Raw genomic sequence first — 72,089 nt, 5'->3', positions numbered from 1 at the left:
GGACCCTTGAGAACTTTCATGCCATTGGGATTTAATCAAAGGAAGCTGTATCACCTACTTCCTGACAGCCATTCCTGATGTGCCCTCATTTAAACAGCCACGGTGTCACTTCTCTACTCTTCATAGGACATTCTTTCATAGACCTAACAGCCTCACTTTTATTCAAGTACATGTATTATCTAGCCAGTGAATTACAAGCTCCTTGAAGTTAGAGAAATTTTATTCATCTTCTATTCTACACAGCATTTTTTATCATATTATATTGAAAGTGATCAATAAAGGTGATATATTATTTTAAAATCACACTGGTATCATTCCTTCTTATAAGCAAAAGTGCCTAATGCCTTCTGGTAATCAAAAACTCTAATGAAAGAACCAAGAAATTCATCACAATCTGGGACTTAGTGTGAATGCAATTAATAATCCTGTACGTTTTGAAGGGGAACTTTAAAAAATCATTTTCAGCGATAGTTCAAACTTTCACTAGAAACCAACAATGCAGGACAAAATATTTCAAAACTTCAAGTTTCTTCAGTTATCCATAAATAAATAAGAACACCTATGCTATTTTGGCACAGTACACTTTTAAGACTGGCCACAAAACCATTATTTATCTTCACACAAATAGTTTAAATGTGTTTCCCTCTAAACACTCTGGTACAATTTAGTTTCAGCTCTTCCAGGAAAAACATAATAAGAGTGTACTCATTGTATGCAGTGCAAATTAAACCCAGATAAAAGTTATTACAAAGAACATTTCCACACATGCCCTCCATCCCAGGTTCCCAGATTCATTAGGGCATTCAGCACCAAAAAGAGAGGACCACATTAACAATTTAACTTAAAATCCTTTGGTAATTTGCAATGGAAACTTACATGAGCTGGATTTAATCTAAACTGTGTTTCAGCTCCATAATGTAAAAATACAGATTTCATCTTATATTTCAGGCAAGAATATTGAATACTGAATACCAATGAGTTTGGGAATTGGGATTGAACAGTGGTAGGAAATACCTTTTGTGTAACCATTTCTGAAATTCCTCAGTATATTACTAAGTTCCCCCTTAGCTTTCCTATGATTCCTTAAAACACGTGCCTCAAATTCCAAAAGGTACTTTGTTTCCTCTATATTTATGGATTTGCCAATCCGATAAAAGTTTCAGAGGGCTGCACATTTAAGATTAATGGAAGCACATTGATGGAGCTAGGACTCCAAGCCTTCAAGAGCACAGCTGTCCTCGGTAATTCTGAGCCAAAGATGAACCTACCCTTACTCAACTGTCTTGGCGAATTCTTTTTCATTCTTGAAAGGCTTCAAGGATTTGTACTTTCAAGCTTTTACCTTGAATTATCCTTGTGTTTCACCCTAGACCAGGTCTTATTATTTTGCCCAGGCTTGATTAGCACCAGAACCCTAAACTATTCTTGGTGACAGCATACAATAAGTGAGCCCTTGTATGAAATCAATATGAGTCTTTGAAGCAAAAGGTTACTTACCTGTGCTTTGTTCTACTTTGGTAACTTTACATTTTAGGAAAAACAGAAATCAACCATCATAAATATTCAAGCCAGATTTCACTTGTGGAGTCACACTCAAAGAGATTCTGATTCAATAGTTGTAGGAGGGGCTTGTGAGATCATCATTATAAGGAGCCCCCTAGATGATTCTGAGGCATGTACAATATGGACAGGTCAACCCTTTGAACCACACGTGGGAAGCACAGTGTATGTTTAGAACATGAAAGCTCGTGTCTTTACCATTTCACCACTTAAAGAAACACTGGTATTAATGTTTCTAGTAGGGTGTTTCTATCTTAGTTCATCAACCTCTATAATAATGTACTATATTGGCTTAAAAACTTCTGATGAAATTCAAGAATATTTGAAAAGAAAGGGTCATTTTTTTCAAATGTTTCTTTAGCAAATATTTTTAATTTAAGACATAATGGTGTCTCTAACACTTAACAAGCTGGACATAATTATTTCAATTATTATAACTATTATAATGATATGTGAATTTTAAGATGACTTTAATTTCTTAGAGAGAACAATTACTTTTTTATAAACTGTAGGGTTCCTGTAGCTGTAGTGATACCAAAACTGGTGTCACAGTTGGTTTTTTTGTGTGGCTTGGCCACAACCACTTCTCTTAAAATCATACTTAGTTTTTTGTCTTAGCAGTTCTTTAATGAATTCTGTTTAACATTATGTTGTTATCTTTAGTATGCTTCTCACAAAAACTTTACAGCATGCATCTTTAGTCCCTTGAAATGAGTACAGCTATAAAAATAATTGCAGGCAATATAGTGAACACTGGTAGAGAAACAGAAAGACAAAGGCTTTCGGTAAGATTAAGTGAGCCATTAGCAGTTCTGAGACTACTTATGCACCTGTAAATGGGGAGAGTATGGAATTACAGCAAATGAGCTGTATAAGAGTGAAATGAGGCTTTGGACATAGAGATGCTTTTAAAAGAAGGAATTATACAACAGTGAAGTATCATTATCACCAAGTATGTAACTGCAGAGCACTTTGGATAACAGGACATAGTAACTGCTCAACAGTTAGACAAGTTGCTCTAAAACATTTTGGTTTTAGGATTCCACTGTACTCTTAAAGTTGACTGAAGATGCTAGAGTTGTTTAAATGTGTAAATATGTCATATTAAAAATTAAAACTGATAGATTTTTAAAATATCTATGTATTTATTCATTCATTCATTTAAAATGCTCCTCCCCAGGAGGTATAGCTTAATCCCTATCCCTGGCCCCCAAGTATGGGCTGATGAGAACTCTTAGTGACTCACTGCCAAAGAACAGAATATAGAGAAATGGAAAAACAGTAACTTTAGAATTAACGGTGACACGCACTACCTTAAACAAGTGATCAAGGTTAACATAACAATTAGTTATGCTGATTTTCTAATATGATGTAGTGAGAAGGGTACATTATCTCAGTGCTATCCCTCCACAAGACCCATAACCCCAGTATAACCATGAGGAAACTCAAATTAAAGACGATTCTATAAGAAACCTGAGCAGTCTCTTCAAAGCCGTCATGGCCACACGTAAAATAAAGCCTGGGAAATTGTCTTTAGAAATACAATTAAATGCAATGTTGAATCCTGGAGTGGCTCCTGGAACATAAAAGGACATGAGAGAAAACTGGTAAAATATGAATAAAGTCTGAACTACAGTTAGCAGTAATGCATCAAAATTAATCTCTTGGCTTAATAAATGTACCACAGTATTAAGATGTTAATAGTACAGGAAAGAATAGAAATTCTCTGTACTCACTTTACAGCCCTTCTGTAAATTTAAAAATTTTCCAAAATGAAAAGATTTTTTAATGACTCAATGAACTAAAAAAGGAAAACACATGATCATAACAATAGATACAGAAAATCATTTGACAAACTACAATAACTACTCAAGATTAAAAACTCTCAGTAAACTAAGAATAGAAAGGAAATTTCTCAATTCAATAAAGACTATCTACAAGAAACCTACAGCTGACATCATACTTAATGGTCAAAACTTAGTGAAGTTTTCCCAGTAAGATTAGGTACAAGGCAAGGATGTCCCTTCTCATTACTGTTTTTCAACACTGTACTGGAAGTCCTAACTAATGGGAAAATGCAAAAAAGGCAAATACAGTGTATACATATGGGGAAGGAAGACATGAAACAGTCCTTGTTCATAGATGACATTATCATCTACATAGAAAATCCAAAAGAATAAAAAACAATAACAAAAAAAATACTCTGGAACTAATAAGCAATTACAGTAAGGCTGCAGGATATAAAATTAATATAAAAAATTCAATTGCTTTCCAATATACCACCAAGGAACAAGTGGAAGTTAAAGTTAGAAACATAATACCATTTACATTAGCAACCATAAAGTATTAAATACTTAGGTATAAATCTAACAAAATATATACAAGATCTATGTAAGGGAAACTATAAAACTCTAATTAACAAAATCAAAGGAAAACTAAATAAATGAAGAGATATTCCAGTTCATGGATAAGATTCAATATTGTCAACATGTCACTTCCAAAATTAATCTATAAATTCAATGTAATCCCAATAAAAATTCAAGCAAGTTATTTCATGGATATCAACATAATTATTTTTAAGTTTACATGTAGAGGCAAAAAACCCAGGATAGCCAAAACATTGAGGAAGAAAAACAAAATTGGAGGACTGACATTAACCAATTTTAAGACTTACTATAGAACTACAATAATCAGCAAGTGTGGTACTGGTGAAAAAAACAAATAGATAAATGGAACAAAACAGAGAGCCTAGATAGAGACCCACATAAATATAGCCAACTGATCTTTGACACAATGCAAAGCTAATACAATTGACCAAAGACAGTCTCTTCACTAACGGTGCTGGAACAATTAGACATGCACATGCAAAAAAAAATTAATCTAGACACAGACCTTACACTTGTCACAAAAATGAACTCAAGATGAATCACGTAAAATGCAAAATTATAAACTTTAAGAGAATAATAGAAGAAAAACTACATGATCTTTGCTATGTGATGCACACCATAGACATAATCCATAAAAGAAATAACTGATAACTTGGTCTTCAGTAAAATGAAAAACTTCTATCTGTGAAAGACAATGTCAAGAGAATTACAAGACAAGCCAGGACTGTGAGAAAATCTTTGCCAATCATATCTCATGAGGTGTTAGTGTCCAGAATGTATAAAGAACTACTACAACTCAACACCACCAAAAAAACTCACACAATTGAAAAATGACCAAGGACTTCACTAGACATTTCTCTAAGATGAAATTACCAGCAAGCATATAAAAAGATGCTCAACATCACAATCATCAGAGAAATGCAAATCAAAACCACTATGAGATATAATCTCATACCCATTAGGATGTTTACTACCAAAAACAAACATACACACACATAAATACACACACAAAAGAGAACAGAACAAGTATTGGTGCTTATATTAAGACATTGGAATCACTAAATCACTGTGTACTTTTGATGGGAATGTCAAATAGTGCAACCCAGTAAAAACTGTATTAAATTTCCTCAAAAAGTGAAGAAGAGAACTACCATACAATCCTATCACCCCACTTGTTAGCATATACAGAAGAACTGAAAGCAATTCAAAAAACTTCTGCAACCCAAAGGAATTAAAAGCAGCGTCTGGAAGAGGTATTTGCACACTTGTGTTCACAGAAGCACTATTCACAAGAGCCATGGGATGGAACAAACCCAAATGTCATTGATGGTTCAGTGGATAAATTAAATACGGTACTGTATATTCATAAAAGTGAATATTATTCAGCCTAAAACAGGAAGGAAATCTTGTCACATGCTACAACATGATTAAATCTTGAGGGAATTATGCTAAGTGAAATAAGTCAGTAACAAAAAGAAATATACTGTCTGATTCCACTTTTATCAAGTATCTAAAACAACTAAATTAGAAAGAACAGAAAGTAGAATGATGGTTACCAGGCACTGCAAGAAGGGAGAAAAGGAGAATTGTTGTCCAATGCGTATAGGGTTTCAGTTTTGAAAAACAAAAAAGTTTCAGAGATCTGTTTTACACAACATAAATATACTTAACACTGCTGAACTTTACAATTTAAAATGGTTAAGATGGTAAATTTTATGTTATATACTTTTTCACTACATAAAAAAATAGCTGCTTAAAATAACTGGACTTTACCAAACCTGTCCACACCTTGATTTTCAACTTCTAGCCTCCAGAATTGTTAGAAAATAAGTTTGTTGTTTAAGTCAAAAACAAAAACAAAAACAAAAACAAAATTTGACTCTAAGACAAGATCGATGAACTTTTTCACACTCTGAAAATCCACTAGTCTATCATGCAAGTTTTTTAAATCATTTTTTAAATTGAAACATAAGTGACATACAATGTTATGTTTGTTTCAGGTGTGCTACATAGTGATTAGATATTTGCATATATTATGAAATGATTACTAGGATAAGTTTAGTAACCACCTGTCCCTATATAAAGTTATTACAATATTATTGGCCATGATCTGTATGTGTATAACATATCCCAATGGCTTATTTATTTTATTACTGGGGGTTTGTACCTCTTAAACCCCTTCATTTATTTCATCTCCGATCCCCTCCCCCCTGGCAACCACCCATTTATTCTCTGTATCCATGAGCCTGTTTTCATTTTGTTTTGTTTCTTTCTTTCTTTTCTTTTTCAAATTCCACATGTAAATGGTATCATATGGTATTTGTTTTTCCCTTTATGACGTATCCCACTTAGCATAATTCCCTTTAGATCTATCCATGTTGTTACAAATGGCAAGATTCCATTATTTATTTTTTATGGCTAAATAATATCCCATTTCATATATGTATACACACACATATATATTCTTTATCTATTCATCTATCAGTGGAGAACTAAGTTGTTTCCGCATCTTGGATACTGTAAATAATGCTTCAGTGAACACTGCTGTACATACTCCTTTTTAAATAGTGTCTTTGTTTTTGTTGGGTAAATACACAGAAGTGAAATTGCTAGAACATACCAAAGTTCTATTTTTAATTTTTTTAAGAAGTCATACTGTTTTCCACAGTGACTGTAACAACGTACAATCCCACCAACAGTACACAAGCGTTCCCTTTTCTCCTCATCCTTCCTGACACTTGCTGCATCTTGTCTTTTTGATGACAGCCATTCTGACAAGTGTGAGGTAGTATTTCATTGTGGTTTTGATTTGCATTTCCCTGTTGATTAGTGATGTTAAGTATCTTTTCCTGTGACAGGTATGTGTTCTTCAGAAAAATGTCTATTCAGCTCCTCTGAACAAGTCAATTGGCTTGTTTGTGATTTTGATGTTGACTTGAATGATTCTTTGTATATTTTAGAGATTAATGCCTTGCTGGATATGCTGTTTACAAAATCTTCCTGTATCCAATACAATGCCTTTTCATTATGTTGATAGTTTCCTTTAATGTGCAAGAGCTTTTTAATTTGATGTAGTCCCATTCGTTTGTTTTTGTTTCCCTTACCTGAGATAGGCTGAAAAAAAAAATACCTAAGACTAGTGTAATGAGTTTACTATTTATGGTTTATTCTAGTTTTATTATTTCAGGTGTTACATTTAAGTCTTTAATCCATTTTGAAATTATTTTAGATACGGTGTGAGAAAGTATGCCAGTATGATTCTCTTGCATGTGTCTGTCCAATTTTGCCAACAACCATTTATTGAAGAGGCTTTTTTCCCCTCCATTATATATTCTTGTTTCCTTTATTGTAGATTAATCAGCCACATAAGGATGGGTTTATTTCTGGGCTCTCTTGATTCAGTGATCTATGTATCTGTTTTTGTGCCAGAACCATACTCTTTTGATCACTGCAGCTTTGTACAATAGTCTGAAGTCAGGGAGAGTACTACCTCCAGCTTTGCTATTTCTCAAGACTGCTTTGGCTATTGGGGATCTTTTGTGTTTCTATACAAATTTTAGAATTTTTGTTCCAGTTCTGTAAAAGATGTCTTTGGTATTTTGATAGTGATTGCACTGAATCCATAGATTGCCTTGGGTAGTATGATCATTTAAAAAATGTTAATTCTTCTAATTCATGAGCATAGTATATCTTTTTATTTGTTTGTGTCATCTTCAATTTCTCTCATCAGTCTTACAATTGTCAGAATGCAAGTCTTCCATCCCCTCAGTTAGATTTTATTACTAGGTATTTTATTCTTTTAATGTTATTTAAATGGGACTATTTTCTTAATTTCTCTTTATTAGTTTATTGTTAGTGTATAGAAAATAACAGATTTCTATACATTAACTTTGTATCCTGCAACTTTTACTGAATTCATTTACTAGTTCTAATAGTTTTTGGGTGGCATCTTTAGGATTTTCTACATATAGTATCATGCCATCTGCAAAAAATGACAGTTCTACTGCTTCCTTTCCAATTTGGATTTTTTAAAATTTCTTTTTCTTGTTTGATTGCTGTGGATAGGACTTCCAATACTGCACTGATACAACTGGTGAGACTGGACATCCTTGTCTTGTTCCTGATCTTAAAGGAAACACTTTCAGCTTTTCATTGTTGAGTTGTGATGTTGGCTGTGAGTATGTCATATATGACTTTTACTACATTGAGCTATGTTCCCTCAATATCCACTTGGTTGAGAATTTTCATCATAAATGGATATTGAATTCTGTAAAAAGCTTTTATGCATCTACTGTGATGACCATATGATTTTTATTCTTCAATTTGTTAATGTGGTATATCATGTTGATTGATTTGTGAATACTGAACCATCCATGTATACCTAGGATTAATCCCACTTATTGTGTATGGTCATTTTACTGTATTTTTGAATTAGGTATGCTAATATGTTATTGAGGATTTTTGCATCTATGTTCGTCAGTGATAGAAACCTGTGATTTTTCTTTTTTGTGATGTCTTTGGTTTTGGTATCAGGGTAATGTTAGCCTCCTAGAATAAGTTTGGAAGTGTCCCACCCTCCTCAATTTTTTCAAATAGTTTGAGAAGGACAGATGTGAACTCTTCTGTAAATGTCTCATAGAACTTACTTGTGAAGCTGTCTGGTCCTGGATTTTCACTTTTTTTATTAATTCAATTTTGTTACTAGTAATGGGTATGCTCATACTTTCTTTATCTTCCTTATTCAGTCTTGGGAGACTATATGTTTCTAAGAATTTATCCATTTCTTCTAGGTTGTGTAGTCTCATAATATTGTGGTTGAAAAACATGCTTGATATTATTTCAATCTTAAATTTATTGAGACTTACTTTGTATTTGATCTGTCCTGGAAAATGTTCCATGTTCACTTTACAAGAATGTGCACATTGCTGCTTTTGGATGAAATATATATATATATAACATGAATATGAATATATATTCATATTCATGTTATATATATATATATTCATATTCCAATGGTTTAATATATTAACCATTATATATATATTCATGTTATATATATATATATTCATATTCCAATGGTTTAATATATTAACCATTATATATATATTCATGTTATATATATATATATTCATATTCCAATGGTTTAATATGTTGTAGAAGGCAAGTTGTCTTAATTTATTTCCTGTCTGGATGACCTCTCCATTGAAGTACGTGGTTAATGTCCCTGATAATTTTGTTACTTCCAATTTCTCCCTTTATGTTCATTAATATTTTCTTAATGTGTTTGGATGCACTTATGTTGGGTGCATATATATTTACAATTATTCCATCTTCTGGTTGGACTGGTCCCTTTAACATTCTGAACTATTGTTCTTTGTCTCTTGTTCTAGTCTTTGTTTTAAAGTCTATTTTTTCATGATATTTAGTATTGCTACCACTAGCCCACTAGCTTTCTTTTTGTTTCCATTTGCATGAAATATCTTTTTTTATCCCCCCTACTTTCAGTCTGCTTGTGTCTTTAGATCTTATGTGTGTGTCTAGTCTGAGGCAGCATATATATATGGGTATTGTTTTTTAACCCTTTAACCCACTCTATGTCATTTGATTGTTATATTTAGTTCACTTACGTATAAAGTAATTATTAATAGGTATGTACTTTTTCCCATTTTGTTCATTGTTTTCTGGTTGTTTTTGTAGTTATTTTTTGTTTATTTCTTCTTCGTTCTCTCCTTGTGATTTGATGAATTTCTTTTGTGTTATGTTTGCATTTCTTTCTTTTTTCAAAATCTATTATAGGTTTTTGGTCTGAAGTTATCAGAGGGTTGCGTGTGTGTCTGTGTGTGTGTAAATATATATATGAAATGTCTTAATTTTGAATGCATTTTAACAACCTTGCATATTTACTTCCCACCCGATATTGAATGTTTTGACATCATATTTTACCTTCTGTATATCTTAACTACTTATTGTAGATATAGATCTTTTACTACTTTTGTCTTTTAACCTTCCTACTAGCTTTATAAGTGGCTGATCTACCACCTTTACCATTTGTTTGCCTGTACCACTGAGATTTTTCCTTTCATAATTTTCATATTTCTACTGTGATCTTTACTTTTCCACTTAGTGAATCCCTTTGAAATTTCTGGTAAACCCAGTTTCTGGTGCCGAACTCTTTTAGCTTTTGTCTGTACAACTCTCTATCTGTCCTTGAAATCTGAACAATACTCTTTCTGGGCAGAGTATTCTTAGTTGTAAGTTTTTTCCTTTCATCATCTTGAATTTATCATGCCACTCCCTACCAGCCTGCAAAGTTACTGCTGAAACATGAGCTGTTAGTCTAATGGGAGTTCTATGTATGTAAGTAGTTACTTTTCTCTTGCTTCTTTTAAAATTCTATATTCAAATGCTGCTATTTTAATTACAATATTTCTTGACATAGATCTCTTTGGGTTCATCTTGTTTGGGATTCTCTGTTCTTTCTGGACCTAGATGCTGTTTCCTTTCCCAGGCTAGGGGAGTTTTCAGCCATTATGTCTTCAAATAAATTCTCTACCCACTTCTCTCTCTCTTCTCCTTCTGAGACCCCTATAATGCAAATGTTAATGTGCTTTACCAGTGTTATCACAGTAGAATAAGCTCCCAAAATGGCTGTCATCAGCATCTCCATCCCAGTCACCCCCAGCCTCTCCAGGAGGCTCTATAAGATCAGCACTTGGACCCTAACTAAACACTGAAATTGCTAGTGCTTTAATCTTAGACTTCCTAGCTATAGAACTGTGAGAATGTCTGTTGTTTAAGCCTCCCAGTGTGTAGTGTTTGTGTTAGAGCAGCCCATGTGAACTATGACACACGTCAGAAATGACCTGAGAAGATCCTAAGCTCTCAGCTCTGACTGATTTTTAGACTCAGTTGAAGTAGGAAGTGAAGGCTATGCATGAGCATTAAACAAACAAACAAACAAACAAACTGGTAATTCATTGAAGGAATGTCCTGCACAAAGAAAATCTGCAAAGACTTGGACAAATTCATCTGTTATTTCTCTTTCTCTTTTCTTTTCTCTCTGTTTCACTCTCTCTCTGTCTCTGTCTACTCACTCTTTCTTTCTCTCTCTCTCCCTCTTGCTTTCTTGCTCTCTTTCTCAAAGACCACACAGAACAAAGAATAAAAGACTTTACAAAAATAGTCTAGAAAAGTCAAAACACACTCTGAAGAAAGGGAAGTATTTGATTTCCAGAGTTACCACATTGCAATTTTTTAAATGTCCAGTTTTCAACAAAGAATTATGAAGTGTACAACTTAGTGTGGCTCATTCACAGATCAAATATAAAATTATCCTTGAGGAAGCCCAGATATTAGACTTACTAAATAAAAACTTTAAATAAACTGTTCTATGTATGTTCAAGGAGCTAAAGAAAACCATACACAAAGAGATAAAGGCATGCATAAGAGTAATGTATGTCCATATAAAGAATATCAACAGCGAGGCAGAAATTGCAGAAAGGAACCAAGCAAATTCTGGAGCTGACATTGGTAGAGGAATGGTGATAGAACTGAGTCTACACTAGTATTTTCTAGGGAAATACCTGGCCTCAAATACTTGGGAGTTTCTTGAGAATAAGGGACATTTAGAATCTTTTATCCTCAGCCAGAGTTGCAATTTATATACACAAAAGAGTATCTCCTGACATGATATCACAATTGTTTCATAGGTTCATGGGAAAAATAATAGTAACCTTAACAATCCTGCCAATATGAATTTCAAGGAATGTCTCTGATACTCTTTAGTCAGGAGTGGAGATTTCAGATTATAAACATATTCTTCTGCAAAACTAAGTATGTGGAATCTAACCAACATTTACCATTCTGAGTAAACTGTGTGTAACTTTTTATCTTTTAATTAATATCCTACATTATTTAAAAATCTAAAGTATGACAAAAGTTTTGACATAAAGCTCTTTGGCTTTCTTCCAAAATAAAATTCACTTAAAAAACTTAATAGTTTCTCCACAATGATTTTAACTTACTGTAGTTACTAAAATCTGTATAATCTTTGAACATATCTAGTTTTTAATGAAGGATAAAGGTAGACCATGATTTATTTTGCATGCCCATGATTTTTAGCCATGATTTTTAAAAAATAAGTGAATCCCTAACATTTTCAATTCATGTTTATTCTTTACAATATTATGACATGCAATTACTGGATAATGCCCTAAATACAGGAAATACATTTTAATTACTAAACCAAGCTAGAAATAAGAGATATTTTCTTTATATTCCATTGTCAAATGGAGAGAGAGGGAAATTAGTAATAGATCAGTATGCTATTATTTTTTGCACAGTGACACTTGATATCAGTGTCCACTTGCCCAGGTCCAAGAGATGTCAAGTTGTATTCTATGTAAAGGGAATTATGCTATAGAGGCTGCCATTCTAGTAGGTTCTATGACATAGAGTGTATGCCACATTAATTGTGTCCCCTGTTGTTGTCCAACTTGGCAGCAGTGATCAGAATTTTTTTAAATTAATTTTATTAAAGCTAACAAAGATACACAAAGAGGCATGAAACTGAATTTGAAGGAATAAATGTGAGGCCAGTAATAAAATTACTGGTCAATTATAAAGTTAAAGGGAAGTGACTTATTCATTCATCTCTGTATTATCATATCATTAAGCAAATGGCCGACTTACACCACTCTTTCTTCCCTTAATAGCAAACTGATAGGATAAATTTTAGAACACACTCAAAATAAACAATATTCATTTTCAGTGGCAGCCAACAATTTGGAGAGGAGGGAGCATAACACTGTCCTATACATGAAAACTGAGATGAGGAGCTAAATGTATTTACTAACTCCCAAGTGGAATCAATTTTCTTTTCTTGGCTATATTCTAACAGCTGATGCTTGACTCAGCATCACCAAGCAGCACCATAGACCTTGCCTATGTTAAACACTAAGAATATTTCTTTTCTACGAGTTGTTTTTATTAAAAGTAATAATTCTGGTCTTACTTAAGAGAGTAAGATGGTTACCTTTGCTTTTATAAAAATGTTAAAGAGGAAAAGCCAACCAGACTTGAATACAGAAACGGGAAGACATAAAACTGTAAGGTTTAGAATCTATGCTATTATCCGCATAGAAAGAGTTAAGAGAAAAGTTATGTGGATTTGGATAATCATATAAATGAATTGATATTAAGGAAAGACTAGGAATTCACCAAAAAGAACTGGATAAAATTTCATTACAAATAGAGGAAGCAATATATACAGGTACCAAGGTAGGGGACAAACATGGCTTGTTCAGCAAACCTGTGTATTTTGTTGTGACTAAAGATGAGAGACTGTGTGGTAGAAATGTAGAAGATTACAAGAGAAGTATAAGAACATATTAGAAAGTATTCCTTTCAAAAAAGTCTGTGCTTTATTTTCTAGCAGTGCAATTCCCAAACTATTCTATAGATAGCCCTTTTAATCTACAAATGTCCAATATGAATTTTCAAGAAATAATTATATAATGCAGAATTTCCTAAACTTACAATGTGTAACCCATCTACAATTGGGCAGTATCTTCAAATTGATAGGTCCATTCTCTGTGGCAGTGTTGCTTTTTAATGCCTCCCCCAGAAAAAAAAGTTTTTGTTGCTTTAATAGATCATGTGTTATAAAATCTAAGGAGTTGTGTAAAATAGAAAGAATACAACGTTTGGCTATGCAATTTTCCTCTGTTTAACATCTATTAATAACTTACTGAACTAGTGTTACTTTATATAATTTAGAACAAAGTACTGCAGGAATTAGTTTCAAGCTTTGTTTAGTGGGTACTATAACTTCTACCTCACAAGGCTAACTTAACCACTGCTATATATATATTTTTAAATGGGTAAGTTTGGGCAGTAAAGACCATAATAATTTCTCCAGAGTCTAATACCCTCTTTGGGAGACTCAGTTAAACACCACCAGCTGATAAAATATTATCTCACAAGTGCTATCATATTATAGAAATAGTCCTAGTAGAAAACCAAATTCCTGATTTTCATGTTCTACATCTTATTTAGGGGGAATTAATTAATTTCTCCCGGGTCCAGCTTTTCTACTTTATAGGGATTTTGAAAGTAATGTATGCATGTATGTTGGTTGGTGGGGGAGGAAATTAAGGAAGAGAGTAAGAAATCAGTTGATATTTGAATTATATTACTTTAAAACTGAAATTAATTATATTCAATACAAAACTTATTGTATGATTTCATAAATGGATTACATACATTGTATCCTTGGATCAGAAGAAAGGGAATAACCCTGAAGCTAGGAAGAGCCTACACGTTTTCACATCATGAAATCTAAATGAATCTATAGCCCTTCCTGCACTGACACTAGCAATATGAAACCCAAGCAATGTGGAGAGGAAGGCACTGTGATAAGATGGCATCCTTAGGGAATTTACTGTTTTATGAAAAAGACTGACCTGGGACTGGTTTTGAATAGGTATAGTCATTATTTATCATGGGAAATGAGAGATACTGAATATAAAAAAAGGGTTGTAGACCCAGGTATATAAGTTTAATTCATTATAGTATTTGTCATTAAGATAACAAAGTGTGTTATATTTTTTTCTTATTATGAAGATCCTTTCAGCTTGAAACTACTCTTTTTGTCTCTGTTGATCTATATTTTACTGCAACAGAAAGTCACACTCTTTTACACAATTTGAATGCTTTTAATTGAGTACACAGAGGAGTCATAAGGATAAATAATCACAAAGCCAGCAGAATGACATATTTTGCTATGATTTTAAAGTCATGTCTGGGAAATGCAGCTTGGTGCAGCCACTGTGGAAAACAGTATGAAGATTCCTCAAAAGACTAGGAATAGATTTACCATATGACCCAGAAATCCCACTCCTGAGCATATAACCAGAAGGAACCCTACTTCAAAAAGACACCTGCACCCCAATGTTCATAGCAGCACTATTTACAATAGCCAAAACATGGAAACAGCCTAAATGTCCATCAACAAATGACTGGATAAAGAAGATGTGGTATATTTATACAGTGGAATACTATTCAGCCATAAAAATGACAACATAACGCCATTTGCAGCAACATGGATGTCCCTGGAGAATGTCATTCTAAGGGAAGTAAGCCAGAAAGAGAAAGAAAAATACCATGAGATCACTCATATGTGGAATCAAAAAAAAAGAACATAAATACAAAACAGAAACAGACTCACAGACACAGAATACAAACTTGTGGTTGCCAGGTCAGAGGAGGGTGGAATGGGACAGACTGGGAGTTCTAAATTCGTAGATACTGACAGGCATATGTAGAATAGATAAACAAGATTACACTGTATAGCACAGGGAAATATATACAAGATCTGGTGGTAGCTCACCACAAAAAAGAGTGCAACAATGAATATATGTCTGTTCATGTATAACTGAAAAATAGTGCTCTACACTGGAAATTGACACAACATTATAAACTGACCATAACTCAATAAAAAATAAATAAAAAAAATAAAGTCATGTCTGACTTCATGTCTAAAATCCATTTCCAGCAATCTTTGAGGATACACTCAACAAGTTCCCTGTGTATTTCACAAAGGAATACTGACATGTACAGTCATAAGATTCTGGAAGATTTTGGAGTGAGTTTAGGACTGAATCATCCTAGCATCTTTCCTTCTGCTTCCAGCCTACAAAGCATAGATGTGAGTGAACACAGCAGATTGCTGGAAAGGTCAGCAGAGTTAAAACCAGGTCTCTCAAGGTGAGGTTGCATCTAAGATATTTGTCATATTATTCACTGACATGGCTAGTAAAACATTATTCAGGCTAACATGTGTCCTATTGTGATTGCCTTTCTTAACATATAAATAAATATCATAGTCCCTAAGAATTGTTTTATACATAGAGTCATATTCATTTTCATGGTACCACCGTTGGGTACTTTATTAATCACAGGCAAAAGTTACTAAGAGTAGTTGAGATCCAGTTTCTGACCACAACCAACATAAAATCTAGCTAAACATGTACCTGCTAAGGAAATGAATTATCAAAGTAAGGTAGCATGAGTTTATGTAAATGAGAGTAAGTATAGAGCAAGTAATGGAACAGTCATTTGGGTTTGCTGAATATGAAGCAGGAAGAATTTGATACTGTGAAAAGCAAAGAGAAAATAAAAGGATTGCCATTTGCAATTGCAAAGAAGAAAAATGCAAGATTGAGAAGTAGAAAATATCACTGAAAATAAGGACAATATGATAGTTTGAAACTGACAATCAACAGAAGCAGAACTAATTACCCTCTGAATATGACAAATTTAAAGTAAAGCTAGTTGTTCTATTCTAAAAATGCAGTATCATCTTCTTTTTTAAGAACCTCTATTGTGGTATGGTTCCTATACAGTAAACTACATATATTTCAGATGTACAATTTGATGAATTTTGATAGATGTATACACCAATGAAACCACCACCACAATCAAGACAGCTAACATTTCCATCAGTCTCTATGAGGTACAAATTTTAAATTCCCAATTTATCCCTTCCCACTCCCTTCAGCCCCTGGTAATCATAAGTTTGTTCTTTATGTCTGTGAGTATTACCTTCTACACACACACAAAAAGTCACAGAATTAAAAACAAATCTGGAAACATTCTTCACATTCAAGTGCTATAAATTCTCTAAAAGAGTGCTTAGGTACAGAAAGAGAAGACAGGAAAGGCCATGAGGTTATGGGATGGTTAGTGGGTTATCTTTCAATAGATTTGAAATATATTACAAAGGTCTTTAAATCAGTGTTTGTAAGTAAAATATAAAATAGAAGGAAGTATATGTAAAGGTAAGTATCTAAGCTTTTTTCTGGCATTATCTTAGAGTCAATTTTTATCAGCAACAAACACACACAAATCAGTTTCATCATTTCTGTGTGACATTCTGGGACAAAAATGTATATTATCCAGCTCATATATGTTTCCCGTTGATGAAACATGTATCCAAAGGACTTCAAGCCATTTCAAAAATATATAAAATCCACAAAAGACTAATAATTACTGTCACTGGAATTATCCTGAAAAAATGCAGCAGAATCTAAAAAGCAATGTAAAGAAGCAAAGACAGTGTAATTAACTAAGCTTATAATACCCTAAAGCACCTACTTTGAAGGTAAAAAATATATTTGAATAAATAAATTTCATCATGATAGCTTTAAAAAATTACTCATTTCACTTAGTGTTTCTACCTTTTATTTTTAAGGCAGAAAAAAGCAGACAAGTTTTCACTCTCTGACAATTTCTTTTGAAAAGAGTTAGGATATTACCTAAGTTTAATTTTAAAACTGTATCCTTTATTTTTCACAAATCTGTGAGTTAATTCCTAAGATAAATAGTGTGCCTTTCACTCTTTTACTTTATATTCCTTTTTCTTCTAACTTTCCTTAGCTTTACATGGTCAAGATCTGGTTTTCCTTTCAAGTAGCCTGAGGAATTAAGTTTCGTCATGGTTCATGAAACCAGAAAGCTAACTTCAAAATCTTCTTACCCTAAACAGATTGCATACAGGTTAGGAACTTCAAACAAAATAATCAGCAATATGTTTTCAATTCTGGAGGGGCTGCAATGAGGTCTGCAGTCAATGACACAGTCTTGTCTAGTCTGTCGCTGTGGGTAATGGTGCAGAAAAAAACAATATATGATGCATGACAGATGAAGAGTGAAGGCTGAGAATCAAAACAGACGGAGTACTTTATTCACAGAGCAACTGAGCTACAGTAATCAATTTACCTATGACCAAGTGGGTTTTAGAAGGAGAAAATTCTAGGGACTGACTGCCTTCTCATCTTGGGAATCATAGGATCCTGCTGACAAAGATGGCAAAAAAAAAAAAAAAAAAAAAGCAAAAAAAAAAAACCAGGAGAATTCTGATCACTCCCTGACAGGAGGACCTAGACTTCTTCATCAGCAGGCACCTGGTCCCCTTAAATAAAAGAAGGTTTCTTTAGGCATTAGAGAAAACATTTACTTCACCCAGTGTCAGACTGCAATGATGCTCAACATTTCCAGACATTACGGGGATGGAGTTTAAATACACTCTCTCCAAGCGGAACCTTAGCTAAGACATAGGGCCTGTTTGGCACAGACTTCTCCCTGACAGAGTTCAGTGTGCTGTCCTCCACCCTCACACTCCTATGCTGGGGGATAATGGGAAAAAAAAAAAAAAAAAAAAGACTGTCAATTTTCTCATTACTATCAAGTTTCCAAACCATTTTTAGAAACCTCCTAGGCTGAAGGGTGTAAAAAAGGTATGCAAATATTGCTCCAGTTTAACTCTAAAACTACGGCAAAGTTATCAGAGTCCTTAATAGTATATAAACACTTGAAGTGAAGGGCTGTCTTCCACAGTCCAAGAATTCTAAGGAACGGACACTGATTTTTTTTAAGGGGGATGGGGAGGAACTATGAGATTGTAGAAAAATCTATACACATTTAGTAGAGCCTCTCATTTGTTAAAAGTTTGACAACATTAGAAAAGATCTGTAAATTATGAGAGTAATTTTTAAATTCAATGGTCTTCACACTGGTTTATAAATGACATGTGAAGATTACCACCATAATCTCACCAACAAAACTAGAAGAAATTTAACAGATAGAAGAGGAAAGTAGGATTACTTCTACATTAGATAAAATACTAGTTATCATAATACAGACTATTAAAACCCAGGGCTTAAAGTGGAGTAAGAGTCGTTGATGATCATGAAATACCTCCAGCCTGACTTGTTTACCTTTAGAAACCTCTCTCTTAGGTCCTAGAGAAAACAAGACGATTAAGATACTAATTACCTGGTCCCTGCTTCTATTTCACTCCCTCACCCTGTAGCCACTCTAGAATTTATAATCTTGCAGGGGAGAGACTTTGATATGTAAGCAGGTACATTCAGTAAAATACGGCAATTTTTATAATAAAAACATGAGTGGGGTATTTACACTTTAGGAATTAGGAGTCTTCCAGGAGGTATCGCTTGACCTAAACCATAAAGCCTAGAAGAGAACCAAGGGATGTAAGGTCAGCGAAGCTCATTGGGCTACTTGGATGAGGGAAAATTTAATTTACAGAATTAATATCCATGAGGATCAGTCAGACTGCGTGGCACATAATCACTTAAAATTTGACATGATGTTAAGCCTGTGTCCTGAATGCTTATAGCACAAGAGACTTTGAAGCAATATTCAATTTTCAATGGTTAGCAGTGAGTACTGGGGAGACAGAAAGAGGTGTATGACTTCTCTTTTTCTAAACTGATGTTCATTTCATTTAAAATACACTTTATACACAAAATTAAATATCATTCATTGAATGTTACTCATCAAAATGGTAAGCTATGACTTTTATGTACTCCCTTGTTATCCTTCCAATCTCAAATCACAGAAAGTTCAACTTTCAAACTCTAATAGCATATAAACTTTTCATTCACACTGGTTTGATTGGTTAATAGTTATTGGTAGATTCACAGCACAAAACTGCTGCTTTGTTGGTTTTTAATATCACATCTACAAACATACCTAAAATGAACAATCAATTCTTCCATTTATTAACATGATTTTTAGAGATAGGCCTGATAGAAAAATATAGCAACAAATTCAAATGGGTACGATTAAAGTAAAATCATCTTAAATTGGAATCACATGAGCAGCTGGACAAAGCTAGCTTACAGAAAAGTCTCCCTCTCAATTCTGAAAACATATACATACAAAATAGCGCAATTCCCCACTCAATGTCCCTCTCAATGTATCATCCTATCCCTTTAAGCATCTCTTTTATTATTCCTTTCTCCTCATACCTTAGCAATTTATCCTACATATGTGTCTATTTATTCTAAAGGGTATTACAAAATACATCCCTCAGGGTTCTTCTGTAACTTAACAGCTAAATGAATTTCAGGGTAAATACAGCTTCATACACTAGGAGGTGTGAAGCTGTGTGAGAAATTTCAGAGAAAATGTTTTTCACACTAAAACATTTTAGAGAATCTCTCACATGCAAATAGACTAAGGAAAAAAAAAACAGAAGAGTATTCATACCTATTTAAAAAAATGTACTAAACTAGAGGACCTTAATCTTGAGGGATTTGTACTTTTGGTAAAGAAAACATGACATATTTTGCAGTTTTAAAGAGTAAATTTTACATTATAAATGTCATACGACTTACTCATTCTGGTGAAGTCATTCTTTGAAGATTCATTAATCTTGCCAGTCATATGAGTCCTCAGTCCATTTTACAAGGCTTTTCTAAATTCAAGGACCATTTCTCAGTTACTAAATAGAACTTTACTGAAAAATATTCAAGCCCTTCTAAAGGGTACAAAATGTATCCCTATATAAAACAAGGGGAACATTCACAAATAATATATAAATATATGAATCATAACCGTGTCACACCACGAATGTATTAACTTAAAAAAATCTTAAGATCACTTGAAGAACATAATAAGATATAAGAAGTTGGATTTAATAGTAATATTTCATATATATACATCCTCTCTATTATTTTCATCTTGTTTCTCAAACTAAGCTTTAAATGCCTCACAGGTTATAAGTACTGCCCTCAGGGACCGCTGTGATCTCCATCGTACACGGCACTAGAGAAATATCAGGAACATAGGAGGTTCTCCGTAAGTGTTATTTATTTGGAATGTAGCTTATACGTTAGTTGCCATAGTGTGATACTGTATAAAACATTTAAAATAAATTTACCTTCATTTAAAACTTATTTTACATGTATTTTCATATATTATGAATCATATCATTCAGAAATAGCTTAAGTAAATAGATTGCATTTGAGTTATTTAGTTGTTTGAGGGGCCATAACATCTATTTTTAGTTTGATTTAATCTTTAGTTATGCAGACTGTTGCTTTGGCTTTGAGTACAGCCAAGAAGGTTCATTCTGAATAAAAACTACTCCTGGAAACTAGTATCTTCACTTCAAAACCAGCAGGGCTATTGTCTTATGCCCTATATTTCAGAGAAGTTATACAGCTATATTTTAACCTGAATTGCAAATCAGCTTAAACAAAGTTGTAAAAACTGTTTGGAGATATGCTTGTAAACAGTTATTTTACAATACTAAAGTTATTTTACAATATAATTAGTTTAGAGTGGCTGAAATGATATTTGCAGTTAATGGTACAGATTCAGTATTCTTAGGTGAAAAGAAACAATGAAGAGGGAGCAGACCCTCCCTTCTTAAGCAATTCACCTGACAAAGAGAATAAAGTTAAACTTCACGTTCCCTCAAAATCCACATCCAAGCAGGAGAATGTATAAAGGCAAATCCTGTGTCCTCTGTATTAAACTTCTGTGTCTGGTATTCAAAGAAAACTGAAATCTTTTCATTGAAAATTACAACGACCTTCCTGAAGATTTTTATGCCCAAAATAGTAATGGGAAAGTGAAGTGTTTACAAATTAATGTTTTGGGCTGAGAATAAACTAGAACACATGGATAAAAGCAGATATTCCTAACACCTCAATTTGTTCTACATTTTTTTTTTTTTTGCTTAGAAGTCAATAGACCTAAAGACAAGTTCAACTTCTAACACTTAACTGTGACTGTTTCAAAGTCTTTCACTCTATCCATGCCCCTGATTTCCTCATCTTTGTAAGCAAAGGTCTTTGAAGAATAGTATCTGTACATCAGATAACTGCATCATCAACTGGGTTTTCACCTGCACAATCAAAGACTGCTGAGGGGTTGGTGGGGTGGTTTCACACGGGAGGAGGAGGACTCCGAGAGGCTACAGAACCTGCTGCAGTGACTCCTGCAGGCAGCTCCCCCGAGGGGGCAGGGCATGTGAAGCGTGTCGTGGAGGGAGGCACACGGCAGGCGGACCGGCGGGACAGGCAGAACATGAGAACATCTGGAGGAACAGGCCTGTGGGAGTTAGGGAAAACACAGCCTGAACTGTGTCCCCCTGGCTTCTGCCAAGGGTCTGGCGAGTCTCAACTATCATCTATAATCAGCACCATCGAGGGAAGGAATCACAGGCTAAAGATAAAGAAGTGGAGCATGATGACGGAAGAGAGGCCAAAGGGAGCGAGCAAAATAAGGTGAAAAAGTAAAGAAATCATGTTTGTAGCTCTATTTAGTCACTTGCAAGACTACAGGATGGAACAAAGGAAAGAAGAGTGAAAGTAAGAAAGTCTACGGGATTTCTGGAAGGAAAGGAAGACCACAAAGAGCATTTTAGGAAGCTGCACTTCAAAGGGCACCAGAGCAGCTGTTTAGCAAGGGCTTTGTGAAGGGAGCCATTAATATCATGTGAATTCAAAGAAAATACAAGGTTAATAGCAGCTGATATATATATATATATATATATATATATATATATGAGCTCTTAACATTTTGCCAAGTTCTGATCATTTGATATAAGTCAAATATGAGATAGGGAGATATTAGATCAGAATTTCAAACTGAAAAAGAAGTTAGTTTAATTATAGAATTGAGAGAGTGTTTGAGTCATTGTGAACATTATGATGATTTTATTAATCAGATCTCAGATAGTTTATTTTTCTTTAGGAATAAACAATGAAGATAGAGAAATTACAACTCGATTAAAGAAATTACTATGAAAATCATGTAAACGATTGAAATTTTTATTGAAAGGAAGACATCATGGCAGGGGGCTGATGGATTGAATTCAATGATGAAAACTGTCTAGCCTAGTGCTTAAAATATAACAGGTATTGACTCATCTTATCAACATACAAAATTTAATATTTTATTGCACATAATTTGATATGGCTCCCATTCTATTCCCATTTCTGAAGTCACAGCATACATGGTCCTGTTCTCTACAGAAGTCAGGGGGTCTAAAAATAGATGTACAGTGTCAGTGGACATGAACTGGAAGGCAGAGATTAAGCTGCACATTGTGAAAAATAAAGAAAAGAGTACAGTATTCATAGTGCAGTGAGCATAGAGAGGCCAGGATCAAAGAACATCGTGAATGCGAAAAGACAGGTGCCAGTATCTGGATATTGTATCCAGGAGTAGTAGGTCTCCACACTATGTACTCAAGAATAAGAAAAGGACATGATATGAGCTAGTCAAGACCCCAGTCCCATAAAGGCATACACCTAGGAAAAGATTTGAGTATAAGAAAATGTTTGGTGAGCCAGGATGAGGCAGAGTTGCAAAAATGAGAACCGTGTAAATGTCAGAGATGGCTAAGCAGAAGAGCTTTAGACTCAGTCTAACAAAATTGAACTAAAACTATTTTGACCTTTCATTTTAAAGCTAGAATTGCCTCTTATGACATAAGTGGAACTGAGCTTACAGGCTGCAATCAACCAGTACTGGCTGTGAAAAGAGTGGGTTTAAAATCCTAGAAACTAGACAGGTCTTGAGGAACTGGATATTAATACTTTGAATCTTTATAAATGACTCTGGAAGTATGGGGAATTTAGCTCATCTTTTACAGTATAAAAATACAGTACTATTAATGCAAAGTGCTTTAGGATTTTAGTTGGCTTTATAGATTAGGAGAGCAGCCAGTGATGGCCAAGGAAAGTTTGGGTTAAAATTGACTTGCTAACACAGTAAGACTATAAACCAAAGACATACGAGAAGATAATGGTGGGACAAATGGGAAGGGTGGGGTAACGGAACAAGGGAGGAGGCCAAAAGCAGATGCAATGGATTGGTATGCTCAAAATCTTCAATTGAATGTTGGATTCAAGGTTTTCAAGTTCTTATGCTTCATAGCTTACATGTTGCATGCACATTTTTGAATATTTCAATAATAAATAATAAACACATTTGAAAATAAAATAGAAAAGTTAAAAAATGAACATGTGGACTTAAAGTTAATAAAGACAAAAGCAAAGGAAATAATTAAGTATAAACATGATCCTGTCTTCCCAAGACAGCCTCTGTTTCCACCTACTGTCTCAGTGTAATTATTAATAAAGTAACAGTGTTCCCTTTTATTCTCAAAAGTGCTTCGTTTTGAACACTTGTCCCCCATGATGGATTTCACCCTCATGACTAGATTATGTTACATGACATAGTTGGCTTTATAGAAGAGAGACTGACTGTCTGGGATGCACCCAGCTTAATCAAGTGAGCCCTTAAAAGGGACAGGGCTCTTCTCAAAGAAAAGAGATTTGAAGTGTGACAGAGGTTTGATACAAGGGAAGATTGTTCCTTCCTTGTAAGACAGAGGGAGTCACATCACAAGGAATGTAGTGAGACTCTAGGAGCTGAGCTAAGCTCTTGGCCGACAGCAAATAAGGACATTGATACCTCAGTCCTATAACCACAAGGAACTGAATTCTGCCATAACCATGTGACCTTGGAAGAGATCCCTGAGCACCAGGTAAGACTACAGTACTAGTCCCCTTTATTTCAGGCTCATAAGACCTGGAGTACACTATGCTCAGACTTCTGACCTACAAAATTATGAACTAATAAAGTAGCTAGGTTTGTGGTAATTCGTTACACAGCAACTGAACACAAATATGGTTACCCTAAAAATACTTGAATATTCAAATTTTACTTTCAAGCTGTATGGTATGGGAAAAAGTAGCAGAATTTTAAGTTTAAAAAAGGCACATAATTCAAAATTATAATCAATCAAGTCATGAAGGCTATATTAGTGATTTTCGCAAAATATAGGGATATGCAAGAATAACAGGTCTTTCTGAAAACTGCAAACTCTTAGACCAAGCTGGTGACAAACAGCCACAATGCTTTACTTACAAAATCTGACATTTCAGGTTTGGGATTTGTGGTTTGTGTGTCTAGCAAGAAATATTTCCATTTTATCACAGAAAATTCCAAGTTGGTCATACATTCAACCTGTGCTAAGTTGAAAAAAATAATAAAATGAAGTTATAGTATAGCAATATAAGTACAGTACATTAGTAAAAGTTCATGTTATAAAATATGGTTATATTTATATTATGTTTATCTTTTTAACTAGAAAGATATAGCTTAGACATAAAAGGAGGTAATCTCTTATAAAACAGACCTAAAAATATATTCCTACTATTTAAATATCTCTGAAAGTTTGCTCTTATAGTTACATGAGGAAGACAGTTATTTAAAAGGATAAATAAAATACTGCAAGAGAGATATAATTCAGGTATTAAAGGAACAAAAACAAAGGAAGTAACAACTGAATTTACCTGCAGAACTCCAGGAACATTATAAAGAACAGGTGAATTTTGAGCTGCATCTTTAAGGATTATGTTCCAAGGATTAACTGCCACCAAACAACTGACCAAGATAGAATCCAAATTCTTTGGCATGGTAAGAGATACAAGATCATCACAATTGTTTCTGATCTATTTTCACAGTCTCTTTCTAGTGAGCTACTCTTTCCTTCTACACTACTTCTTTTATATATCTATATATAAACAATTTGATGTTCCTTGAATAAGCTAAGCCCTTCACAAATCCTTGCTTTTGTACATTTCTACATCTTCTATTGATATTGTCAGCTTTTCAAATTTCTTCTAAGCTGTGGCAAATTGTATTTTTCAAAGACTGATGTAAAGATATGTCAGACCCCAAATGCTCTAGAAGTCTGCAGCTTCCCCATCAAGATTTAAAGTCTATGTCCTGTCTTCAAACTGAGTAGCACTTTGTGACTGCTCCAACCAACAGAGTAGGGCAAAGGGGACACAGTGTGAAATCCAAGGCTAGGTCAAAAAAATACTATGTACCTCCACCTTGTTTACTCTGGACCTTAGTACTTAAAACCCAGCTACCGTGCTATAAGGAAACCCAAGCAGCCTGTGAAGAGGTTCATTTGAGGAAGACCCAAGGACCTCTCAATCAACAGCCAGCACTAATTAGCCAGACAGCAAGTTAAATAAACATGAAAGTATGTCCTCTAATCACTGTCTGAGCTGCCCAAAACACAGATGCATGAGTTAAAATAAATGACTGTTGTTTTAAGCCACTAAGTTTTGAGGTTGTTTTACAGTAATAAATAGAACATCATCCTTAAAAATGCAACTCACATTCCACCTGTTCTTTATAACATTCTTGGAGTTCTAAAGTAAATTCCATTTTCTTCCTTTCTTTTTGTTCCTCTTTCATTTGGTTTATATCTCTTCTGTAGTATTTATTGCATAGTATTTCATTTCTGTTTCTGAATAACTGTCTTCCTCATACAACTATGAGACCCTCAAATACAGGAACTATTTCATATGTCTATCTGATGCCTGAGCTAGTGAAAGGAACATATAAAATACACAGTAAGGGCTTACTGATTTATTGAAATATGAGCTGCATTAATAAGGAGATGAGAGAAAAGACAGCAGTGATTATTTGGTTGTAGTGCTGTTTCTGTTTGCCCAGAGGCTTACCTTGTGGGTCCCTCTTCTATTTGTAGATTCCATTGCTTTAGACACACAAAACTAGGCTAGTCCAATTATAAACTAATGTTCCCACCTGTGATCACAGGTCAGGGTATGGAAACTTGATCCAGGTTTAGTTGAGTTTATCAGACTCTTTCTCCTGGCTATTTGAAATGAGTGGAAATACCACTATTGAGGATTATTACAGACTAGTTATCTTAAATCAGTTCTCTAGTTCACAGGGCAGCAAAACTGTCCTGTTAAGGCCCAGAAGTAAATATTTTCAGCTTTGCAGGAAAAGCTGTCTGCAAACAATTCTGTCACTATAATTCTGTCACTGTAGCACGAAAGCCACCATAGACAATGCATAAATGAATGAGTGGGAGTGTGTTTCAGTAAAACTTTATTTATGATCACTGAAATCTGAATTTCACATAATTCTTATGTGCCACAAAATAGTATTCATTTAATTTCTCCAACCATTCAAAACTTGAAAAAAAAAAAAAAACCTCTTCTTAGTTTGCAGGCTGCACAAAACAGGCATTGGTGTTTGGTGTTTGGTATTTGGCACGGGACTGTAGTTTTCAGACTACAGATCCAGAGAGAAGCTCCACTAGGTCCTGCTGCTGAGTCCTCCGGGTTACCTGCCCCTCCTCCAAGGGCTCTGATTTCCAGCAATCCCAGCAAGCCCGTTGATTATGGGAGCACCTAAGCAGCCTTTCAACTAATTCTTTCGTTTGCTTATTTGTTTATTGCTCATTTGTTTAAGTTGAGTTGAGCTTTTCCACACATGAATGCCCAAAAGACACTGATGCACACTTAATAATTGCAAGATCTCATGATTAATTTAACAGCAAGAAAAGAACTATAATGTCAAGTAAGAAAATAAGCTTTCCTAGTTTAAAAGAAAAACATATCTCAAGAAATAGTGTGTAAAATGCCTTGAAGAGCATGGTTCACTATTTATTTTGCTATTTCAATTAACTATAAGAATACCAAAAGTAGCAAAACTGTGCCTAATAACATTTACCCTCAAGGTCTCAAAAATTGTTGAATGGATATATTTTGGAAGTAGAAGTTTCAAAAAAAAATAAAATAAAAATCTCCTAAGTGACACTTTTAAATCAGATTGTCAGAGGAAACCTTCAGGTATAAATAAACTGACCATGTTTCTGTGTTATTTGATGCAACTCAAAATCAAAAGATAATTATGGAAAACAAATTTAAGTATAATTTGAAGCTAATACTGCCTATTTACCACAATAAGTAACTATATGAAATGCTTTTAGTCAATTTGGTTTTTGTGGTGCATTAAAGAAAATACCTACATGATTCAGTCAGGCATTTGACTATTCTATCCCAGGGTTTCACTATTTATATACAGACCAGGAATAAGTCATCCAACTGCACACAAACACTAGCCACTAGCCAAAGGGTATGAGAATCAGTATTGTAAATATGCTGTCTCCCAAAACAAGTGAGCACATCCATCCATTCATACATCAATCTTCTGGAGAGGAGAGTATTCAACAGTAACACTCAAACTTATAAATGTTTTTGCATATCTATGGTAACCATGAAGTGGTTATAATTATTATAATTACTTTTAATATTTCAACTTTGCAAAAACCCTCCACTGGTAATTGCACACTACCTAAATGACAAATACCAGGGAGCTGTTTAATGCTGACAAACGTCTGTCCTGTGTGTTATTCGTTGTGAGTCACATGTGGGTGATTTGGTATTTCATTTCCAACCTTTTTTTTTTTTTTTATGTCACCAATTTTAAGTTGAAAACAACTTAAAAACTTAAAAAACAAAAGTTTATTAGAAACATGAGTGATACTTGAGTATACTCATTTTTTTTTTCAGGTCAATCATCTTCCCCTACTAGAGTCTAGGATTTCTTTTTTTCACTTGTGATATTTTTATGCTCATAACTCATCTATTCTTATACTTTAACACAAATAGATTTTGTCTCCCAGAGGCTGTGAATGATGCCCCCTGCTTAAATTTTCCCAAGGGCCCTTGATTTGGTTCTCCCTTTTCTTTTCAGCTAATGGGATGGCTGAGTCTAAGGCAACATTTTAAGACTCTTAACTTTAATTACAAAATGTATTTATGCCTGGGTACACACACAGAGTTGCCTTTACGAAAAAATAAGACTGTGAGGCCCCTTTAAGCTTCTCTGGAAGATCATTTAAACGGCTGTCATTTTTACTTTTCAGCTTGTTCATCAAATTGGAAAATATTCCAGTGAGAAAATTAAATCCTTATTTATCTTCATACTTTCAAAACTGCCCATGGGCAGCACTGGATGACTTTACATTTTTCTTGAAAATACGCACATGGATATTTTCATCTGAAATTTTCTGAAGTTGTTAAAAAACAGAAAATTAGACACTGTATATTTTCAGACAAGTTTTGATTATATTCACATCAAATCATATTAAAAGGATTAAAATTAAAACAGAGATACCTGTGCTTAGCAATGTCTGTATTATGAGCAACACACATATGAAAACCCCAAATATACAAACAACAATTTTCAAAATTCTTCTTACTTCTTCTGTCACCTTTAGGTCACTGCTTCCATTCCTGCTACATATGGAACCTCTTGGAGAACAGTAATGTCACTTTGTTGGCCTGGCCTGCAAACTCTTGGACCAGTAATTTGATTATTTTTCCCTTTCATTCTTCATCAAAGAAATACATGATGTATACAGAAATTTGGTGGGTTTCCCATTCTGTCTATCATCTTTGACAACTTGGTATATGCTATTTTAAATATATATACTTAAAGCATGGACAAACTCATATACCTTAGTTAATATGATTTTTGAGCTTTGTCACTGAAAGCTCCTGCAAGCTCAGTCAAGCATCTGTCTATTCTACCCAGTGGTTCCATCATGTATAGACCTGGGATAAGTTACCTGGTTGCATATGTTCTATTTATGACTATATTGTATATAGATATTTATACATTTACATAAAGGCCATATAATGCGATCAGTAATGTGAGCTCCAGAGCCAGACTGCCGAGATTTAAATCCTAATTCCACCCATTCTTAAATGTGTGAAATTGAGAAAATTACTTAATTGCTTTGTGCCTCAGTGTCCTCTTTAGTGAAACTGGATGATAATAATAGTGCCCACCTTACTGTATGAGGATTAGATAGTTTCATACATGGAAAACACCCAGAACAGGAGCTGGCACGTGGTTTGCACTCAATAAATGTTTGGCTATTACTGTCCTCTTTAACTCCTTAACTTCTTCCCCTAGGTTTTCCAGTTCTCCTAATCACATCAAGAAAAACTCAATTTATATCTATATAGATATCTCTATCTCTCTATCTATATTTCTCAGACAAAATACACAGTCCATATCCACACTTCCTTGGAAATAATTTTTCAGTAAATCTCGAAGACCCTAAGCCATCATCATTAAAAAACCCTCTAATATGCCTTTTTAGAAACTTTCCCCTACTATACATCTACCTCTTTATCTTTATATCTCTTGATATAAAGATATAAATAGCTACATTTCTTATTTAATTCATTTATTTTTTTTATTTGTAGTAAATACATAAACCTTGTATTAAACAGTCAGTTTTTCTACTTTTTATAAGGTATTTAATTGATGTTATGAGTTTAGTTAGAGTTGCCCAGATAGATTTTGATCTTTGATGAAAAGAAAAAAGTTTCAGCTTTCCATATGAAGAGCAACCCAGTTAAGAATATTTTCACCAGTGCACCAGTGGCACTAGGCCTGACCCCCAACCCCTCAGGAATTTTTTCAGCTTTTCTTTCTCTTGCTGGCTCAGTTTAGCTGAGCTCAACATGCTCTACACTGAACACATCATTAGCATCTGTACTTTCCCTGCATACCTGCCTCTATTTCAGGTTTCACTCTAGACTCTGAGATGAAACAGTCTGATTGAAGATCAGCTTTAAAAATCCTTCCTCTTCCTCATTTCTCATTTCCAGAAAGTCATTAAACTCTATATAACGACCCACCACCACACAAATATCTATCAAATCCTTCCACTTGGTTTCATCACTACTGCCAAGATTCTAGACCACGATCAGTCTAAGTCTAGACTACATGAGCTTCCGGAAGCTTCCCTCATTGATGGCCATATATCCAGGCTTTTTTCCCTCAAATTCATTCTTCATGATGTCAGCACAGTGAGCCTTCTAAAGTGTTTGTTACTCCACTGATTACAAGCTTTCAAATGCTTTCTATTACTCTTGGAGTAACAGTCAAAACCTTTAACAAAACTGACTGAATCCACAGGGACCACTGTCTTTCTAGTCTCACACACTCAAGGTCCTGCCAACCAACTTCTTTCTGCTTTTCCCAATATACGGAAGACTCTCTATCTGCCTCTGCTGGCAGCCCTGTAGTTCACCATCTTTGCCACAGAATGTTATTTTAACCTACCTGTCTCTTAGCCACCTCTCCTCTCTTAATTTAAATGGCTTGTGCTCTAAGCAGATTCCTTGGCTCATGTTGGGTGTCTTTGAAGCACTTTCTATTTCCTCTTTCAGATCACTTATTACCCCTTCAGATAATTTTTATTAAAATAAAAAAAAAAAAAAACTGCTCCCCGATCTCATCACCATCCATGCCTCCACCCACTGTAAGCTTGTGAGTCTAAGACATATTTTAGAAGTAAACACATAGTTTACTTCAGTGCTTACGTATGGAATAGTGTCTGGCACAATGAAGAAACAATAAATTTATGTTGCACTGAGCATAGTCAGCCTCTCACATCTCCATAGAATGACAGTGTACAACTGCAAAAAGGCAGCAAGGGAAATGTGAAAGAGATTCATCAAGCAAATACAAAATCTCAGTATGTCTGGAAAGAATAAAATAAAATAAATAAAGTAAAATAAAAGTGTGTACTCTATGATAAAATGAAGAGGGGGAAATTGCATCCCAGAATATGCTGTGAGGGGCTGCATTTGAGATGAGAGTACATGTCCACAGGAACCCAGGGGAAGATCCCCCCTCAGAGTCAGCTGACGTGATACAGAGGGTGGGATTAGCTGAACATGTAGGGAAGCGGTGGTTCACTTCCATTTCATTCTCAGAATGGCAAGTACAGCAATGTTTATCCCCAAGTAAAAAAAACACGTATCTTTTCTACAATTTTTTTTTTTAAATGAGGGAAGCTCTACCTTTTAGAATTGGCAGTTACTCCAGATTCACACATGGGAAACACAATCTGAAAGACGTCATCTCATCCCCTAGCCCTAAACAGAACCTGACAGTGAACTCAGTTCATCCAGGAATATGGGGTTCCTCATTAACCATCCTCCTACTTGAGTGTTCTATCAGGAAACAGAGAGCAGAGGAATTTCAGAGCCACCTAGAAAAATCAGTCTGGTTCTCCAACTTGCAATATAAATGGACAACTAGGATCTAAAAGCATGGGAACACTTTAAAAAAGGAGGTACAAAATAAACAGATAACTGGTCTCAGGAGAATCAGAATAATTCAGGGAACAAAAGAAAATATTTTTAAATTTCTTCATGGATTTCTTACAGAGGTACATTGTATTTGTAAAGCAAGACTAGGAAGTTATGAAAGAGGAACAAAAACAAAACAAGAAAAATCTCTTAGAAATTAAAATATATAAAGATAAAATAAATAACTCAATAGAGAGTCTATGATATAAAATGCAGAAAATGTCTCAAAATATATTACAAAAGACAAGAAGATGAGAAACATGAGAGAAAAAATATGATGTAGAGGCTCAGTCTAAAAAGTTTAATATCTAACAATAAATCCATAAAAAATTACAGAGAAAAATTTTTAAATTCATATAAAAACATAAATGTATATTAGAAGAGCCTACTAAGTGAGACATGTGCCAATTAATAAAGTATCTAGACCCAGATACAGCCTTGTGAAATTTTAGAATGTTAAGGAAAAAGAAAAGATCCTAAAAAGTTTCCAGAAAAAAAAAATATGCCATAAAGGAACAGAAATAAACCTAGAGTAACCAGGTCAAAATTTGCATAGTATAAATAAAATGTAGAAAAAACAAAGAGGAGTTTTGGATTCCCACTGATGTAGGCTGGATGGTGGACTTGGAAAATGAAGACTTATACGTGCACTTAAAGGTCATACTGCTTTAAATGAGTCATTTTGTGGGGAATATTAAGTAATTTTAGTTACAAATACCCTGTTAGGCTCTTTCTCAGTTTCCAGGCATTCTTTCTTCTCACCCATCTTCTTCCAAATATGTTAACTGAGGATGACTGGACTCACTGTGGGTCTCACACTGATAACGCTTTCCCACTATGGAGCAGCCCTGGGGGTACTCGCTCAGGGAAACAGGGGACGCTCTATACCTTTCCCTGATGGAATTATGGAAATCCATTGGTTCAAGGATAGATAGAGAGATGAGCATGTAAAAATTAAGACACATAAAATTCAGGGAAAAAAAATCTCCAAAGACTCCTTGTGAAAAGTAGTCTTGCTCTCAGGAGAGAGACAGAAAAAAGTGGCCACTCCCTTTCTCTGGTCATTAGCCTACATGGAGAGGAGACCCAGAGTTTCTGCAGCCATCTAGCTACTAGTCCAGGATGAAGTCAGTATGCAGAGAATAGAACCAAGAGCATCATGTTCAGTGAAGAAGACCACAAACCACCCTGAAGCCCTCTCTGCCTGAAGACTTTAAGTAGCATGTGCCAGCACATTTCCTTATCATTTTAAGTAATTTGTGTTGAGTGCTCTCTAATTAGCACCTGTGCTGCTGCAGGATTGTCATGTGGAAGAGGGGAAAAACCCCTGATTCCATATGCTGTCCCCTGGATCCTCTCGTCTCTACTGAGATGTTCCTTCCCTCAGGCCATGAGCCTTCCCGTGTTGGTGTCTGTTCAGGCAGAGTTTGATTGGTCAGTCATTAAGGGCCTTACACTGGAGCTCCTATTCAAATTCATGGTCTCTGCTGTACTTTCATACCCTACAGCCCTCTTGTTATTATGCCAGGCTTTTTCAAAACAACTGGATTCTCTCAACAGTTCTTTACCTGTCCTCCCAAAGTACACATCATAAGATAAGAGCATTAACAACCTAAAATGTAATATTATATAACCTCAGCTGTTGATGAATTGCATGCCTCTCTTCAACTTGGACCACCTTTTTTCCTGTCTTACCATATCCACAAATAACCCTATTCATTCTATTGTAAATCAATTTAGCTTCTCTATTTCCAATCATGTACAGACATCCACATTTTTCTGATGAATTAGTTTCATATACATGCATTTTTATACTAAGACATTTTCTTTTCCTTGAAAAGAAATCCTCCCACTCCTCCTTTACCCCTTCTTCTCTCTCTTTACCTGCAGATTACATATGTACAGTCACATGCGAGACACAGGTGTGTTGTTAAATTTTATCAAGTGGCAAAAAAAACAAAACAAAACTTAATGTTTCACAAATTGATCATCCAGGAAACTGGTCAAAGATTATCCTTAAGATCAGTTTCATATTTAAATGGCTATTATTATGAAATGAAAACTGTCCTGAGATTAAGAAGCAAATCACTTCATATGTTTGCTATTAAAAAGAAAATCTTGTAAACTTTTAATTTCTTTATAAAGCATATTCACTAAAATAACATTTGATGAAGGAACAAACAGAACCAAAAGAATCTAAGAAAACAGATTCCAGTGCCATTTGGGAAGTCAAAGAGATGCCTAAGACATCTCCTGTGGTAGAAGAAAGGTATAGATTACATACCAATGGTGCAGCGATTTACAAAGTAATAGTTCTAGGCTTACATCAGGTTATCTTTTCTGTTACTTCCTCTTCAAGCACAGAAATCTGGGCATATCCCCATCCTAAATAATCCACTCCTTTCCCAAGATGATCATATTCCTCCATGAAGATTAAAAAGTTTTAGGACTCAAACTTCAAAGTTGTTTCCATCGCAATACAGTACAATATTCCTTTGTGTCACAAGTTAATATACAAATAAATGTTAGTGAGTGGCAATAAACTTGAAAAAAAATCTTGATAGTCAAACAATTAAGCACAAATTATTATAACAAGTAGAGAACACAGAAGACTTTGTATAGCTGTAAAAGACGGTTATATGAATAGTGTGTATGAATAAAGCCAATGTGCTCTTTTTTCCAGACCTCCTTCAATACTGCTTTTGCTAAACATATACCACAAACTTACTAAGATTGTCTCCATGTTAAAAAGCTTGACAGTTTTGAGGATATGGGTTATGTATGTACTGAGGGAGGGAAGGTATCGGTGAGACTGAGCAGCACTAAGGTAAGTGGTTTTATTTCAGAGGAAGTTAGAGGGGAGAGATCAATCACTAGAGAGCTAGAGGGTTCAGTCTATACACAACTTCCAGGATAAGGCGCAGTATGTACCTGCATTCCTTTTTTTGGTGTACGATAGTATGAGGCTGCAAAGCACTTCCACCAAAATTGTTTCACTGAATAAATTCAAGTTAGGGATTTTTGTTTTCCTTCACTCTTTGTATGGCAGTAACAAGCTTTGAGACTCTTACTTGAACCTGAACTTGGCTAATACATATCAACCTGATTTATGTGAATTACATTATAACTAAATACACCAGGAAGACAGGCTAGTGAAATTAACTGTATTACAAAATGAAATGTTATTTTAATACTGCCATTGACTCCCAATGCGCTGTTCCCCAAACTTGCACGCTTAACTGATCTTTATCATTTTGTCATACCTTTACAGAAAGTGTACTATCATTTAGTTAGAATTTTCTTTTTAAGGGTTCACTCTTCTCAAGATATCCTTCTATATCACATAAAATCAAGATTTGGATGTGCTTATTTTTTTCTAATAGGCATAAAATAGATAAGTAGCAATTAAAACTAAAAAGAAGTGTGTTCATATGACTGCTCCTAATATTTTCACATTCTACAAATGGTATGTTTACCTCACCTTGGAAAACACTACTTAATATTTTTGGTTGCTGTACAGTTTTAAAATATGTATTCTCTCTTAAAAATTATGTGTGTTTATCAGTGCTTATTGAAGAGAAGTCACAAATGAATACAAAAATATAGTTAAAAGGCATTTGTCAACAACTTATTTTGTCTTTAGGTATTATCGTTAGAGCAGGCAGAGAGCTAGATATGAGCAAAGAAAGGGGGATGCAGGCCAACCGGCAGGAATTGGGCAGAAAGGAGGGCCACAGGCCGAATACAGGAAACCATACATCCTGTAAACAGCAGGGGTCCCTGGAGAAAAGCAGGGACCTCGGGGCTGATAACAAGTCACATATTTTGGGGTGACAAGTGGTCTGGAGGCCAACAAAGAAAGGTGGGAAAAAGCAGAGATCTCCAGTGTCTGAATGTAACCTTTGGCTCATTATGCCCTCATTTCAATAAAATTAGCCTTGCAGATTAGAATTACCCATCATGCACCAACGCCATGACACTTCTGATCCAGACTAAATTAGGACAAAAATCTCTCCTCTCTTTGGGAAAATGGAGTTGGGATGAAAATCAGGGAATATGATCCCAAACCCTTCCTACCCCAATGAATAGTCCGTTCATTCATTTTTACACTCTATGTAGCCAACTTGCCAAAGAAACTCAGGGCAGCTGCTCACCTGAGCCTGCCCGCTCTCCCCTTGAGAGTATACTATCTATCCCTTAATAAATCCTCACTTTACTTTCTTAACCTCTGCGTCCCATCTCTGAATTCTTTCTGTGATGGTAAAAAAAAATCTAGTCACCACTGGCAAAATAATTACATAGACATGTCTGTCCAAGATTTATGGGATATCCAAGAAAATGAGAAAAATGAACTAACAATACTATCTTTTTTGGGGTCAGGCTTACACTGAGTATTTGATGCTGTACAACCTTCAGACTGATGAAGTATGTGTCCCCCCTAGTTCAGATTTAGAATGAGTCTATTCACATATTTTTCATTGAAGATACAATTTCAAAGTTCAGCTTATTCTGAAAGATAAATAACCTTCTTTTAGGTTCCATGAGCTTATTAGACTGATACTTTCTAACTTGATAAATCAAAAGATAAAAGACCATAATATAAACATATATGACATAAAAAATTTTTGAGATCCTATTTATTGGCTACAATATTTTGCTAACAAAACTGAGTAAATTCCATAAGTTCATTGTTTTTCCAAAAACCTATAAACACACTGGGAAGAAAAACTATGTGCATAGACTACAGATGGTTCTAATGTTTACAGTAGCCAGATTATTTAATAGTTTAAGCAAAGGATACTTATGAATATTATAAGAGATAACCAAAAAATACAAAATCATCCAATATATTATAAGTAACAGCTGTTAGAATATGTACTTGAAAGAGTAGTACCACTTGTAGTTAAAGTGTACCAAAAAAGCAGAAATGAGATTAATGTATTATATATTTTAAAATAGCATAAATTATATTATTTCACAGTTGGTTGAACTTCTCCACAATAAAATCTTTCAATGAAAGCTTTCAAAAACAGAAACAAAAGTTGATTATTAAGCTGATTTTTATATTATTTAAATTAAAATGTATGTTAAATTTAATTGTGTCAAGATTAGAAAAACAATCCCAGTGTCTTTCAAGAAGACATTGAAATATAGAGAAATAGTGAAGATAAAATACCTGCAACAAAGGAGAAATGAAAGGCATAAAATATATCAAAAAGTAATTTTAGAAATAATAAAATATATTGGAAAATTAGTCCAACCTCAAGTACTATATACAGTCTAAAAATTAAAAACTCTTTTATATAGAAATACAACTAATAGTATTAAGTACAAGTCCTATTTTCAGTAATTATACGTTGTTAATTTTTGTAGACCATTGACTCTAATAAATTTTTTTTTTTAATGAAGAAAGGATATTGCTATTTTAGGTTCTGGTCAGCATGTAAGGAGCTTAGAAGTCACCACTTCATGCTAACAAGTAAAAAGTTGAACAAATTATAAAATTTGATCCATCAGAGAAGTGAGATCACAAGGCAAAATACTATCCCCAAAATTAGAGAGACAAGCAGATAGATACAGAGAATCAGCACTTACCAAAGCAGAAACCTACTAGTAAATACTCCCATGGGAACCAGTCCAGGGTAGGAAAATCTAAACTGTGATGGACAAATTGCTGGAGGCTCACAGTGAACTAGTCTGCAAACTAAAGACTCCAAGGGGGACGCAGTCATAGGGGAATTCACATACTTTTGTGAGTTGTACCTCTAGGAGCTCACAGGTTTTCACAGTGAATATCAGAAAAATCTCCTTATTCTTCTAGCAGGGGGAGGGGGAAAGTAACCATTTTGAAATACACTAGAGCATTCTGTTCTTCTTAAGAAGGCCTGATCTCAAGAGAAACTATTTTACTAAAAACTAATCAAATAGGGTTTTATCAGAACTTAACCTATCTGCGGAAAGGGAGCTCCAACTCCAGCCTACTTTAGCCAGTCTAGCCCACCTAAGAGGGTATAAGACAACTGAGAGGCATTGGTGAAATTCACAGTCCAGGGAAACTAGCTCACCAGAAATCTGAGACTTAATCATAGTGATATAGATGGTTCACCTTTCCCTCTCCCTAAACACCACATTACTAAAGGCCTATTAACTATAGTTCCTTTAACCCAGTGTATCATGTCCACGGGTCAACAAAAAATTACTAAGCATACTAACAGGCAGAAAAAAAAAAGTTTAAAGAGACTGAGCAAACACGAGAACTGAAGTCAGAAATAGCAGGAGTACTGCGCTTAAACTGTGGTTAATATGCTGAAAGAAAGAGTAGACAAACTGGAAAAGGAGACAAAATTGAAAGAGTAGATAAAATGGATAATATAAATAGAGAGATGAAAACCCTAAGAAAGAATCAAAAAGAAATGCTAGACATCAAAACCAATGTATCAGAAATGAAGAATGACTTTGATGGGCACACAAGTAGACTAGATACGGCTCAGAAAAGGATCTCAGGGCTTGAGGATACGACAACAGAAACTTCCAAAACTATTAAAAAAAAAAAAAAAACAGAAAAAAAGTAAAAAAGTACAGAACATATAAGAACTGTGGGACAACTACAAAAGGTGCAACATATACCTAATGTGAATCTCAGAAGAAGAGTGAAAGGAAAAGAATAAATAGACAAAGAAATAATGATTGAGAATTTCCCTAAATTAATGTCATATATACCAATTATCCAGGAAATTCAGGGAGCACCAAGCAGGATAAATACAAAAAAGCAAAAAGAAAAACAAAGGAAAAACTACTCCTAGGAATATGATTCATACTACAGAAAACCAAAGATAAAGAAAAGGTCCTGAAAGAAGCCAGAGGGAGAAAATATTTTTAACTACAGAGGAGTAAAGATAAGAATTACATTTGACTTCTCAGAAGCAAAGCAAGCAAGCAGAGTAAACTGAAATATTTAAAGTGTTGAAAGAAAAAAAATAAGAAAAAAAAAAAAAAAACACCACCCACCTGGAAATCTGTACCCTTTGAAACAGTCCTTCAGAAATGAAGGAGAATTTTTCAGACAAACAAAAATTGAGGGAACCTGTTGTCAGTAGATCTGTCTTGCAAGAAATGTTAAAAGAAGTTCTTCTGCAAGAAGGAAAATTATGTATGTCAGTAATGCAGATCTACATAAAGAAAACAGGAAAAGTAAACAAAATAAAAACTTTTATTTTTCTTATTCTTAATTGAGCTGACAAGTAATACTTCATTCAAAATAATATTAGAAACAATTCTGTATATTTATGTGTAAGTGAAATAAATGATAGCAATGATACAAGAAACAAGAGGGAAATTAGGAATTGTTAATGATAAGGTATTTGCACTACGCATGAAGCAGTACAGTGTTATCTAAAAGTAGACTTGGATTAGTTATAAATATATATATGCAAACTCTTGAGCAAACACTAAAAATGTAATAAAAAACTCTAATTTATATAAGAAAGGAGAGAAAATATAATCATAAAAAATGCTCAGTTAAAACCATGGAAGTCAGAAAAAGTGTGAAAGACAAAAACAGGAACAAAGAACAAGAGCAACAAATAGAAAACAGTAACAAACAGTGCAGATATTAATTGAATTATATCAGTAACTACTTTAAACATAAATGGTCTAAATACACCAATTAGAAAAATAGAGACACTGTCAGAGAGGAGTCCTCCAAAAAGAAAAAAAAAGACCTAACTATACATTGTCTGGAAGAAACCCACTTTTATATAAAGATAATTATAAATTAAAAGGATGGAGAAATATATACCATGTTAACACTAATTAACAGAATGAAGAAGCAGCTATATTAACTTCAGATAAAGCAGTCTTCAGAGCAAGGAAAGTTATCAGGGATAAAGAGGGAAATTACAAGATGATAAAGGGATCAATATTACAAAAAGATACAATAAAAAGTATGTGCCACTACACACCTATTAGAATAATCAAAATCCAAAACACCAATACCACAAAATTCCATTAAGTATGTGAAATAACAGGAACTCTCATTCACTGCTGGTAGGAATGCAAAATGGAACAGCCAATTTGGAAAACAATTTAGCAGTTTCTTACAAATCTAAACATACTCTTACCATATAATCTAGCAATCATGCTTCTTGGTATTTGCCCAAATAAACTGAAAGCAGCCTTATTCATAATTGACAAACCTTGGAAGCAATCAAGATGTCTTTAGAAGGCAAATGGATAAATGTACTGTGGGACATCCAAATAATAAAATATTACTCAATGCTAGAAAGAAATGAGCTATCAAATCATGAAAAGAAATGGAGGAAACTGAAATACATACACTATGTGAAAGAAGCCAATCTGAGAAGGCTACATGCTGTATAATTCCAACCATATGACATTCTGAAAAAGGCACAAGTATGGAAACAGTAAAATGTTTAGGAGTTGCAAGAGTTAGGGGCGAGGGAGGGATTAACAGGCAGATCACAGAGGATTTTTAGGGCAGTGAAGCTATTCTGTACAATATTACAATGATGGATATGGGTTACTATACATTTCTTAAAAACCTACAGAATGTACAAAACCAAGAGTGAACCCTCATAAAAACTATGGATTTGGGATGATAATGATGTGTCCATATAGGTTCATCAATTGTAACAAATGTACCACGGGATGTCCAAAGTTGGAAGCTTGTATAGGTGTGGCAGTGGCAGTATGTAGAAATTCTGTTATTTTCTGCTCAATTTTGCTATGAATCTAAAACTGTTCTAAAAATAAAGTTTATTAAAATTTTTAAAAGATTATTTCCAATGCTATGCAAATTAGCAGGTCTTGCCAATGTGCATATTATTCTTTAATAAAGTCAGGCAGTGAGAAAATGAACTATTTGTTAAGGAAAAATTAAACACCATTGGTAAAACAGGATTTTCCAAGGTTCTCTTCAAAAGAAATTTTTCTTGAGGAAATAATATTGAGAAATTCTATTATACTCTCTCTTAGAAAGCAACAATGCATATTTGCTAATAAGACCTTAAGTAAAGAAAGTTATTTCATTTGTTTAATTCAGTGCTTATTCATTTAGCACTTACAAAGCATTTCCTTTGTAGGAGGTACTCTTCCAGGCATTTATTCAAATATTAATTCCTAATTTAATTTGTTATGAGAGTTAACTCAGAATTTTCATAAGAACTTTTTGAGGGAGTCATTATTATTATTCTCATTTTACAAATGAGAAAAAGTGTCCCATAGATACTAAGTTACTTAAGTTAGCGAGTAAATTGTGGAGCTGGACTTCAAGTAAACATGCGTAAGCATGGAGCCATTTTTAAATATAAAACAATGAAAATAAAAGAGATAGTTCTCTGATACACTTTGAGAATTAATGGTACTTCATATTATAGTTTTCAAAAATGTGTCCTTTGGATTTTCTCATTTGGAAGTACAATCACCCTAGAGATATGTGTCACACAGATATTTTTAAAATATTAAGTGATTTTTCCAAGATTTCAGAACTCGTAAGTGATGACACTGAAATTTCAATCTTGGTTTACTGAATTCTGAAGTCTGTTCTCTTTGCAATATGCTTTGCAAGGAAAAATAGAACTTTCTGCTGTGCAATGAAATTGGGCAAGGGGGAGGGGAGGGCATGATGGGGTGGGTTTAAGACTGGAACTGGATTTGAAGGCCAACTGTAAAATTGTGAGGCGTCTTTCTTCCAGGCGAAGGTGTTTAGATATGCCTGAGTAGAAGAAAATGGTGATTTAATGAGAGAGTTTTGTTTGTTTGCTTGCTTTGTTTTGTTTTGTTTTGTTTTGTTTTCTGATCAGTGAACAACTGAAGTAGTTCTCTGTAAAGGTAAATCTACATAATATGAATAATGTTTGGAATAAAAAATGGATGGAAGCTGGTGGAACCACAAAATTATTAAATTAGAATTGTGGTCTAAAATAAAAGGTCTCATCAAAATAACCAGGATTTTATGCCCCTTAATTACATGAAAGAAGGTTTACATATGAAACATTGGAGTTAACAACAAACACATTTGCATAAAAATTGAATCACTTTCTCTCTATTCAACATTTTTATATAGCTCTATTATCCTATTTCATCTATAGGTAAAGTAAAGTTCCTTCTTGGCTTCTCTTCAGGAAGAGAATACTAATTGCTCCTTTGGGTTAGAGAGATTATTGCTACCCTACTGCACACAATGGGGGATGCATGAGCTGTAAATCTACAAGGACTCTTTTGCTAATCACTCTATGTCCTTTATCTGCATTTTACAGTAAGGGTTTTTTTTTTTTTTTTCTTAAAAGCACTTGGTTCTTTTCAACTTATTTTAAAGCCAACAAATATAGAAGAACAGGTCTTAATGCAAGTACATAGTACGTTTTCACATGATTAGGTCAACTTGACAAATACTGAGTACTGAAACAGAACTCCAAACTATGCCGCTCACAAGGACATAAGCACAGCCTCAGTGGACTTTTCAAGGTTGTAACAAAAACATGCCTCAAGAATCCCTCCAAAAAAAAAAAAAAAAGAGGCAAATCTGAGGAATGGATAATCAATTGTGACCATGAAATATATATGCATATGATTTTTAATGTGATTTTTAAATACTGGATAACCAACCCAAAATGGCTACATATGTTCCCATTTTAGGGTATAAGTCTTAGAGAAAATGATCTCGTGGGCTAACATATCCACCCGCAGACTTGCAACACCCTAGGACTGTTCTCCAGCAGGCAATGTGCAAACAGGGTCAAGGCACTACAAGGCTCCCCATCCTGGCTTGGGGATCAAGTGCACATTTTGAACCCATTTCTACTGGTGCTGTCAGTTTATGAAGCTGCAGGCTGCATGCAGTTTCTATCCTCGTTTCCATTCTCTTGCTTTCAATGTTTTTGGAATCAGTTGCGATTGAAACATCTTGGAAGAAAAGTTTGGTTTTTTGAACCCCCTGGTTTCAATTATTTTTAAATCTGACGCACAAACACTGCTTTTAAAGATATGTGACTAAAGTGCCAAATAAGGATCTTTTGATTTTCTGAAATACATGTGGTTGAAATTTGAGACCTGGTTGCTGCCAAGCTGCAGTTCAGGGAATAGAATACTGGCACAAGAAAACGAGCTGTTGTTCAGAGAATAATGTTAGAAGGAACTGTCCTGCAGAAGGAAAATGTAAATTTTCATGATTTAGCTTATGCTTGCGGGACAATTCCATAATCCTTTGTTAAACACATAGAAGTTGAAATATTGACTATCCTGTTGTTTACTCAGGTTCTCAGCTGTAAGTTTCTTATACAGTTAAGTTGGACTTACATTGAATTTTTTATAATAATTTTTTAAAAATACATTCACAGAGATACCATGACATACTCAAACTAATTCAAATAAGTCCATACTTTTAACTGTAACCTGAAGGTAACAAGTACTGATTTCTTTAAGAAAAAAATGCAGTACTTTACAGTAGTACAGACTGTACAACTGGAATTGTGGTAAAATCTTTTAGGCTAAAGTATTATTCAGGGGGAAAGTATCAAAGTATAATTTACCTGTTTGTGGCAGGTACTCTAAGTGCAATGTAATACATTACAACATTCATTATTTAAGTCCCTACGATTCATCTTCTAGTAGTTTAGCCGTTGCTACACATCAAAAGAAAAAGCAACAGTACTATCATTTTTGACTAGCTAATGATAGATGCCACATCTGGCAAAACATACCAGGAACTCTTATATAACTGGAAAGATATAAAAGTTGAAACTAGATTGTGCTGCCAAAGAGGACCATGAACAAATAGCAAATCACACAGGAAAATTAACATGCAATGAAATCAAATAGGGGTCATTTTAAGAATCAAGCAGGAAGAGAAAAAGAACTATTTAGATATTTCTAGAATGTATTACCAAATTTTAGTATTGTTTACCTCAGACAATTAGGACTAGATACTATTACTATTTTTGGTATATCCTACATTGTTTGAATTATTTGTTCAAGAAGTGAACTTATATTACTTTAAAAATAAATAGTTATTAAAGTTGGCTTTTCTCAATTTGACATAAATTTCCAGAATCACCATATTCTTCCAAAAATATTTACTATGCTCCTTGTACTTTATAGTAACATAAAATATATGAAAATAATAGGTCTCTTTGGTAACTTATGCTAAGCTGCAGTTATATGACATCAAATCTCCAGATTAAATGCAACAGTTTAAATCAATCAAGTATATTCTTGGCATTATAGAGCTGGATGTACAGATAAATTAATGGAATGTTTAGTATTTACCCAGATGCATTAATAGTGTAAGGCACAACCACAAAGATACTATCTACAAGTATGAAAGGACAAAACAGATACATATCACATAACTTAAATTCATATGTATTAATATAGTACCATATGAGAAATTATGTGAGAAAATAGTTGAGGATATTAAGAGCACTTTATGAATACCACGTGTTAATGGGAAGAGTCCAGAGTAGAAAGTGTTATTTTTTCCTAATTTATCTTAAAATTTTTCAGAAAAAAATTGAGATTTCAGAAATGCTTTACTTGGAAGCTACATAAATTTTATTAAGTTTAAAAGGATGACAGATTTCAATTAGAAGCTTGAAAAGAAACCAGGAAGCAGATATTGATCAACAGAAAAAAGAAATTTTGATATGAGGACCGAAAACTCTATAATTAAAGTGTAGGTTGTTCACCCCGTAGGAAAGCTCACTCTCTTCCAGAACCATATTTGGCATTTTTATAAACACCTACTGTTGTCTAAATTATGTTGAAAGTGATTAAGTACCCCTTGTTTTAACCGATTTTTATTCTATCCCTAAACAGAAAAGTAGGCCTGAAAGAAGAAGGACTTAAGAAGTTTAAGGTGAAAGAAGACCATCATAAATGGCTAACTTACCTTCTAAAGTGTAAGGATTTGATGCAATAATCTGTGGTATCAATCTTGTTAAATCACCAGTCTGTAAGAGGAGCTACTCGTATTCCACTATAAGAAATAGAACAACATTTTTTGTTTTTTAAGTTGACTAGTTTCATTATTTAAGTAAATGCATTCATGTTGTGTTGTTTACCACCACACTGAACCATGTCTTACGCAGATCCACATGCAGGTGACTTCCAAGCGTTGAGGACCATTATCTACGACTAAAGACTTCTAAGCCCTCCTACCTGAAGGCATTTATGGTTCAGACTTACAGTACTTAATTTTCATGAACTATATTTAACATAAGAATTACTGTTCCTGTTTACTACACACATATATGCGAATTCTGGAGTTTAAGCAGGGTACATGCCTTCATTCAGAGTACAGATTTATCTATTATAGATCCAAAAAGCACCTAGAAAAGTACTTAGTTTTCTTTTGGGCTGAAATAAGGAAATTCATACATAGTTTCGGATTTTATGGACAAAAACAAACTTTCTTTTCTAGTTGAAGATAGAGGGTAAAGCATATAAAAATTACCTCTATTCCCAAAACATAGAAATGATAGATAATGGTTATTTTTTGTTTAAAATATGGAGACAAATCCATAAACTAATAGGTATGTAACCATGAAGCAGAACAGGGTAACTTAGAAAAAGTAAAAGGAAGTAAAAGAAAGCAACTGAAAATCTAGTCATGTAACCCATGAATACAGAACCAAATATGGGCTATGAGGTCACAAGCTAGACCTATATAAACCCTGGAGCCAGATCTGTACCTTCTTCCAGGAAAAGGGGCAGAAACAAACTACCAGACTATAGCCCAGCACAGGTGAAAAGTCAGTGGGGTATGGCATGAGCATGCGCCATCACACAGGCCAAGGGTTTTAAGCCAAACACTTACCATGTTCAAGCCATACACCTTATAGGCCCAGGGCAGCAATAAACATAAAGCAATTATATAGACAAACCCATATAGGATAAGTCTACAAACAATACTTAGAAAGAATAAAAGTACATGTATTATTGATGCAACAAATATTTATTGAATACCTACTATATGCTGGGAACTCTGCCAAGCACTAAGGAAAAAGTTTTTAGAAAAGTAGTTAAAAATCAATGTCCTCCTGAAGCATACATTATGAAATAGCAGGAGTAAGAGAAAACACACAATAAACTGATAAATATGTAAGACGGTTCACTGCCTCCAATGGGAGAGAATTTGAACCCAGAAAATTAAGTTAACAAAGTAATTTAAGAAAATGTTAAGAGTATGTATGTATGTATCTCAAAGGATAAAAAGAGAAAAGCTTTTAGGAAAAAAATAATTTGTAGTTATAAAACAGCAGACAGGAAAAAGAACAAAATAGAAATTTGGGAATAAAAAAATAAAATTAGAGAAATTTAAAAATCCCTTAAACTATAGGCTCAATATTGCTTAAAGAAATTTAAACACAAAATTAATGAGTTGGAAGACAGAATTGAGGAAATCTCCCAGAAGCTAACAGAGAGATAGAGAGAGAAGAGAGAGATTGAGATTAAGAGATAATGAAGAACAATTTGAGGAGCTCATCTATCTGCCTAATTCCAGAAAGATAAAAAATAAAACAAAACAAAACAAAACAAAAAAATAGAAAGATCATAGAGAGGTAATATTTGAAGCTATAAAAACTGAAATTTTCCTAGAACTAACGATGTGAATCTTCAGGTTAAAAAAAATCCACCGAATGCCTAATCTACATCTCTACATGTGAACTTTGCTACTTTCAGCAGCAAAGAAAAAATTTTTAATTTTCCAGAAAAAGACTAATTTTCTGTAAGGAAACTTCACCAAATAGATTGATGGCAGACTTATTCATAGAAATATGTGACAGAAATCAGACAATAATTATATTTAGACAGTGTGGGAAAACTACCTTGTACTTCATTATATGCCTGGTCAGACTATCACTAAAGAGTCAGAATTAATTACATTTTTATAACTCATGGACACAGAAATTTTACAGTCCCTCACTGAAAAAAAATATATATGTACAAAGGGTATGTGTCAGCAAGAGGAATTAACTATGTAATGTACCACAGAAATAAAGCTTCCACAAATTCCACACAATTGATATTCTAAGACTATCTTCTCTCCTCACAGTCCTATAAAGCTAAAAGACAGAAATTAACAAAAGTAAAACAAATCAAAAAAGGATAAAAGTACTAAATATTTGAAAGCCATAAAAGTCACATCCAAGTAATCCAGTAATCCATGAGCTAAGAATAGAAAATCATATTACACAGACCAGGACCACCAGTAATTTATGATTTGAGCAGTAGTGGTGATAGTGGGCATCACTGTTTAAAATGCTTCTGAAGTTAAAAATTAAGTACCATTATGTGCATTAAGTTTTGGTAGACACACCACAAGCAGGCTAAGTAAAGTTTCTTCTACTCTTAATACACACATACACAAATACCCATAGACATATGTGGGTAACATACTGAATGTTATTGAATGTCTTTTCTGCATCTATTGAGATGATCAAGAATGCTGCTAATAGACATATGGATCAATGGAACAGGATAGAAAGCAAAGAAAAAACCCACAAACTTTTGGTCAATTAATCTTTGACAAAGGAGGCACGAACATACAGTGTAGTAAAGGCAGTCTCTTCAGCAACTGGTGTTGGGAAAACTGGACAGCTGCATGTAAATCAATGAAGTTAGAATACTCCTTCACACCACACACAAAAATAAACTTAAAATGGCTTAAAGACTTAAACATAAGACAAGACTCTATAAACCTCTTAGAAAAAGACATAGGCAAAACATTCTCTGACAAATCTCAGCAATGTTCTCCTAGGGCAGTCTATCCAAGGAATAGAAATAAAGGCAAAAATAAACAAATGAGACCTAATTAAACTTTTGCACAGCAAAGGATACCATAAGTAAAACAAAAAGATAACCTACAGAACAGGAGAAAATATTTGCAAAAGATGAGACCGATAGGGCTTAATTTCCAGAATATATAAACAGCTTATACAACTTAATAAAAAAACACAAACAAATAACCCAATCCAAAAATGGGCACAAGACCTAAACAAGCAATTCTCCAATGAAGACATACAAATGGCCAATAGGCACATGAAAAAATGTTCAATATTGCTAATTATCAGAGAAATGCAAATCAAAACTACAATGAAGTATTACCTCACACCAGTTAGAATGGCCATCATGAAAAAGTTCACAAATGATAAATGCTGGGGAGGGTGTGGAGAAAAGGGAACCCTCCTACATTGTTGGTGGGAATGTAGTTTGCTGCAGCCATTATTGAAAATAGTACGGAGATTCTCAAAAAACTAAAATTAACTTACCATAGGATCCAGCAATCCTACTCTTGGGCATATATCTAGAGGGAACCTTAATTCAAAAAGATACATGCACCTCAATATTCATAGTACCACTATTTACAATAGCCAAGACATGGAAACAACCTAAATGTCCATTGACAGATGACTTTTATCACTAGTTGTTCTGCAGTTAGTCATGATCTTGGTGTGTCTGTGAGAGGAGATGAGCTCCAGCTCCTTCTGCTTCACCATCTTGAAAGGAACTTCTACTAGCTCTGGTGTATTTTTAAATATTTCACATATTTTCTCAAACACAACCAAATTAGATTTTCTCTCAATGAGATGTTCAACATTAGTATTTGTAAAATGCCATTTGCTCTTCTTTCCTTTTACCAGATTTTTTATTGTATTGAGAAAATAAATTAGAACATGTTAAATATTCAAACAGTATAGTTAGTATACTGAGAAGAAGTTCTCTAGCCCTCATTTTCCTGCCCAGGAGAACCACTCCTAACAATTACTCTGCATCATTCCAGAAAATGTCCATTTGACCTATGTATTTATCATTTTAACATAAATTCAAATAGATTCTAATACTATTCTGGGAACTGATTTTTCTTACTTAAAAATATATTTAGGAGTTTTTTTTTAATGTAAGCACAGAAACCAATCTCCATTCTTTTTAATAGTTGCATAATATTCCATGCTATGGGTTTAGCAAGTTAAATGAAATACATTAATGTAGTTGCCAGTTTTTGCTGTCATAAACAGGGTGGAGAAACCAACGTCCTTGCACGCATGTGTTAGCATACCACATGATAAATTCTTAGAAGTCAAATTGCCTGGTCAGAGTAATGTATATTTATATTTTTATAAATATTGCCAAATTCCTATTAAAAGAGAATAAAATAATTCAACTTCACCACCTTTGAATGAGAATTATTATTTCTCCATTCTATACACATGTATACTATATATATTAACATATATTTTAGTCTTTAAGAAAGTAGGTGGAAACCAAGTTCTTATCTTAATTTTCTTTTCTTTAATTATGAGCAAGGCTATGCAGTTTAACGTGTGGGTAGTCCATTTGCATTTCTTTTAGATGGGTTGGTTATCTAATATTAAGAATCACATTAAAAACTATATACATATATATTTGATGGTCACAGTTACTTTGCCATTCCTCTGATTTGTCCCTTTTTGGAAGGATTCTTGCATCATGTTCTTTTCACAACTTTAAAGTCTACCAAAGTTGTGCTATGTCCTTGTGAGTAGCATGGTTTAGAGTTCTGTTGCAGTTTAAGCATTTGTCAAACTGACTCAATCATGTCAAAACTGCACTATATAATTGTCTTAAGACTTATTATTTTGTGTTTGTTGGCTTTAAAATATTGAGTCGAAAAGAGCCCATGTACCTTTAAGAAAAAGGAGGCCTTATTGTAAAATGCAGATAAAGGATCCATCACATTGGCAAAGGATTCCTTGTAGATTTACAGCACATGCTTCCCTGAGTGTAATAAGGCAGCAATAGTTCTCTCTCCCTGAATGAAGCCAGGAAGGAATTTCACTGACCTGCTGGTATGTTTTACAAAATTTTCCAAAATGTTATTAGCCTTTTTCTTATTGAGCTGTTATTTGTATAGCTTAAAAAAAAAAGAATATGCATTATAAAGGATATACGTCTGCTATAATAATTCATTAAAATGAAAGGAAGAAGAAAAAGAGAAAGAAGCAGGAAGAAAAGAGGAAGAAGAAGTAGGAGGAGAAGAAGGGAGGGAAGTAGTCACTTCTCATAGGGACTGATTTCTTTCCATTGACTTGAAACCAAGTAGGGCCCTGCGAAGCCTTCCAGGTGACAGACCTTCCTGTGCCCCTGGCTCTTGTTTGTAGAAAACCTTTAGCCTCCTAGGCCTACCCTGAGTTTCAAAGAGCAAATTTAGTCAGAGAAGTGAGAAAATGCAGAAACAAAGGAAAACAGGTAAGGAAAATAAAATAATAGTTTAGCCATTAAAAAAAAAATCAAGGACCTTTAGTTGCTCCTCAAGGTCTACAGATAATATCTTGAGCCATATCTTTGGGTTGTTTTATAGATACTAAAATGTTACCTGCATGCTGACCATCAGTATATAGACCCCAGACAGTTGGAACCAAAAGGATGATGATTAAGATTCCCAAAACAGTACCCTGGTACCTCACTGTCAACCACAGAATAGAGCACACACTGATCACAGACCCTGCAACCATCTCCCACACACTGTCTTTAAAAACACTTCCCCAGAAGCTGTTGGGGAGTTCAAGTATTTTGAGCATAAGCTGACTATTATCCTTACCTGGCCCTAAGTTGGATACCTTGCAAGAAACTCTGTACTTTTCTTCCCCAGGACCCTGTGTCAGTAGACTGGCTTTATTGTACGTGGCGAGCAGAAACAAGTTTGGTTTGGTAATAGACTCTCCTAAATAATGGATCCCTGAGTCTCATTGGTCTCTTTAAACTAATTTGTTTGGTAAATTGCCTTTAGAATGAGCATCAAAATTGATCTCTACCATCTTAACAGAAGGAAATCTTTCATTACTTCTAATTTATAAATCAACCAGTTGATTATGCGGCCTGATTCTTTCAAAGCAAGGACTTTCTTAAAGTTTGAATAGTTGAGTACTTACTGACGTGAAAACTCAGAATGAATTAATATATTTTTATTTAATTTTTATTTTTAGAATCTGGTGGTTATTAGGCAACATTTTGGGCCAATACTAATCGCTCTAACATAGCAACTTAGCTGGCCATTGTGAGACTCCCATTGCGTTTCATCAGAATTCAATTCTTCCCTGAGTTACATTTTCCACAGAGACTATACTATAGTCCAGTTCTCTTAGAGATAAAGTGGTTGACAGGTTGTACCGATTAGTTACACTTGTATTCCAGGTAGGCACAATGCACTGAAATTTGCTAGCCTTAGGGCCTTCTTGGTCCTATGTCTGAGAGTACACATAAGCCAGTTCTTAGGCCTTCACTTTTCCAAATTATGCAGCTAGATGACATCATAAGTTTTTTTTTAATTTCTCAAAGCTTTGGAAACTGAAAGTGTACTAAATAAAAGGCCATATCTCTTGATTAGTTACATATTTTATTACATAGTTTTATAGTATAAAATTGGCATTTTCTGTTTGTGTTTTACTTTGTATGATACACACAGAATGGAGGGAAAAAAATCACTCCACTGAAAGAACCAGCGTGATTGCAATATCATAGTTCCTAGACTAAGCTGTAAAATGTGTGGCTGCTGCAGCAGAAATTCAGGAATACCTATGGATAATCACCACAGGAAGAAGCAAAGACAATTCCATTCGAATGCGGATCCCGAGAGACTACACACATGGTGGTCTACATAGCTAAAGCAAATAGTGGTACAAAAGGGATTTTGCTTACAAGTTACAATGCTGATCTACTAAAATATGACAGCGTTAAATATTTTTTTAAGTACAGAAACTTTTTATGAGGTGCTATAAACAAAGTAATGCACAGTACAGAAAAGTCAAGAAATTTTAATTATATAATTAACAGAAGTTTATTTGAGGAAAACTACATCAAAGGAGGAGAAATTATTTCAAAGACATAGCTTGTTGATATTTATGTAAAGACAGTTTTCCAGTCATTAAACTATTTTTAACAAAAATATAAGAGATAAACCTGTATCAAGGTCAAGCTGCTTAAAGAAATACAATCCCTCAAAGGTTTTGATTTAAACCTGCAGGTTGGACTATCTCTCCAAAGTAACAGAGGTTCAGATACATGAGGTTCAGATACGCGTGTATCTGAACCACACTCAACATTAACCACATTTACCAATGAGAAAGTCAACGCCTAAGATACACAGCAACTGGGAAATGAAATGCCATAGTCTGTGTTTGCTTTTAATATAGCCTACCCAGAGCAACACTCACATACACAACAGAATTTAGCCCCACAGTGTGGGTGCACGTTCAGAAATGGCATTTAAGCCTTTTCCTGCTCTCCCTCTCGCTCTCCCCAAAAACGGTGCACTTGGGATCGTGTGGGATTTGGCCCACAGGCTGTAGTTTGCAAAGTTCTGCTCAAGGTTCTAAACATTGCTTATGTTACTGTTGAGTTTTAATAAAATATATGTGTGTTCCAAATTAGCACGTGTTTATTATTTACCTTTAACAAAAACAGAATTCTATGGACAAGTTAATTTGGAAAACTCCGAGTTACCCAGCCAGCCCTGACACACACAGACTCAGCTACCCCAGCTTCCCTTATGAATTTTAAGAGTAAATTCAAAATAATTTGAAATAATTGAGCCCAGTTTGGGCACAGTTCACAATTCCAAACACTAGGACTCAATATATTATTGCGTCTGTAAATTCAAAATAAACAATGAAAGCACAGTGATTTTAAGATAAAGAAGAAATGGTACTACTTTAATAGCATAATTCTATATAAAAATCATTCTCTGAATCTTGCATAATTTTATTCTCTTGAAGGCATCCTTCATGTATTTCTTTCTTATTTTTCAAAAAAGTACTTTAATAAAATTATGCAGTATTAATCCTTTTTTTTTGGTTTTCTAATTTTTTTTACTGGTATAATTATATATACAAAATTTAATACAAGAAAATGTATCTGTATTTTTCCTGTTACTGTTAGTCTTAGTATCGATTTCATTTCATGATTATTTCTAAAAATAATTTTGTTATATAAGGAGTATTATAAAATGATCTTCTATGGGGGTCATTTACATTACATGAGCACTGTTCCATGGGTTTATTCAGCAAGTATATGCATTTTAAGCATTTATTTACTTGGTAAAAGATTTAAATGTCTTAAGACATAAAAAAATTAGCTTAAGATAAAATTAAGCTGAGAAATCAACAAAGTGCTGGTAATATATTAGAGAAAGTTCAGATAAAATAAGATTGAAATATCAGAGGACTAATGAGATAAAATAACTGATGAGAGAAAATAACTAATCAGAAATTTCACAGGAATAATAAGATGTAAATAGTCAGCAAGCTGCTATCATGGTTAAAGGGCATGGTTTAGGAAATGAGTATTACAACATGATGAGCTTGAATACTGGCCTCATCACTAATTACCTCTGATATAAATGTGCCTTTCCTCAAAAGAAGCTGGTTTTCCTATAAACTTAGCCTCTTCAAACATCATTAGAAAGTCAGAGGGTAGACCTGTCAAAATCTTAACACTTTTATCATCTAGTCTATGTTAGTCTCTAAGAGAGGAATCACTGGACTCATTAAGTATTATATCTAAGAAGAACAGGATTACTAATTTGTCTGAAATGACACATAATGATGAATAACTTAAATTCTTTTCATATCATCACATTCTTTAGTATTTAAACATTTTATATGGCTTTAGAGATGATAATAACATACAGTTTAATTAATTCAACAAACCTTTACTGAGAATTTACCAGGCCTGAGCAAGAAACACTAACACAAGCAAGTACATTTTCCAAACAAAAGTAAAAAGAGAGTGACAGACAAAATGAGGGAGAAGAAAAGAAAAGAGAAGAGAATATTAGATTACCTCACTGGGTTTCAACTGCAAAATATCTGGTATGGGAAACTTCATTAAATTCCACTGTTTTGTTGTCAGAGCAAAATGCCTCACTGTTTTAGAAAACTTTGGCTTTGCAAGTGTGGTGTCCTTAACAATAAATATCTATATTGTTTCTGATGTTCTTAACTGTTTGCTTTTTAACAGGATTTATGACCCTCTTCCTCTATTACAAAACAGCTATCTTATATGTGCCATTAACTGGTTGAAAACAAATTCAAAGAATTGTAATACTGGAGAACCCATGCCCTGTAAATTCAACAGATGTTTACTAGAGATTACAGGTTGATTCATGTGATAAATATTTATTGAGCATCTACAGCCAGACACTCTTCCAGGTGTTCAGGCTGCACTCAATTTGCATCAATCCACAAATCAGTTCTTCACAGAACTTCAGTTCTTCACTGAACAGTCACTTCTTCAAGAGTCTTCATGGAATTTATATTCTAGCAAATGTGTTTCAGTAGGCAATCTCTGTAGCTCTCTTCAAATGTGGCCTGTGGGAATGTCTGCTCAATGTTGCCAGACCTTCTGATTTTTCAAGAGAAGCCAAAAATCTGGTTTTTAGGTCAAATCATCCAATTTTTGAATGTTGGAAACTAATTCCATTGTTAAAAAACGGGGTGTGGGCCAAACATCTACAAGCCAAAACCAGCCATTGGGCCATCATTTACAACTTCTGAAGGGAATGTTCTCTAACCTACAGTAATTTCATTTGCTCTACCATGGTATGTTTAGTTCAGAGAGCCTGTCTAATCCTTTAAGAAAAATTTTTAGGTAAGCTTCTTCCATTGTTTAATTTATTAATAATATTTTGTTTATTCTATATTAAAGTAAAATTTGTACCCAAAGGCAGGGAGAATATTGCTGGAATATCACAAAAATCTCTTCCCAGCATATAATGTATCACATCTCTATTTCTGGAACAACATAGCATACTGCTCTCTGACAGCACAATGATCAAGACCACCCCAGAAACACATTATATAACCCTAAGCTATGTTTGTTCAGAAGAGAAACAGAACAAAATTTATGAGTGTCACTTTAGCTCATATCAATATATTTCAAGCACCAGAACACTTTTTCATTCTGCAGGTGGTGCTTTAAAGCTTGTATTATAGATTTCAAAATATCATCCATAAGAATCCTAAGCCCCTAAGACCCATTAATTAACCCTGTATTATCAAACATTTTAAAACCAATCATTTACCTCTCTTATGCAAGCTGAAGCAAATGCTAACAAGAACTTTCACTTTAATAAATTAAGAGTTGTTTCAAAAGTTAGATAAGTGTATGTTCAAACTATATTATGGATGTTGTCGGGTGATTTGGGTTATAAGAAATTCTTTATTGTGCATTTTAAAATATTACTTTTCTGTGGGGAACCCATTAATTTCTTTCTGTCATCCTCCTCCCCCTTCCCTTCAAGCCACCCACTAATCTAAGCATTCTTGAACACAAACTTGGTAAGAAGTGTTTCTTCACGCATGTGCAGTACATTGTGTAACTAAATGAAATGCAGCTGGGAAATATGAAGTGGACACTGAAATGACTCATTAGGCAGCTGTATAGAATAGACAGAAGAAAGTGGCAGGAAAAACTACCATGAAGATGCCTAAGGTCATATATCCCATTTCCTGCGGATGACTAGAGGCAACATAAAATAAAGCTCTGGGAGAGAATATGGAGCTTTAAGATTCCAATGCTAGACAATAATAGCAATAAAACTTACTAAAAATATAGATTTGCAGATAAAATTGATACCAGAGACCACTGAATCCAAAACTATGATTAGTAGAAACAAAACGGGGGGTGGGGGGGTGGGGGTGGGTATAAATGATTAAAGCAAAAAAAAAAACAAAAGCCTAGTAATATTTTAGAGAAGTCACTGATCAAAGGGAGCTTAGGGCCCCAAATTATTTGTATTTTACTTTGTTTCTTAATCTTAAACTTGATAAAGAAGTTAATAAAACATGCAGATCACAGAATCTGGAGCAGGAAACCCTGTGTTTAAATCTTAGCTTAGCCATTTTCTGTCTGGATGAAGAGTCTGTTCCCTAGTCTAAAGACAAATAGGCATAATCTAGACTGCATAAAGCTCTATCTGCAAGGATTCAACTACATTAATTGATGAAAAAGTAGCATTATTTGAAACCAGAACAATCTGAGTACTTACTCTATTACTTTTTATTTGTCTAACATGAAAATTATTTGTCTCTAAACTTCAATTTATTCTTCTAAGAAATGGGTAAGGTAACATATAAATCACAGGAATACAACTATTAAGTATGGGGATATATGTAATATGCTAGAACAATGACTGCTTATTATACACTATAAAAGTTAATTATCACTAGTAAAAGAAAGTATCTGGAGAATTTTCTAAAAGTCTTAGGGGAATCGGAACATGAATTTATCTCAAGGGCAGTTATATACGCTTTTATCTTTGCCAATTGTGACCTACATATATTTGGGATTTTTAATGGTAACCAGGATGAACAGCAATGGCAGTCAGTGCTACAGATAGACACACATGTATATGATCTTAACTAAGGTAGTATTTCGAGGAGCTCATTATAACTAAACATCCTGCCTAAGAAAGAAAGCAAAAGTATGATGATAAGGATTTAAGAGAACATTAGGTTAAGTAATCTAAGAGAAAAAGTATTCTAGAATTGCCAGTAAACACTGGAAGGCTAGCCTATGAGAATTCACACAATAATAATAAAAATAATTTGAGAAACAGCACTAACTATAGTCAAATGGTCTGTTCTGCCCTCTTGGCTATACCACTCCCAGTAGCCTCCCTTTTACAGGCCTACAGGTCAGGTAGTAAACACTGTCATGTCATCTCTGCAATCAAAATACTTCCAAGATACACCCATTTCCCAACAATTCAAGTACAAAGGTAGTCTAGGTGAAAATATCTCCTGAATGAGAGGTCAACACCCTCCTTCAGGTTTAGTTCTCATTCCGCCGCAGAGCATTAAGCTCCAAGTACAGGGAACTAGGTACTGGGCCCAAGCATTTCCTGAACGTTCTCATTTCCTTGCTCTTCTGCAGTCATTTCTTTCCCCCTGAAAGCCTTCTTTTCTGTCTCTACTTGTTTGAATTCCCAGCTAATTGAAAGGACCCTGAAAACAATTAATATTTACATACCTTTATACAAAACTTGTTCAACTAACAAAATGCTTCCATCTGTTCACTCATTCCCAAACAGTGAGTGTCAATTGAATGCCAACTTTGCAATAGGCACAATGAGAGATGCTGCAGGTGAAGTGCTAAAAAATGTTGCCAAATTTAACTAAAACATCATCTGTAAAGATAATATGCTTTAGATTGGGATTTGGGATTTGGGGGCGGCACATGTGCTTATTTAAAATGTACAGATAAACAGTATTTTGAATTTTCAAAAGGATCTATGACAGTCAGCAATTTCCCTCTAGCAACAATTTCTGTCTACTTTGAAAGAACTATTTTAAAATTAGCTTATAAGGTGACAATAAAACATGTACATTATTATTACATTGGCCTTCATTTTACAAAACAAGAGAAAATTGTTCATTATTCAAAATACACCAAAAAAGAAAAAAAAAAGAATATAAAATCAAGCTGACCCAAATGGTGCTTTGTATAGAGAATGGAGTCAGGATAAATTCAGTAAAACTTCACTTTTCAGCAGGTAAAACAATCTTTATGACGTCACGTAATTTTTCACACATCTTATAATAAATCAAGTATATGAAATCATCTTGATTTTTGCCATCGTGTTTAATCAATGTTTCTTTGCAATGTAATAGTTTCCATTTTTCCATTTAAAATTTTCTAGGTTGAACTCAGAACTCCTATATTATTAATAAAGCTCAGAGTGATTTAATATACCTAAATCTGCCTCACTGGTAACCATCAATCATTTGCTTAATATAGTGTTCAAAACTTTTCACATGTAACAAAAAGCAAGCAAGAAAATATGTAAAAAAATAACAAATATACTACAGAGCATCAACAAATATGGAAAAATACGGAACCTAATACATTTGTATATGTCTCTTAGTTTAACAATTGGACTCATTGCTTTAAACTGAGAGATACTTCACCTGAAAAAAATGCCTCGAGATTCAACAAAAATATATTGAGCATATTTCTGGGAATGTAACAAATATACTTTAAAAAGGGGAGTATACACAGTGTTTTCTAATTAACTGAACAGTCTTTAAGTATAGACAAGATTTAAGCAAGAAAAAATATCCATAAATAAGTGGAGATTGTTTTTAAATTCTTGAGTTAGATAGATTATTCTCCACATCTCATTAATCTGCTCCAGAGAACAGTGTCACCATAAGTAGCAACAAATTAAGCTTGTGGTTACATATTCTACACTCCTTTGAAAGAAAGATGACCTATTTTGACATGACATGCAAACATCTAACAAACTGGCCTGCATCTTTCTTCCTTCCTGGCTACAAAATAAGCAACAATTTCAAATAATATCTTTATTTATTCAAATAAATATCTATATTTATTATAAAGACCTTTAGATTTTTTAAATATTCAAACACTTAGCACTGACAGTTTGAAAATGTTATTGTGTAGTAAGTAAATGGAAAAATCAATTTTTCTAGTTTCCATTTTTACTATTAAAATTTTTTATAATTTTTAAAATACTAATATTATATTTCTATAAATTATTATTTTTAAAAACTATTTTTCAATTATTATGCACTAAGCAAACAGAGAAAACCAAAAATAATTCTTTTCATTTTATTAAAACTACGTATCTTTAACTGGGAGACGATAAAAGTTACTAAAGATATATTTTACTTAAAAGTTGATGTGGGCTTATTTAAGTGGAGTCAATGGAAGTTTAAATAAAATTTCAAAGTGTACAACTGACTCCATTTGCTTGACTCATTTAATAAATAGAAACTGTAAGTAGTGTATCTTCACAACATCAAATCAACAAGCTGGTGAGAAAATTAGAGACTTTGTTTATCTTTCTGATTCTTTCGTCCACAGAGAATCAAATAAATTTATTATCTTTATTTTCCATGGAGGTTATAAATCTCATCATAAATTTAGAATCTACTTGGCTATACTGGATACTGTAGGGCACTGAACCCATTCACATATAAGACATTTTTCAAAATATTCTTAACATTTTGGGGTCACTACATTTTAAAAAGTACAGTTATTCAAAAAGGAACCTTCCTATGCTGTGGGTGAGAATGCAAATTTGTGCAGCCACTATGGAGAACAGTATGAAAGTTTCTTAAAAAATTAAAAATAGAGTTACTGTATGATCCAGCAATCCCATTTCTGGGCATATATCTGGATAAAACTGTAAGTTGAAGACACACACACCCCAATGTTCACAGTAGCACTATTTAGAATAGCCAAGACATGGAAGCAAGCTAAATGTCCATCAACAGATAAATAGATAGGAAAGATGCAGGGGTGTGTGTGTGTGTGTGTGTGTGTGTGTGTGTGTGTGTGTGTGTGTGTGTGGTGGAATATTACTCAGCCATAAAAAATGAAATAATGCCATTTGCAGAAACATGGATGGACCTAGAGATTATCATATCAAGTGAAACAAGTCAGAGAAAGACAAATAGTGCACAACACTTCTATGTGGAATCTAAAAAAAACCCGACATAAATGAATTTATTTATAAACTAGAAACAGACTCAAAAACATAGAAAACAAACTACAGTTACCAAATAGGAAAGGGGTAGGAGAGAGGGATAAATTAGGAGATTGAGATTCACAGATACACTCTACTGTATATAAAATAGATAAAAGGCAAAGACTTACTGTAGAGCAGAGGGAAATATATTCAATATCTTGTAATAACCTATAATGGAAAGGAATCTGAAAAATAATATATATATTTATATATGTATAATTGAATCACTTTGTTGCATACCTGAAACTAACACAGCACTGTAAATCAACTATACTTCAATTTAAAAAGAAAACAGAGTTTCCCAAGAGAAGGAAACAAGGCAAGAGAAAACATGTAGAAAACAGTTCTTATCTCCTAGCCCCAAGAGACACAGTAATATATGAAATGACCTCTTTAAGCAGTGGTCCTTGTACATATACCAAGCTAGTAATGGGCTAAAGAGAGGAGCCACTGCAGTGATTTCATCAAATGCAGTCAGCTTGCTTTATATTCTCCCTAAGGGCAATCTACTTATACCTCTTCTATGCCTATACCTAGGAACTTGCAACGTCCTTTTCCATGGTTTTGCAAAACCATCTCTCACTTGTATTGATAACTCTTAAGAATAAGAGACCAACAAAAATTATTCTGGAAAGCCTTTCTATCTGCATTCAGAAATGAGAACAACTAGAAGAAATGGTAGGAAGCAATAGTGCAACAATTTTCAAATAGAAAAAGTTTCTTTTATTAAAAAAGCCATCTAGAGATGCCCATTGCAAAAAGGCAATCCATCATAGTGTATTTCCTAGACATTAGTTCCTCTGGATATCTCTGGAAAATAGTGCCTGCAATATATTCCATTGAAATATACTGAAGTTATTCAATGCATATAAGAGCCCAAATCTTGCTATAAAAATAGCAACGTTTAAAACCCTTATCCAGTTAACTCAATATTTTCAGAAGAGATTTGACTGTGGGGATTGCTATGAGCTGAGTGTGTCCCCCACCCCCAGCAAAATTCATATGTTGAACTTCTAACCTTCAATGTGATGGTATTAGGAGGCAGGGTCTTTGGGAAGTAATGAGGTTTAGATGAGGTCATGAGGGTTAAGCTCCCATAACAAGATTAGTATCATCATGAGAAGAGGAAGGACACCAAGCCTTGAGGACAGAGCAAGAAGCAGCTGTCTGCAGGCCAGGAAGCAGGCCTTCACAGGAAGGAACCAACCATACTGGTACCCTGATCTCAGACTTCCCAGCCTCTAGAACTGGGAAAAATAAATGTCTGTATTTGAGCTACCCACTCTGTAGCGGTTTATTGTACCAGCTGGGGCAGACTAATACAGGGCCTTTTTTTTTTAATCTTTTTTTTTTTTTTTTACATTATACCTATTATATAGTTATAGAGAGCACTCTTTGATAACACTGATACAGGCTCAAAAGGTTTTGCATAAGAGAAGGGAATAAACATGTTCATTTTGGAAGTTCATCACTTCATCTATATTTATGGAGTACAGACAGGAGGGAGGAAAGACTGGAAGCAGCAGAGGTAGAATATATTAACAGAGGAGATGAGGAAGAAGGAGGAGTCAAAGCTGACGGTGGGCGCTCTCTGGGCTGAGCACCTCAGGAGGTGACAGTTGACACTGACTGAGAGGGGAAGGACTTCAGGAGGAAAGGGTTATGGAGTAAGATCAAAGCACAGCCTCCAAGTAATAAGACTACACTCTGTGTATACATATTACTTAAGTAAAGTACCAAATCAATCTCACCATTTTATTTACCTTGGGATATTTTTTGAAATATGAAGTCCGGAGGCATACACATATATATTTTGTTTCAGCAGGTTGAAACAAGGGCCAGAGAATTTATATTCCTAAACAACTTCTCAAGTTCTTCTGATGACCAAACTGGATTGAGGGTCACAGCTAAGATCTCTGGCCCAGCCGTATTTCTCATACTTAGCAAGTGCTTAATTACTATTAACTAAAAGAAGGACACTGTAATCCCAGGGCAGAACAGGGTTAGAACCTTGCACTTCAGGAGCTAGGAAGCAGTAAAACTGCAGAGAGAAGAGGAAAGCAAATATAAGCAGTCAGGATACCTGAGACCTAGTACCTGCTCAAACACTAACTGGGCTGATTTTCACTTTTCATTTATTAAATAACCCATAATGATGCTTCTGACTCTAAAATTCTGTGTTTTCAAGATATCACATGGTGTTTGCAATGGGTAATTAGGACAGCAATGACCTCTTATTTTATCGATACAGTCAGGACATAAAAGGCTAGTCTTCGGGACTATAGGAAGAATGTAGTTGAGAGGCCATACCTGCTAAGATGCATTCCCCAAATCATTGATGTATAGAGTTCACAAGATTGCCCATGCAAGAGTATTGTAGTTGTTTTTACTACCATAATATTCCAAATGATCCAGTATCATTGCAAAAACCATTTCTACATCAAGAGTTTGCACCTTTTACGAGAGAAATAATTTTCTTGAAGAGTTTGCTGGATACACACCGAAAACTAGTTCACTACTTGGAAACCTACTGAGTAAATTCAAGAGCCCAGCTCCTTTTATTTTCAAGTTTCTGGGAAGAGTATCAAAGGGGATCGGGGAAGAAGAAGAGGATTCCAGCCCTCAGCTCACTTTCTCTACAAGCGAGGACAAGGGAGGACACACCGAAGCTGAAGCTGAAGCTGATGGCCACTGCAGCCCTGCCTCTAGCAGCAATTATCTTTTAAGATTATTCATTCATTCAATGTTTTGTGAATTCACTGTATCAACAATTCTAGGTCAGCTGTCTCTTATACCCTCCTTCTTCATATATACCAACACCTTACCCCCGAAAAATCTATAAACTTTCCAAGCATAACAACAAAACAAACTACTGAGCTGGGAGGATATGGTATAAGCACATCATTCACCCTTCCATTTTTAATTCTGTGTTCAAAGCACTTTTTTTTTTTCTTCTTAATTTGCTTTGGATAAGCTATTCTGAAGCTTTTTCTCCCTCCTGCAGAATGGAAATATTTACAACATATCCACTCACTACAAAACCATTTAGTTGTCTCATGGAATCCATTATAATGGGATTTTTACCTGCTCTTGATTAGACCATGACCCCTCCCCCATTCCCAAAGCTTTTCTTCCACCAACAGTCTGATGAGTCCAATATGAGCTGCCTGCTACGCAGCTGTCTATTGATTTACGCATAACTATATATCTCATTTGGCTCCTTCTGGTGAAATTATTTTCTCTTACCTCCAAAATCAGAGCAGACCCTATCCCAGATCCTCTTTCTACTCTTTCTACCAGTACATTCCTAATTATCACAGAGCTAGGATTTGTCACATTTCCAAATTGGCTTATCCCTCCTAATTATTTAAAAATACTCTGTACTTTGAAACATGACATTTTACTGAATTATGAACCTTACCAAACAGATGCTAAGAAAACATCTGATATTAAAATACATATTCTTTAATACTGAATTATGATCTTCTGGGAAACAAATTTATAAGGATCATCTGGTTGCAAAATGTGATGTTAGTATTGGAACACTGAAAGCATTTAGCATATTTTTGGTATACACACTATAAAAATTAACATCAAGGGAGTTCTCAGGACATGCTGAATGTCATAAAATCGATCATGGCTATATGGTGTCTAAAAATGCCCCAACTGTTCTTGATAATAAAAGTGTCACTGTGCAAACAATCACTTTAAAATAGCATTCATTATTACAAACCACTACTAATCACTGGAACTCTAGAATCTTACAAATTACTCATACTGTGAAAACCTTACCAGTCTCTGAGTTATCTCTTCCATGCGGTGCTGCAGTCTGCAGGTGTTAGTCCTTTTGATTTCTTTATTAAATATACTTAAACATCTTAAAAAGGATTATCCAGTGAACTTTGATACCGCTAAGCTAACTTTCACATCATTATAACTAAGAGAAGCCAAATTCATTTGGGCACTTTAAAACCATAAAATAAATGAAAAAGTGTTTTTCAAGACCCAGTGGTGAGGATGAGGTACTGTCTAGTAGACAAGAGCACAGCTAAAACTGGTAAGTAATAAGCAGCAGTGGTAATCCTAGTAAAAATGTTCTTAGATCACAGAGCCATGATAAATTTTACCAGACCAAGCCAAATGCCACTATTCATACCTATTTTCTGTTACCGCTTTCTTTAAATAAAACCAGTGTTACTATTGGTCAAAAGCCAGTTCAGTGAAATAATCACCGAAAATCCAAAGTGGATACTACTTACAATTTTGCAAAAGAAGGAAAACTGATGCAAGTATATTAAAAGTCATACACATTTTTACCACCTTTTAAAAAATCAACTGTTCAAAAAACACAAAGAAAAGAAGGAAGGAAGGAAGGAAGGAACAAAGGAAAGAAGGAAACATCTAAGTATCAAATCTTTCTATAAAACATACATACATAGACACATTTTGAGTTTTATTCACAAAGGTCAGCTTCACACGTGACCTTCTGCAGTGCCAAACACCTCCAAACATCAGCCTTCTTTGCTAAAAACCAGACAAATTAGCCAAAAACACTATCTTCAGCTTATTTTAAAGTGCATAGGTCTGATTAATATTTTTATATAGCATATCAAGAAGCCTCTAGAATGTGAAAAAAATTGTTTTTTTCCTTTATTGGGGAAAAAGATGTGTCTACTTCTGCAATGTATGTATAATCTTCATTTAGAAACAATGAATATATAGCAATATTATATAAATAAACCAGCTGAATACTCTACAAGAATATTCCTCTTTTGATCTATTTTTAATACTAAAAAATGTAGTTTTATGCTCTAGTTGACACTGAATATACATTCAGTCCCAAACCAAAGATGAAATGTGTTAGTTGAAAATGTGTTTGTTGACAAGTTATGCCTTTTTGAAAACTGAGTTAATTAAACAGCATGTGACACTTCAGTGGGAAAATGAGAATTTTGCCTATATATAATGAACTTTGTAATGAAACATTTAATAATATATGATCTAAAATAGTTTTTCCTATATCACACACAATTACATGTTATTATTATTAACAGTCTAGAGCAGCATTTGCTGGACATACACCCAGCCTGTCTTCACAACCATGAGTAGATGTTGGCTTAGACAGTCACTGTTTTTCATGAGGTACTTCACAAACTTGGAGAATTTGACTACTGAACTCATAAATTATATTAACTATCTCCCACAAATGGAAAGTAAAAAGAATTTTCTTCAATTTGTTGCATCTAAGACAACTATCAGTACTCAGATGATTCTCTAGCTAAGTAATGGATACTTCTATATACTGCTCATATTCAGATGTTTCTTAGGACCTAGATTTCCGGAATTTGACTCCAACATACTGATATTTTATCAAAGGTCATATGCAGGTCAAATAGCAACTAGATTGATTATTTTTAAGCTATTTTTCCTATAAGAAGATAAATATAGAGTACATAAACATCAAGTGGAAAAGTTTAGAGTTCCAGAAATTTTTAAGGAATAAAATATAGTATGCTAAGGTTAGAAGAGTTATTAACACTAAGAAAACCCAGGCTGTTACATCAGCCTTTACTGTGACAGCAGAAGGCAATCTCACCTGACCAGGGACATTGTTAATGGAAATATTTAATTACCAGCCCATAGCTCCAATATGTAAACAATTATCGTAAAGTCCACCTCTCCACAAATCTCAATATTTCTGTTGCTATGATCTAGAACAATGTCAAGGAGTTAGTAGAAACTCAATAAATATTTGTTGAGTGAAAAAAAACCAGAATAAATAAAATGAATAAAATTCTGACATCCATATTTGACAATAGCTAATATTTTAATTGCAAAACCTAGATATGAGGCAAGAATTTTATGGCCCTAGAAACCACTCTCCATGACATTGACATTGCCCCTGAACACGGCCTCTTCTACCATCATGTTTCTAGTAAACAGTCACCATCTCAGGCATGGAACATCCTGCCACTTCTACCCTGAAGTAAGTAGACAATGTTATAGAAATTTTTCCTGGCCTCTGACTCTTGTTAGCCTTCTAGGAGAGAAGCCATGCCTCTGGGCTGTCTCCTATCTCATTTAATATTCTCTATCATTCATTAAGCAGCTACCCAAACCAAGGACTGTTATAGTATGTTATAGACAGATATGGTCACCATTACCTTATCCAACAGAAGAAGCTGGCCTCAAAATGATTGAGCAACACTGTCCAAGGTCATAGAATTATTTGTAAATAGTAGGGAAAGATTTCAAACTCACCTCTGTTTCATTTCAAAGCTAAGGTTTACCCTACTTATACCATGCTGCATTTTATTTATTTCCTAATTAAGTATATAAATATAAAGAGAGAAAAATATTTTGGCATCCAAAATGCAGTACATGTGGAAATATGTCTGTATAGTCATACTGTCAAAAGACAAAGAAATGAAAAACAATTTTGAGTTATATTAGAAGTTATGTATTATAACTATACATATACATATACAAACACATATAAATACTGTGATTGTCACTACTTTGTGTCAACCTAACTAGACTACAGTCCTCAGTTGCTCAGTAAACACTAATCCAGGTCCTGTTACAAAGGTATTTGGCAGATGTGATTAAAGTCCATAATAAATTGACTTTAAGTAAGGAGATTATCCTACATCCTCTGGGTAGGCCTGACTCAAGCAGCTGAGGATTCCACGAAGAGGAAGGTATTCCACTTACGGACTGCAGCTTCGACTGAACCAGAGTTCCAGCCTGCCTTTGCTGATGGCCTGCACTAAGGATTTCAGACTGGCCTAGTCAGACTTCACATCATATAAGTCACTTCTCTTAATACATTTCTCCTACTGGTTCTGTTTTCCTGGTTCAATCCTGACTAATTTGATAGATAGATAGATAGATAGATAGATAGATAGATAGATAGATAGATAGATAGATATCTTCCCAAATATCTTAATTCTTAATCTTGCCTTTGTGGTAATTTACTGCAAATCACCAACAGCACTATGGCAGAGACTAGCTAGCTGGTCACCAAACCCATTTCCTCTTCCTCCTGGACACACATATAGACAACATTTCCCAGCATCCTCTACAGTTAGGTGGAACCATGTGACTGAGTTTTGGCCAATGGAACGTGAATGGAAGTGATAAACACTATTTCCAGGCTTTGCCCATACAACCTAACATTTGCAAATCCCATGCTTTTTCTCCTTCTGTGGTAATTTTAGAAGTCAGATGTTGAAGATTACTGAGCTGATAGAGGGAAAATGGAATACTAAATAATTTTTTCACAAAAGCTGCCTGCTACTCAGAATTGCCTATTTGAGACTTTTCATTAGCAAAAATTAAACCTGAATTATGTTAAATTACTGAAATTGGTGCATTAGTGTTTTACACAAATTCTGGGACCTTAACTAGCACAAGCACTTCCATTTTTCCCATCATATAAATATTCCAGTTTATTACTAACAAAAGCTTAATATATGTATCACTATTGCATACTTTTCTTGGCTGAACAGCATAGAGATAAATTCAATGACTTTCATCCTATTTCATTACTTAACAAAAATGTCAATAATTGCCAAGGAACCAAAAAATTCTGAAATGCAAAAGAGACCAGAAATTTTCAAATCATCTACATTATTGAAAAATATATTATTTTATTCCACAGAATGACTTCTAAAGCATTTTCAAATAAAAAGTTTATGCCATAAAAAGCTAAGAAAAATAGAGCAACACATTTGAGATAATTTACAATATTAAATATGTCTGTTTGATATCCTTACACATTTCAACTTAATAAAACAAGATCGATTGTGCCTCAAAAGGGATTAGAGATTTGGTAGTGGTAAAAAAAAAAAAAAAAGTAATACATTATGTGAAATTTTAATGAAAAAAAAAATGCACTTCTCAAAGAATTTAAAGCTGTTCATATATCTGACTTCCCTTGTATGTGTATTCTGACAATGGCAATGCTATTTCTGCTGTGGCCCTGCCACCTTGTGTTCTCTTCCTAAGCACACACATAATTTTGCTTTTGTTTTTTGTTTTTTTTTTTTTTTTTCAGTACGAGACATGTTATGAGAGCTCACGTGTCAAGGATTTCAGATATTTTGCTTTAATAAAAATAGAACTCAAAATCACCTCTTGCCTTTGGCTGCATCTCTGTATGTACAAAGAAGTGGAAATTTAATGCAAGTGTCAAGACCCACATAATCCTCTTATTGAAGGGGAAAAAATTAGAGATGTAATGATCCAGATTTGCTGCATATATTGGGCACATTTTTTGATAATTCTTCTACTCTCTACTTTTACTGGCTCCCATTGTTTTACTGTGTAGTCTTTATAAAGTGCCTAGAAACTCTGGAGATAAGTTAACTCAGCACTCTTAAGATCTCTGACTCCAGACAATGTACTTTGGTGGAAAGCCAGGTTTTAAGTCCTTAGGGGAGGCTTTAGGGATAAAATGATAGAAGAGGAGACAGAAAAAAGATGGTTATAATCACTCATACAGAAAAGAGAGAGAGAGATGAGCAGGAACAGTGGCTCTGACAAACAAAGGTAGATTCAATCAACCATGTTCATAATCATGATGAGCGAAAATGAGCTCAATTAGAGAGAATACAATTGGTCCTACAGAAAAGTGTTGATTTGAAGGAAACACTCAACATACATCATTCTTAATAAATAGTATATTGAAAAAATGATAAAAAGAAGAGAATTCCGTCAGGCAAAGTTTTATAACTACCTGTTAGAGACAAATTCCAAAAATTGATGGTAGCTATAAAAAAGATCAATTGATTTTTAAATCTATAATTGATTTTGGAAGATTCAGTGTTGGCTCATCTAAAACATATCCCAATAATTCTCTGCAACCTAATTATAAACCTTGATCGCAAATGCAAATACTCATCCGTCATGTACAATTTAATCTCAATAAAATAAACATATTATTAACTCGGAAAAACAATCTCTACAATAGAATCTGCAAACTAGCTAAATGCCAAATTTAGATTTAAAACATATTTTTGTACCTTGTTGGTAAATCAGAGTAAATATGTTTCTCATAATCCATCAGTATTTAATTAACATATGATAACTGTCCTATTAAACCTAAATTAAATCCTTATTGGAAAGACAGTTTAAAATGCAACTGCAGCTTCTTTTTATGTAAATTATAACTATTCACAAAGACCAAAGACAAATCTCAAATGCAAACTATCTGAAGCGATTATATAGTTTGATTTAGGAGAATGGAAACTTGTAAGCCAAAAGAAAGCAAAACTTGGATGGAGAGGGGCTGACGTGCCTCAATTATTTATTTCCTTTAAAAAATTTTCTCCTTTTATTTTACACTTCTGCTATCAATTCAACTGTATTCATTCAGATGTCCAAATAGAATTTGGGATCTAAAATAGTTTATATGCCTTCCTCCTGCCTAACAACCCAACTGCTTTTGACTGCCTCCCAAAAAACGTGCCACTTTTCCTTCTGTTTATTTCTCCAGTGTATCAGCATTCATCTGTTTGAGTCTGCTTTAATGGAAGTCTTTCAGTATGCCATGCAACGTTTTGCTGGGAGAAGTAAGGTTTGTGGCTGACAGTCATGTGTAGTAGACCAAGGCTGGGAGTTTGCAGGGAGAACCAAACATTAGGACCGTCTCTTGTCTGGGAGCTCTGAGAATGTTTATAGTAAATTCTGTGTTAGGAAATGTCTGCAGGAAGGAAAGTCCCCAATAAAGTTTATTTGGAATTAGCTGTAACCTCCCTGTTTGAGGATATTGCACAATTTGAGGATGACATCAGGTGGGAATAAAAGACAGAAATAAGACCAAGAATGTGTTTTACTTTCTTTTTAGGCAGCCAAGAATAACTTGCTTTGCATGATCATGGAATCGCTTCAGTGAAATGTTTAAATCTCAGGATTTTATGCATAATAAAACCCAGGAGCATTTAAGCCCTGAACAACCTCCTTTTCTTAATCCAACTACATAAATCACTACTCTACAAAGCACAGATTATGTGTACCTGAAAAATATGTTCAAACAAGTATTAACAGGTATGATATATTACATATCATTTCTTCTTTTGAATGGACTTGATAAGAATAAGGTGGGTACTAGAAACCCTCATATAATATCAGAACCCTATCACCAATAGCATCCTGTACCACCGAAACAAATAAGCAGAACTGAATGCTTATTAGCACAGTACATCTTCTTTGATATTGTCATTGGAAATGGCTTTAAATCTATAAAATGACCAAAAAAAATAGGAATTAACAAACTATTTCAAAACTAATTCATTGTTTATAAGGCCATCCCTCAGTAGAGAATGGAAAAAAATTATTTGATCAGCGCAATGTGACCCAGGTGGTTAAGATGTTCTTACAACAGTAACATTTATATTTCTGCATTCTCATTACCCAAAGGATCTCATCAGGTCTACTGAAGAAAGGTACCAGGCCAATATACACTACGAGACTTAGAATTCAAAAAACACTTCAGTGGAAGCCAGTTTTTACCTTTCAGACAACTAAACCTGAGTAAGCTGATCTATCCGCAGATTTCTTGCCATAATTTAGCCCAAGCCCACTATACACAGAACATAATGATAGTAGAATACCTCATGCCTCCTTCTTGAGAAGGCACTGCTTAGAAGAAAGTTACACCTTATTCATCCACTCAAACACTGAGTTTCAGAAAAATGGGATAAATGAGACCAAGGACAGGTCACATCTTTAAACCAGCCATGATATCCTGGCTGGAAAGTCCAGACTAAGCCTAATTTCTGTTTCCTTTTTTAAAATATTAGAATGCCAATTTATTAACAAAAATACAACTGTTAGATACTCCAGTTAACCTAACTACTGCATTCTCCTTTCTCCTTGTAGTTCTGAGACTAAACCTGATTTCTGGAGTTCATTCCATGCTTTTGCTCCTGAAGGTGTGACCCATAAATAATTCTTCCCTCTGATTACAGCTTAACACAAAGATTTCCAGCCCTACTCTATGTATGGGAATCATCCTACTTCCCCGAGCAGATACATGTGTTTGTAGCCCCATTGTTCCCATAACCATAGGCTAGAAAAACACAGAAATGCAAGAAAAACTTCAATCCAGCTGACTACACATGTGCCAAACTGAACTCCAAGACAGTCCAACTTGCCATTCATACAGCCCCAACTGCTCACCCCGCCTGTTCTTGGAGAGAATCTCCACCTGGTAAGGAGCCCCTCCCTCTCCCCTCACACCCACCCAAACTAGCACAGACTTCACAGGGCGATACTTAAAAGATTCACTTCAGTCCTTAGATCACTTCCCTATCTAAAATGCCCTCCCACCCAATCCACAAAACAAAAAACTTACAGTAAGAAATAGAAAAAAGAATCAAACTATATTCATCCACTTTACTGTAAGTCTGTTTCTGAGAATACATGGGGGCCTAGAGTAGAACATTCATGCCGTTAATCATTCCTCAAGCACATTCACAACTTCCCTTTTACTCTTTCTGCAGTTTACAGGCTTGATTTCTTAAGCATGGCATTAGGAAACCTTTACAACTAAAAGCCAATTTCTTTAAAAGCTATATGATCCATCCATAAAATTTTTATTGCCCCCTAAAGAGTAGCCATGGTAACTCCCAATAAGGACAGAGACCAACCTCATTTCTGGGGTGTGGTGGTGGTGGTGCTTCTCTTAATTACTTTTTATCAAGTTGAGATGTTTGTTGTTGTTTTTAGATGAAGAGTCTGAATTATATGCTTGCAGACAAAAATCTTGATTCTTTATCCACTAGATACAGCCAGACAGATATAAAAAAGTGGAGATATTCTAAGCTAAAGAGACATTAAAGCTTTCTTTCTTTTCACTTTTAAGGAAGATGAGAAATGGTCAGGGTCTGAGGATTATAAGAAAAGAAGAAAAAATAAGAGGATAAAATGAAAGGGAAGTCAGAACTGGAGCTATTTTGGAAAGAAATGTTAACAGACCTCACACAAAAGTGATAAAATAGTTTAAAAAAAAAAAGGCATTTCTCCCATTCTCATCCATTCAAGCATTCCATGTAGTTAAAAATTGATCATTATAAAGAAAATATAGCAAGGTCTGAAATACAGTCAATTAGATCACTGAATGAGGCAGATGGAATTCTACTCTCAATACAACATATTTTCAAATCATCACCTAACACCCTAATAACCCACAGCCCTTTATGGTAGCCAAAAAAGACCAGTCATAGAATAGAGACATTATATCTTGACGGAAGAAATTCTACACACTTCAAAAGCAAATTCAACAACTTATATTAAGTTTGATTGCTCCTCTAGCTTACAACATGAGCCCAGCAAATAAATTCTCCTTAAAAACAAGAAACTCTTTTACAAGATAGCACCCAAGAGTGTCATATCATTTGATTTTAAAATAACTTTTTTTTTCTATTATTTGAACAATATATAAGAAGAAAGAATTCAACGGGATGGAAAGACATTTAACTTGTCCATTCACACTCACAGGGAAGATTTTTTGGCCTCCTCATGATTCTATGCCAGTGGTACCAGAGAATGGGGAATACAAGGAGAGAATCCCATCAGACCAAGAGATTTCTAGCTAAACACCAGCTACATTATACTCATCCAAAAATATGAAGGTGGGAAATCATTTTAATCATTATGTCACTGGAACCTACCCAAATGCCTGGAATTGGTTAGCTGCTCAACAAATGTGGGAGGAAGAAAATAAAGAAAGGAGAAGGAGAGAGGAAG

This window comes from Camelus dromedarius, chromosome 1 (assembly GCF_036321535.1).
Source record: "Camelus dromedarius isolate mCamDro1 chromosome 1, mCamDro1.pat, whole genome shotgun sequence".
Classification (NCBI taxonomy): Eukaryota; Metazoa; Chordata; class Mammalia; order Artiodactyla; family Camelidae; genus Camelus; species Camelus dromedarius.
This window is presented reverse-complemented; position numbering follows the sequence as displayed.